General features: G+C 32.0%; 2 protein-coding genes across 3 annotated transcripts; both read left to right on the top strand.

Moving 5' to 3' along the window:
• Positions 1–20,032: 20,032 nt before the first annotated feature.
• LOC132751274 (protein disulfide-isomerase A4-like) lies at positions 20,033–34,681 on the top strand. The gene is made up of 12 exons (XM_060741431.1): positions 20,033–20,263; positions 24,401–24,527; positions 24,993–25,115; positions 25,538–25,620; positions 26,030–26,168; positions 26,725–26,930; positions 27,455–27,610; positions 27,965–28,113; positions 29,479–29,641; positions 30,377–30,548; positions 31,300–31,364; positions 31,910–34,681. Exons 1-12 carry the CDS (start codon positions 20,161–20,163, stop codon positions 32,323–32,325), a joined length of 1,902 nt encoding a protein of 633 aa, XP_060597414.1. The 5' UTR covers positions 20,033–20,160; the 3' UTR covers positions 32,326–34,681.
• Positions 34,682–38,827: 4,146 nt separating this feature from the next.
• Positions 38,828–47,481, top strand: LOC132751273 (ras-related protein M-Ras-like). Of its 2 annotated transcripts, none has more exons than XM_060741430.1 (6): positions 38,828–39,193; positions 42,479–42,632; positions 42,971–43,070; positions 43,893–43,972; positions 44,857–44,932; positions 46,355–47,481. In XM_060741430.1, exons 1-5 carry the CDS (start codon positions 39,004–39,006, stop codon positions 44,927–44,929), a joined length of 597 nt encoding a protein of 198 aa, XP_060597413.1. In that variant the 5' UTR covers positions 38,828–39,003; the 3' UTR covers positions 44,930–44,932; positions 46,355–47,481. The 2 variants fall into 2 exon arrangements, with proteins under 2 accessions (XP_060597413.1, XP_060597412.1); XM_060741429.1 differs by having other exon boundaries at positions 44,857–44,944.
• The last annotated feature ends 15,607 nt before the right edge of the window (positions 47,482–63,088 follow it).

The following is a 63,088-nucleotide window of genomic DNA, read 5'->3' as shown; positions in this document are numbered from 1 at the left end:
TTATGAAAAGAAAATTGTACTCGAATGTTCTCAAAAACCATTCAGGGGTTTTCAGAATTTTGATATACCGTGGATAGCTGATATAATTACGGGTACTCTGCGCCTTATCTGGTCAAAACCGGTTGAGTAATAAATAAGTTGTGAATAAAAAACATACCTGAATCAGGTGAAAAATCGGCGTGTTCCGTACCCGAAAAGTCACGTGGTATGGCCACATTGTTCATGGACGGTACTAGAAAATGCAAGTTACCGCCCACGCCCCATAGCACCGGCTTCGGCAGAATTCAACATAACCCAACGCTAGTTCAAGAACAAGAGTTGAGTCACTTAATCTATACTTATAAGGAACTTCAATATAATCGATTCTACAATGCATGGACTGAGAAGAAAATATTTAATCATCTTGTACGATCAATCTCCGTCAGACTCAGTATATTGAGCTATGAAAAATATTTCGATCAAATGTACACAATTATAAGAAATTAAAACAAACAAAAAGAAATATCAACATCTTTATTCAATCAAGCATGCATAATTTTATACCGAAATGAAATTGATTAACAATTTCTATGATTTTGATTTCAGCATTTTCATTACTTTGTTGCTGCTCGTCTGCACATGTTAAAATAACGGCGTTACTTTGAGCAATATAATCTGAGCAAAGATTTTCGGTATTCAATTCATTTGGTTCTTCGCTGACATCCTCTTTTTCTCTTTTTCCCATAAAACTGCTATTTTTGTCTGAGCTAAAACTATTACAGTTGTAAGGATTTCTTATCGCTTTTGGTACGGACGTTTCCTTTGAAGTTGCAATGTTTTGTTTCTTCTGTGCAATGTCATTAACCTCTTATAATTTTTGATTATAACATTATGTAGTTTTAACAGAAATGCCCTGACCTCGTTATTTGACTTTCTATTTTTCAACTTTTGGTTTATATGATTTACGCCTAAGTCTTCAGTCCTAGCTATCCAGCGTTATTTCGAAGATTTTGTTCCTTTGAATCACCCTGAGATAGACGCGCCCTACTTGTGAACATGTACTTGCTTCCAAACTCAAACATTTTCATTTCCATGTCCAAGTCATACTGTTCTACTATTCTAACTGGAAAAGATCCATAAATCTTTTTATATATATACAGAATTTATTTTAGTTCGATTGTGCAGGAAGCTATAAGCTTATAAACGCACTTTCGAATCCGTTCCTGGAACCAACCAGTACTGAGCAATTAGTGTAAAGTTTCTTGCTCAAGGAAACAACGACTTGCCCCTGTCAGGGTTTGAACCCATGCGGCTAGCGATCATTAGATTACTAGTCCGAAGCGTTAACCCATAAATCTTTTTCAGCCTTTATCTTAACATAAACATTTTCGGCTAAAGGCATTCTTCATATCTTACATATTTTTCAACATCAAATGCTTGATTAGTCATGCAGTTAGCTGTTGTTTCACTTCCTTTGTCGCCATTTGAAGCCCGTCCGTAAAGTATGCATTCAGAGAGAGAAGTCTTTCTTCCTTCGGAAACATATGTCCCATAGTTTCAGTTATAATCTTAAGAACGTTCTGCATATTATTCACCCTGGATATCTGAATGTGTCTCTCAATTTTCAAGGTTTTGAGACGATATTCATATATTACTTTATAATATTGTCCAAAAGCGCGCTTTATAAAGAAACATGTGTCTGTAGTACATTCTTGTCTTCGAAATACCACGTCAGGTTTTAAATCGTGCAAACGTCCAACAATGGACATCCCGATTGAAGTCTTCTGTACTTAGTCAGGAACGTCATCTGTGTTAAGGCAGTGTTTATTGGTTCTTACAATCTAATAATCCCCACGCACATATTCACACTCTTAATGCTATGACCACGAACTGCAATAACTTTTTCTATTCTGTTGGTAGCTTCTACAACTGCATTATATTCTTTGTTTGACATATCAAGATGTTCCTCACTTGTCATGTTATCATTATTTTTCTCAGTTTCATCTGCCGTATAGTAATGTTCAACATGTTGGTTACACTTTTGCTGTTTAGTGACGTCTTTGTCATGCTCGCTATATGAATTAACAAAGGGACTTTTCACTGATTCCTTTTCATATATTTTAACAGTAGAATTATGTTGTTTTCGTAATCTTATGGTCTAATATCACTACAATTTAATTTAGAATGTCTAGGTTAATTAACACACATGCATATTGTATGTTAACAGAATAATAATGTTATCAAGCAAAATAATATTGTGGTTTCAACTGTTTACCAACATGATACTGGGTATGAACGTTGCACTCAATACAAACATATACAAAGATATGTCATTATTACGGGTATTACAAAATCATTCTTAAAATAGAAATATGATTGCAGCAGACATTTACCTTTACACACATGCCGGTTATTTCCGATAATTCAATTATTAAACATGTCTTATCACATAAACCCTGGCGCAGGAGTGTAATAAAGCCATTTAATAAAAACGATATTACACTAGTGTAATAACACTTTGACGTGACGTCATTTGCGCTATATAGAAACATAGCGTTAAACCGCGCTAATGTAAGTGTTACACTATATAGGCGCGTCATTGAAAAATTACTCATTTTAACAGTTTACTGTTCTTATTTTATATATGTGATAAATAAGAAATATTATATTCGTGTAGATTTAATACTAAATTTATTGAACTCGTTGAATAAAACAATATTATGCTCGCCAGAGGCTCGCATAATATGATTTTATTCAACTCGTTCAATAAATTTAGTATTAAACTACACTCATTGAATATCCTCTATGTATCCACTGCACAATTTTTTACCATATTAACTGGCGTTTATTTGTGTTAAGTGGTAATAACCATTACGTTAAAAAGGGATTTTTTGTAAAATTAGAATTACAACATACAAATAACAGACAGAGTTGCTAAGTGTTAGTATAATATTCTATAGGTATAACCACTTACGATTCATCAGTAAAATCTGTAAGCAAATGATCACTCTGATTAGAATCCATACAAGTGTCGTTGTCATTCTTTATTTCAGCACATATGGCTACTGGTTCATTTAAATTTGCACCAAAGAATTCTGCATATGTAATACATGTTTCTTTGTTGGCGTTCATCTTTTCTCCTTCAAAGTCTTGTTTCATCAAGCCACCATTCTTGTCGTTTCTGTTGTCACCATTTGAAGCTTTGTCATAAACAATGTAGTTATAACACGGAGCAAATCTTACTTATAGAACAAGCATTTGTCCCCTGTTTTCAATTACCATCTAAAACAATTTCTGCATCTTATTCAGCAAGCCTATCTGAATGCGTCGATTCTTTTTCAATGTTTTATGAAAATAGTCATACATCATAACACAATATTGTCCTAACGCACGCTTCCTAAAAAACAGATGTCGACAGTAAATTTCTGGGTTCGAATGATTTAATCAGGTTTTGAATAAACCACATTTTTAACAATAGCATTCCTGATGGAAGCCTTTCTGTTGACAGGGACATCAATTGTGTCCTGGTCTTGCTTTACCATGCTTTTGATATTCACATTTTTCCACTTTCTTATAAACACATTCACTGATGAACTACTGCAAATCGCAATGGCTTTCTCTGTTTTACTTGTATTTTGGTGACTTTCCTGTATGTATTTATTTCCCCTTTCTTCTCTTAAATTGGACCTTAAAGAGTTTCACCATTTTCTCTAATTTTTTTTTTTCCCTGTTATAACTACATTGTTTTTGACAATTGGGGTTTATTTTCAAAAACGTTGGATCATTTTCCCCTGGCACTTTTGAAAAAGTATTTCGACTTTTATCCCCTCCTTTGCCCTTTTTTTCGATTCCCCTTTGCCCTTTTCCCCAATTTTTAAAATGTTTTCTTTGGCTTCATGAACCTCTGCCTTTTGTGCATTTTGTGATTTCTTCTCGTGCCTCTTGTGTAATTTTTTCTTTAAGCCTATAGTTTTACAACCATATTCAATTACATTTGGCATAATATACTCAATCTAAATTATTGTATCAAAAGATGTGTTTTAATTGTTTTGATAAAAGTGTACAAAAAGTGTACGTGAAATAAACTTATTGCTCAATAACATCACTGTTTGGAGTTCGGATGCGGGGAAGTATATCTCGAGGGCGTAGCCCGAGTGATATAATGATGCGCAACAGTGATTTTATCACGCAATAGAATCATTGAGTTGGATATATTATTGACATCAACAAATAAATGCTGCCGTGCCTGATATTAAGCTAAATTGCGCCTGATTTGTTTCCGTACTTATTGTCAATGCGTCACATTTTAGTGGTTACGTCACGTGTATAATGATTACGTCACATGTCATCATCATCATCATCTCAAGTGATTACATCACTCCGCAAGGAGTATACTCGCAATTGGAGTATAAATATAGAACGTCAAACAGTGACTTTATATAGCATAATAACACACACTTTCGGTTCTTCTATGTTTAATAGGGCAAAATGCGGGTCGTGTTAGAATTATCAATAGCCCATTGAAAGATTAGTAAATGCGTAACAAATGTTCAAATGCACAATTTACTGGCATAGTTAAGAGCAGACTTGTAAGGAATACCGGTACATATTTTTTGAATTACCTGTATTTTGTAGAGCGCTTTCCGACATCAGTAAGTGAAGCTAAATCTTCATCTAGTAATTTCTTCATCTTCTTAGGAATCGGCCTGAAAATCCAAATCAATTTTAGGTGGATATCGTGAAAAAAGAAAACATTTGTTAATTATATATGTACTTTTTTAAAATCTGGAAAAAACTTAATCCCACGGAAGCATTTATCGCAATAAAATTACATGAAAATTGTAGACTCGATTTGATTGTGTATGATAAATAATTAAAAGTGCAACATGTTATGTATGCAACATGTATATAATTTATATCTGACCAGTTGGTATTTCCAATATTATCATTGTTCTATTTTTAGAACATAAACTATATGTATGTACTAGAACTTTTTTAACTGTTGTAGAAAACTCATGCATTATATTTAGATAGAAACTTCCGGAATGATCTTTATTGTTGAAGTTGCTAGATTATGATTACTGTAGTAAATGGAAGACTATTCTAGAAACTTCTTAGCTCAATATATATAGAAGACATTTTTCTTTCGTATTACCTTTTAAGTCATCAGTGATCTTTTAAGTCATCAGTTACCTTTTAAGAAAATTATATTTGGAGTATTATTCAACTTGGATATAAAGTGATTTTTTGGAGCTTGGATTATTTTGAAATAGTTTAAATTATTCTTGTGGATTTTATTGTGGGAATTTATTCTAAAGTGTTCTTGGATTTTACTTGGATTTAAATGTGTTATTCAAAAAAGGATCATTCCAGGATCAGACTAGACATTTAAGATTTCATTTTTATTTGGACTTCAGGTATTTGTAAACGTAATTTGTTATTTTATTTTTCTTTAATATTTTTTCTGTAATAAATTTGTTATTGTTACAAGTTTGTTGCTGGCTTTTCTTTCTCGTTACGCCTGGCCCGTAACAGAAATCGGGGGCTCGTCCGGGAATTGAATATTTCTTTTTGGCTACACTATTGGAAATTATTACGGTTTATTTTACATTTTTTTATTACCGTATTTACTCATCTGAGTTAATATCATAGTTGTTCTATTAAGTGTGCCTTTCAATTCTGATTTTTTTTAAAACAAACCATATTTAGGTTTAAAACCAGCAGCAAGCAGTCATGTCTTTTGATTTAGAAAAGTTTGTAGCTGAACCTTCCCTGGAGGTATTAGATTTGGCTAAGAAAACTGATTTGCTTGATCTTGCAACAAAGTATAATTTATCAGAAATTAAATCTTCAATGCATAAACAAGAAATTAAAAATCTTTTGATTCATTATTTTGTGGATGAAGACATTTTTGGACAAGATGCACTTTCTCACATTGTTGAAAAAACTCTGAAATTTCTGAAATAAAAATAAAAGAGCTTGAACTTCAATTTAAATTTGAATTAGAGAAAATGCAGCTAGAAAAAGAAAGGGAAGAAAGACAGTTAGAAAAAGAAAGGGAAGAAAGACTGTTAGAAAAAAGAAAGGGAAGAAAAAGAAAGGGAAAGACAGTTTGAAAAAGAAAGGGAAGAGAGAAAATTAGAAAAAAGAAAGGAAGAGAGAAAATTAGAAAAAGAAAGGGAAGAGAGAAAATTAGAAAAAGAAAGAGAAGAGAGAAAATTAGAAAAAGAAAGAGAAGAGAGAGAATTTCAGTTAAGAATGAGAGAATTAGAAATCAAAGAGAGAGCAAAATCAGTTTGAACATAGAATAATTTCAAAATTTGATGTCACTAAAAATATTAGGCATGGTTCCACCTTTTCAAGAAAAAGAAGTTGATAAGTATTTTCTTCATTTTGAAAAGGTTGCTGAAAATTTAAAATGGCCAAGAGAGCACTGGACATTACTTTTACAGACCGTCTTAATTGTAAAGCTCGTGAAATCTATACAACAACTTACTGTTGAACAAAGCTCTAATTATGATAATGTAAAAAAAATTAATTCTGAAAGGTTATGAGTTAGTACCAGAGGCCTACAGCAAAAATTCAGAAATTCTAAGAAAGAAATTGGTCAAACCCATGTTGAATTTGCAAGAGAAAAAAGAACAACTTTTTGATCGGTGGTGTCTATCTAAGAAAATTAATAAAAATCATGAAAAGCTCAGACAGCTCATGTTGGTTGAAGAGTTTAAACGTTGTATTCACTCTGATGTTAAATCTTTCTTAGATGAAAAACAGGTAGAAACTTTAGAAGAAGCTGCCCGTCTAGCTGATGATTATTCTTTAACCCACAAAGTCTCATTTTTAAATAAAGGGAAGTCCACACCCTAACATCTTAATTCCAAGTTCAGTTCTGGTAATTTACCTGGCTCATCTAGTCAGTCAAATACTCCCAAACCAAAGTCATCTGATGAACATAAAGGTCATAGTCCCTTATCTCGTCCTACATGCAATTATTGCAAGAAAACTGGACATCTTATTTCTGATTGCTTTACCTTGAAAAGGAGGCAACAGCAACGTGATGAGGCCAAGCCCACAGGTCTTACGACTTCAAGGTCTGAACCTCAGTCTTATATTGATAACAATGCAATTTTGAAGGTCAAAAACCCAAGTCTGATTCTATAATGGAGATTTATGAACCATTCCTTTCGGAAGGTTCCGTGTCACTTATCGGTGATTACTTGCCCACCTACTCCTATTAAAATTTTAAGAGACACAGGAGCTTCTCAATCTCTTATTTTAGCAGATACACTGCCTTTTTCTGAGAAGACTTCTTCTGGATCTAGTGTCCTTATTCCAGGGTGTAGAGTGTTTTTTCTAATGTCCCTCTCCATAATATTTATTTGTCCTCAGATTTGGTAACTGGGCCAGTGGCTGTAGGTATAAGATCTTTCTTACCCTTTAGAGGTGTTCATTTATTGCTAAGTAATGACTTAGCTGGAGATAAGGTAGTGGTTAATCCACTTGTAACTGACACTCCTTGTGTGGATCAGATACTTGACCCCATTGAGCAGGAAATTCCTGACCTTTACCCTTCATGTGCAGTTTCTCGAGCTATGGCTAAGAAGGCCATTCAAGAAGACAATTTTTGTTCAGATATTGACTTAGCTGATACTTTATAGGTCAGTCTTTTGATAAAGAAATAAATTTTTCTCTCACTCCTTCTCTGCCTGAAAACTCAGACAGATTTTTTCAATATCTGACTTTTTCTACACCAAGATCTAAAGATCAAGGTCATGATACGCTGTCAAGGTCACAGCTTATCCAGGAACAACAAAATGATCCTGAGATTTCAGTCCTTTTTCAAAAGGCTTTAGTGAAAATGAAGCTTTACAAGTCCCTGTTTGTTATTATGAAAAGAATGGGATTTTAATGAGAAAATGGCGACCGCCCGATGTCCCTGCTGAAGAGGAGTGGACAGTTAATCACCAAATTGTTGGTCCCTAAATCATATCGCCAGGAAAATATTAAGCTTGGCTCATGAAAACACCCATGCAGGTCATTTAGGTGTTTAATAAAACCTACCATAAAATTCTCAGTCATTTTTATTGGCCTGGCCTTAAAGCAGATGTATCTAGGTACTGTAAATCTTGTCATACTTGTCAGATGGTTGGAAAACCTAACCAGACAATGCCTAAAGCTCATTTACAGCCTATTCCTGCATTTGATGAACCTTTTAGTAGAGTTATTATTGACTGTGTAGGTCCATTACCAAAAACTAAATCAGGTTCTCAGTACTTATTAACTATTATGTGTGCTTCTACGCGCTTCCCTGAAGCTATTCCTTTAAGAAATATTAAAGCCAAAACTATTGTCAAGGCTCTTGTGAAATTTTTTCACATTTGTTGGTTTACCTAAATCAGTACAGTCTGATCAAGTGTCAAATTTTATGTCTGGTATTTTCCAGCAGGTCATGCATGAGTTAGGAATTACTCAATATAGGTCTTCAGCCTATCACCCTGAAAGTCAATGTGCATTAGAGAGATTTCACCAGACTCTGAAAAATATGATAAGGTCATATTAGTTTGACACTGAAAAAGACTGGGATGAAGGCATCCATTTATTGTTATTTGCTGTAAGAGAATCTGTTCAGGAATCTCTTGGCTTCAGCCCTTTTGAATTAGTATTTGGTCACACTGTCCGAGGACCCTTAAAACTTCTAAAAGAGAAATTCCTGTCTGAAGATAACATTTCTTTAAATTTGCTTCAGTATGTATCAGATTTTCGAAATAGGTTGACTAATGCATGTGAGTTAGCTAGACTTAATTTAAAAACAACACAAAGTAAAATGAAATCAAGGTATGATGAGAATGCTCAGAGAAAAAGAAGTTTTAACCCTGGTGATAGAGTACTTGCTCTTTTACCTATACCTGGAAACCATTACAGGCAAGATACTTTGGTCCTTATACTATGAAAAGAACGTCAGTGACCTTAATTATATTATTAATACTCCTGGGAGGCGAAAGCAAAACAAATGTGTCACATAAATATGTTAAAAGAATATTTTGACAGAGATAGCAAAATTAAGTAAACCTATATCTTTAGTAAACTCTGTTCCACAAAATCAATGTTCAGTTGAATCTAATAGTTATGAAAATTTGAAAAGTCTGATCCTGGTTCAGCAAAGCTTGAAAACTCTGATATTCTGAAAAATCTGGATGAAAAACTTGCTCACTTAGAACCGTCAAAACGAGATGAACTGAAACAGCTTATTTATGAATATGAACACTTATTTCCTGATATTCCCACACGGACTGATAAAATACATCATGACGTCATTCTTGAAAACTCTGAACCAATAAAACAAACATCCATATAGAACAAATCCTGTAAAACAAAAGTACCTAAGACAAGAAGTTCAGTATTTATTAGATAATGACTTTATTGAACCAAGTCAAAGTAATTACAGCTCTCCATGTATTCTGTACCGAAATCAAATGGAACATATAGAATGTGTACAGATTATCGTAAAGTGAACTCTGTAACAAAAAAGCTGATTCATTTCCTATACCAAGAATTGATGACTGTATTGACAAATTGAAAAAGCAAAGTATGTAACAAAGTTTGATCTTCTAAAAGGATTTTGGCAAGTTCCACTTACTGATAGAGCTAAAGAAATATCAGCCTTTGTAACACCAGACGGCTTATATAAATATAAAGTCATGCCATTTGGTATGAAAAACTCACCAGCAACTTTTTTCAGAGCTTTAAACATGGTAATATCTGGTCTACATGGATGTGACGCATACATTGATGACGCAATCATCAACTCTGATGAATGGGAGGAACATCTCACAACTATAAGAGCATTCTTCGACCGACTTAGTGATGCTAAATTGACAGTTAATCTTGCAAAAAGTGAATTTTTGTCATGCAATTTTAACATTTTTAGGACATGTATTGGGACAGGGTAAAGTTAAACCAATAGAAGCTAAGGTCAAAGCTATCTCTGAATTTCCTGTGCCTACTTGTAAAAGACAACTGATGCGATTTCTTGTATGGCAGGGTATTATCGTAAATTTTGTAATAATTTTTCGGTTATTGCAGAACCATTGACAAATTTGCTAAAGAAAAGAAACAAATTCATTTGGAATGACAAGTGTCAAATGGCATTTGACAGCCTTAAAGCCATACTTAAGAGTGCACCAGTTCTCTTGGCACCAGATTTTAATAAAAACTTTAAGTTAGCTGTAGATGCTAGTGACATAGGTGCTGGAAGTGTATTGATCCAAGAAGACAACAATGGTGTTGACCATCCTGTTTGTTACTTTTCTAAAAAGTTTAATGAACATCAGAAAAATTACTCTACTATAGAGAAAGAGTGCCTTGCTCTTTTTCTTGCTATTCAGCATTTTGAAGTTTATCTAACTTCTTCAAAGTTGCCTGTTGTTGTCTTTAGTGATCACAATCCCCTCACTTTCTTGCATAAACTTAAAAACAAAAATCAAAGGTTGTTGAGGTGGAGTTTGTTTTTGCAAGAATATAGTCTTGACATTAGACACATTAAAGGGAAAGATAATTTGATCCCTGATGCACTTTCACGTGTCTAAAACTGTTATTTTCAGTATTTTAAATTTAACATATATGATATGATTGATTATTTATATTTCGTTGTTTGTTATTGTTTATAAAACACATACATTTGTATATATGATTTTATGTATAAAATTGTTTAACATTTCTCCTATGTTATTTGTAAGTTATATTGTTTGGATTTATGTAAAAGAAATATTCATTTCATTCATATTTCTTTTTCTTGAAGAGGGGAAGTGTTATGTATGCAACATATTACATGTATATAATTTATATCTGACCAGTTGGTATTTCCAATATTATCATTGTTCAATTTTTAGAACATAAACTACATGTATGTACTAGAACTTTCTTAACTGTTGTAGAAAACTCATGCATTATATTTAGATAGAAACTTCCGGAATGATCTTTATTGTTGAAGTTGCTAGATTATGATTACTGTAGTAAATGGAAGACTATTCTAGAAACTTCTTAGCTTAATATATATAGAAGACATTTTTCTTTCGTATAACCTTTTAAGTCATCAGTGATCTTTTAAGTCATCAGTTACCTTTTAAGAAAATTATATTTAGAGTATTATTCAACTTGGATATAAAGTGATTTTTTGGAGGTTGGATTATTTTGAAATAGTTTAAATTATTCTTGTGGATTTTATTGTGGGAATTTATTCTAAAGTGTTCTTGGATTTTACTTGGATTTAAATGTGTTATTCAAAAAAGGATCATTCCAGGATCAGACTAAACATTTAAGATTTCATTTTTATTTGGACTTCAGGTATTTGTAAACGTAATTTGTTATTTTATTTTTCTTTAATAATTTTTCTGTAATAAATTTGTTATTGTTACAAGTTTGTTGCTGGCTTTTCTTTCTCGTTACGCCTGGCTCGTAACAAACATCTTTCACGTCCCCTTGCACCGACTTGAGAGGTACTCAATTTTCATCACTTGGAGTGAACACAAGACCCAAAAGAAGCACTGAGACTGGGATAAACAGCCAATTGTCGAAGACAAGGAAGATGATACCATATTATTTAAGATAAATTTTGCTCAAATTGTACATAAAATTTTCACAAATTTGCATAATTTACACAATCATAATTTTAGGCCGTCCATTAGAAATGTAAAATGTAAAATTGCGATAGATACAAGATACGATACGATTATGTAATGAACCTTTTACTTTAAGCTGCGTTCTCACTTACTCCCGGCAGAGCCCAGGACCATCCCGGTAAGTTGCCGGGATGATCCGGGGTGAAATTATTTTTGCGGTCACACTTACCCCGGCAACACTACGGTAGTTCCCAACTAACGACCCCGGATACGCTCCGGATCATCCAGGCAGAGCCCAGGTGAAGCTACGGTTCATGCCGGTGCTTCCCCGGTCCTTCCCGAATGACGCCGGAAGAGCCCCGGTTGACCCAGGCAGAGCCTCGGTCGATCCAGGAAAAGCCCAGGACAATCCAGGCAGGGCCCCGGTAGAACCCCGGTGGATTGAAAACGCCCGAAAATGATACATTGAACATTGATACATAATTTTTTATGTAATATAATATCTATTGTTCTAGAATAGTTAATTCATAATGATTTTCTGAAAAATCCTTATGCCATACTGGATAGAAGGGAAATGGGAAGGGTTTTAATACAAACAAAGTGCATTCATCGCAAAATGTCGTTATTCTTTTGAAATGATCCGGGCTTTGCCGAGGCTCTACCGGGATCAACCGTAGCTCTACCTTTATCCTCCGGGGCCTGCAGTTACCGGCGGTCTGTCGGTATCTACCGGGGCTCTACCGTACCTCTACCGTAGCTTCACCGGCTATATCATACCCCGGATCATCCCCGGTTTGTGCCGGGGTTAGGCCTACTCGACAATATCCGCCAGGTAGGTCTACATCGACGTCGAGGATAATAATGAATAATGAAATAACAATATTTAAATATTGATGTTTCTTGCTTTTGTGTGTGAAATTATCCGTCGGAATGCATCTGTAAAAAAGACTTGGGCAGTCTTTATATAATTATTTAGGTATATTTATTTTTTACCCTACACATTTTCAAATATCATGGGTTGTTCATTCACCATTACAACGATCAGTTTATTGAAATATAAAGATAATCAAATTCAATTTACAATGAAAAATGAGCATAAAATGTCACTTTAATATCATTATAAACATATCAAATATTAATGCAGTTTATTAATTTAGATTTTTTATGATAATGATGCATAGGGAGGTGGAGAAAAGTGTGACACTGTCAGCATTATTTCGTGGAATATCGAGGGATTAAATTCCAGTATAATTAAATGGCGCAGACTTTCTCAACTTTGTGTATAATTTTGACATAATATTTCTAAATGAACATGGCAAAAAGTAATAATAATTTTTCATTGAACGGGTATGAGTCTATCTCTGTACCTAGGCCTGAGAGTTTAAAATCTAAGAGAGGTCATGGTGGAATTTGTCTTTTCTATAAACAAGGAATAATAGTACAAGTAATAGAAAGAGCACCGAAACACGAGGCTATCTGATTTGTACGAGGGGGCGTAGCCCCCGAGTATTAATCAGATTGCCGAGTGTTTTGATGTTCTTTCTCTTTTGTATCATAGTCAAACATAAAAGCACGTTCCCTGTAGTCACAATATGAAACCCCGGCAAAAATGAACCAATGAACGAACATCTGAATATGACATTTCTGTCGCTTTCCCTCTAACTAATACCCGCACTCCAGTTAACGCACTGTGCATGTATATGTATACGATTTAACACTGACACATTTTCAACAGAAAGGTCTCCAAACTATAATAGAGCGTTGTAGGGTATACATCGGGTATTTTGGACCGCACCTCATTATAACGTTTAGAAGTATAATTCCATTAAGTTATTCAATTAGAAATAAAAAGCAACCGTCCTTTTGTCTGCTGGCTTCCACCCAGTGCCTGTACATTAAGTAAATGTTATTATTTTTTGCATGATGTGGAATTTAGGAGAATCATGTCACTGTTTTATAATAAGCTTAAGAAAAAATAGCCAATACTTAAATTCATAAAACCTGTTTATGATATATTTTGTAGAAGTAAACTATGAATTTAGGCTGATCAACATGTGAGCACATTTTAGTTGAGAATACTACTTGATTCATCATAAAATGTGGTTCCAAAATTTCCGACAACATTTTATTGATGTAAGGTGTTTTGGGACACGTGAATATCAAATGTTTATTATGTTATTAGATATTATAGAAACGTATCATTAACTCAGTGAAGTTGTGTTTGTATGTCAGATATGTTTTTTTTTTTAAACAAAACAAAAAACATCCTAAAACACAATTATAGAAAGGGATAAAACAAATTGACCCGGACTTAAAGTGGAAAAAAATTGAAAAGGGAACCCGACTCTTTAGAGATTCCGACATATCAGTTTATTGTGATGACAATAATCTTGCAGAAACTTGCAGATATGGATACTAGCATTACACTTTATATGCTTCTCCTGCAATATTCCTTTTCTTATTAAAGATGCTATATAATATACATGTACCAGCACGTTTAAAGCATAACAATCTATGGTATCATAGTACGAAATAAAGACAAGGAAACCAGTAATTGCTGATTGACGTTTATTGCCCAAGAATAACGCTAATTAATTCACTTTTTTCATGGATTAACATCTGCAGAGGCCCTCAGACATTTTAAATCCCTCACTGTGCTGTCTCAGACTTTGACTGTGTCTTCATGTTTCTGAAGATGTAAATACATAAAGAAATGGGCATTAATCGAAATGAACAGATAAATCGACTATTTGAGCTCACATACCCTATATAGATCTATAAAGCATCATAAAATAGTATTATATTTGGTTTAGACTTGTTATTTAAAGAAATTTTGAATGAAATTGAACTGTGCAAAAGTAGATTTACTGCTCTATGTTTTGTTACAATTTTTTTACACTATAATTAATTTGTCCCAAAATGCCCTTCTTTCTGTCCATAAATACCCGACGTGTCCCAAAACTGCCTCCTCATGCTCTTCTGTTTAACAAGGTATATTGCGTTTGTTTTGTATATGCTTATGATAATGGCCCATTATAGACGATAGTCATACAGAGCTTATCCAAAGTATCCAATGCCACTACAGAAATAAGCATATTTAAAATCACAGTAGGCAAATATGCCCTAGATGTCCCAATATACCCGACATCGCTATACAAGAGACTAATAGTGCAGGGTTCATATGGGTGAAGTTGTGTAAAACATTATACCCCGGTCACATATTCACGGAAAACGCCTACGGAAGAGCCACGGATTAATTCCGGCATCGTCCGTAGTTACCCGTACTGGTCTGTAGCTCTCCGTATTGTAACCGTGATCAATCGTAGTAGTCCTTGTATATCCGTAGCGATCCTTGACAATTTTTGAACATGCACAAAAATTTGCTACGGAAAAACCAACCGTAGCGTATCCCTATTAGTCCGTATTAAACCGTACTGATACGTACTTGTCCGTACGTAAACCGTTCTAGTCCGTACTGATTCGTAGGCCCCAACTTGTCCACGGTTTGGTACGGAGAACTACGTATGTGTACGGTTACCCTACGTATAAGCTACGGTTTTAATACGGATTAATACGGCATTATCACGGAAAGCCACGATCATAATACGCTGTACTACGGAGAGGCAAGGATTAGCACGGTCTTTTACGGTTTATTGAGTTGCATCACGAAACGGTACGGAATGGTACGGTCCACCACTGTTTAGTACGGATAAATTAAGTATCATGTACTTTTTCAAAGGTACAAATACCGCCTGCTTGTTCAAAACAGATATTTGTGTGAACATTCAATAAATGATAATTGCCATTAACTGGCTGCAATTGTATATTGATATGGCTCAGAATACGGAGGCAGTGGTCGAGCTGCTTCATGACATGCATAGGGGTAAAAAAATATGTTAATATCGTACAACAATGCATAAGTATATTTTACAAACCATTGAATTGTGAAATTGGAGTAAATATGTACATAAAACGAAGTGTCTCATAAGCCTCGGACGCTGGCCCTTGAGTGATACTAAGATTAATTAACAAGCATTTTACATATTCTTAAAACATAAACATTCACGATAATTATGTAATTGTAAATGAACAGCACATTTTAAAATCAAAAGAGAAGCAGTATTGATCAACATTTTTCATTAATGATTACTGGTCCATATCTAATCAGGTAAGAGAAGACAGAGGTGATGGTTGACTAGAGATGGGCTTTTACGAAGACCCCTTCATGTTTAGTATGAGGCTCTCATGATCGAACTTGTTGAGGATCCGGCTATATTCACTATACTCAGACCTGATATGTCTCGGGGGTCGGACGCGATGAGGCCGAATCATTTCCGCCAAAATCATTGAACTCTGCAATTCGTTTTCCAGGTGTTCTTTTCTTGTGAGACATTGAGCATGCAAGAGGTTGTGGACGGATATAATAGGTCCGTATAGATCCGTGGCAATTCGTTCTTCTCCGTATCAATTCGTTCTTCTCCGTATCAGACCGTACTTATTCGTACTAACCCGTGCTTATACCGTAGCAGACCGTAGTGTATCCGTAGTGCGTCCGTCCTGATTCGTGTCGCTCCGTATCAAACCGTGTCGGTCCGTAACAATCCGTGTCTCTCCCGGGGCTTTTGGTGGTAAATCCGTCGAACTCCGTACTCATACCGTTGTGTGTCCGTACTGGAACCGTAGCGGACTACGGAATTTCACATTTCCGTAGTAATCCGTGAACAATTAGACCGTAGCTCTTCCGTGGCATTATCCGTGAATATGTGACCGGGGCATTACTTTTTGGGGGTTTTGAATCGCAAAATGTGGAATCTGTTTGGTTACAGGTTAATTTTTCACACAATAAATCTGTACTGTTAAATTTCTTATACAGGCCACCTAACAGTAACCAGTCTTGGATTGATTTCTATGAGCAGCAATTAATTAATGCAGAATTAAATAATCTAGATTTGTATGTAATTGGAGATATGAACATTAACTATTCATGCCCTAACAATTTTAATAATAGCAAATGGGCGCATATTGTTCAAGATTTTGGCCTCGAGCAATTAATCCAATCTCCTACTAGAGTAACTAAAGATACATCTACTATAATTGACCATTTGTACGTATCTTCCCTTAACCATATTCATGATGTGAGTGTCTCTAATTTAAGCTTAAGCGATCACTATCCATTGTCGTTTACAATAAATTGTGTTACAAGAAGGAAGGCAAATGCTTTCTCGCATAAAACGATAAATTATCGTTCTTTCAAGAATTTTAATGAACAAGTATTTAAAGATGATTTGAATGCTAATAATTTTGATATGATTGAAACTATTGCAGAGCCAAATAACTCACTTGATGTTCTATACAATATGCTTGAAACATTATTTAACAAACATGCGCCTGTAAAAGTAAAGCGTATTAAAAGGACTAAACAACCAGATTGGTACTCTGACGAAATTAAAGAGGCCCGCAATAAAAGAGATCACTATAAAAGTTGTAAAGACTGGATTAATTATAAGTTATGGAGAAATAAATGCCAGGCTATTATTAAAAAGAGTAAGAAGATGTTCTATAACAAGGCAGTTGAAGATTCGAGAGATTGTAAATATTTATGGCAAAATTTAAAAGATATATCAAATGAGAATAAGCAGCAACCGTCTTTACCAATCACATTAAACATTAATGATGTTCTTTCTGAAGGAAATGTGAATGTTGCAAATGCCTTAAATAAACATTTTACAGAAATTTCAAATCTAATTGAGAAATCTTATTTTAATGTTAACAATTTTTCGTATTTAAAAGATTTTCTAGATCATAAACTTAGACATAAGCAATTTGACATTGATTTCATAACCACATTTGAAGTAAGCAAATATATTGACAACCTTGATAAAAATAAATCTTCTGGCATTGATGGTATTGGTCCTAATATGTTAAAACTATGTAAAGACTCTATAACGAGAGCAATAACTTCAATTATTAATAAGAGTATTTCACTAGGTATATTCCCAGATAAAACTGAAACTAGCACGTGTTATACCTTTACACAAAGGGGGAGATAAGTCAAACCCCAATAATTATAGGCCAATATCTATTCTCCCAACCATTTCAAAAATACTTGAAAGGCATGTTTGCAAATAAGCTAAATAATTATCTTCATTATACCATATCATTAATGAACACCAGTCAGGTTTCCGGAGACATCATTCTTGCCAAACGGCTTTGATCCGCCTTATAGATGCTTGGCTTACGAATATTGATGATGGAAATATAATAGGTGCTGTATTTTTAGATTTTAAAAAAGCCTTTGATTTAGTTGACCATAATATATTGATTCATAAATTAAAACTTTATCATTTTTCTGAAAACTCTGTACAATTTTTCCAGTCATATCTCTCTAAAAGAGAGCAAATTGTAAAAGTCAACAATGATAAATCTGAAAGCTTACCGGTTATATCAGGCGTGCCACAGGGCTCAATCTTAGGTCCTATACTGTTTCTTTTATATGTAAATGATATATCAGTCACTACGAATTCAGACATTGATATGTACGCAGACGATTCAACATTACACATAGCTGACCAAAGTTTGAGTAATATACAGTCTGAGTTGCAACTAGACTTACTAAAAATACAGGAATGGTGCACTCTCAATAATATGGCCATAAATCCAATAAAGACCACGTGCATGATAATTGGATCAAAATGTAAAATTTTTAACATAGGCAATCATTTTTTCGGCATATTGAGAATTCGAGTATAAATAATGTTCATTGTCAAAAGCTACTTGGATTGCATATTGATAACTGTCTATCTTGGAAAACACATATTGACAAAACATGTTCTAAGCTTGCTTCTAAAATATCTCTGCTGAAAAGAATTCAAATATTTCTTACACCTGAAATGAAACAATTATTTCATAACGCTTACATTGCCCCTACTTTTGATTATGGATGTATTATTTGGTCCCAATGTAACAAATCAGATCTAAATAGAATAAAAAAATTACAAAAAGAAACCGCTAGAATTATTTTAAATAAACCCGTAAAAACAAATTCTCTTGATATGTTTCAAAATATGAAATGGTTATCTTTTCCATCTAGATGTAAATACTTTTCTGGAATTATGGTATATAAAGCGATGAATGAATTAACGCCAGCATATATTTCTAATCTAATTCCGTTATCTCAAAATAAAACTTACTAAGATCAACACATAAAAAAGATATTATGCATAAACGACCTAAAACAAATTATTTGAAACGTACTTTTTATTATTCTAGTATGGAGTTATGGAACACTATTCCTTTAAAAATAAGAAATCTTTCAAGTCTTAAATTATTTAAATCACATTTCAAACATTTATTATTATCTAGAGATGAATTATAGAAAATTTACCTATATTATAATATAATATTATGTCTGTCTTCTTTGTTGATTAAGATTTACTGAATGTTGTAATCTTTACAATTGTTTGAATATGTCCGTTGTTATGTTTATGTTTTATTGAAGGCCTTGTTGAAAATAAGATTTTGCATTATATGTGTTGTATCTAATTCTTTGATGTATTGTCTTAATAAGTTACCTTCGTTAAATAAAGAGTTTATTATTATTATTATTATTATTATTATTATTATTATCTATGTTTGTCTTGAATATATACCACCAAGTAACTCGATTTATTATTTAAATCATGAAATTGTTTTGTTTTTGTTGTTGTTTTTTTTTAATTAGAACACATAACATTCGAAAGTATCAGGAGCATGGTAAAGTATCAATTATTGGAGATACAAATGCCAGATGTGTTGATAGATCGGACATTTTACAAAATGTATGCGATAATATAGCATTAGATGTAAACAATACTTTTAATCTATAGGGGTATATCTACATATATATAGATATTTTGTGCAATATATACACCTATACCTGTGCAAACGTAACCATCGATCAGAACTGTTCCTATTTTTGTTTTGTTTTATTTTAGCGTGAAAGATATATTAGGTTGGGAATTATATATTTGACAAGATAGACTAACGTTATCAGATAAGAATAAGATCCACTTTGCTCGTTGAACAATTTTTTATTATTTTATTACCAATATATAAAAAAATCACTCACATCAAATTGCCAGTAACGAGTCTACTACTTTTGTCAGAAATTACCGATAGTTAGTGTAGATTAATTATGAAAATTAAAAATTGTACAGTCAGTTATAATTGTGAACCTAAATCACATATATATTCAGTGTTTTTACCCTACATTTAATTATATGTATACATGTATGTTAATTTGAGCAACTTCAAGCCCTTTGATTACGTGGCCAGGACTTGGCAACTTTTCATTGGCTGAAATATTGTATTAATGCGCAGTTACAATACATTAAATAATGAACCAACGTCAAAAAATATACTTTAAAAAACTGTCTTTAAACAGCTTTTAAAAGAAATAAAAGTGTTGCTAAAATTTTCCCTTTGATAACGTTCAACAAATAAATAGTACAGAACTATATTTACAATGCACGTATTTCCGGTTACTGTGTTGTAAGGTCACTGAAAGCGTACATTACCGGCGACTATGGAAGTGTCAAAGAAATATCACTTTATTTTTCTTGCAATTTTGATTTTGACAGCTGCTGTCTCTTTTGCAGAAGATACAGAAGAATCTAATGATGAGGACAGTAAGTTGAATTTCTTATTCTAATGATATTTATTCGTTTAAAAGTTATCTTAACTTTGAATCCAAAAATATGCGGTGTCGTCTCAGATCCTTGCTAGGTTGATTTGTCCCTATACTTAGTCAGAGCCAAAACACCATGTTAGGGGTAGGGGCCTCAGCCTTTTTCTTTGGGAAATTATGCGTGATTTTGGCATACTTTCGGAAAAGGGGTCTCAAATTTAACACAAACTTTTAATAAGTTCTTCAAAATAGAAAAGCAAAAAGCACTGAATCAATGACAGCTCTAACTTAATAAGATATTGATCTTATAAGCTATAAAATTTGACATAATTAAAATTACAGTCCCTCAGTCTGAGTCTGCCATGTCTTGAGCCACTGTCTGCCCTGGCCCAAAAGACTGTCATGTCAATATAATTATGGTCTACTTCGCAATATATGGTCTACTTTGGTAGGTTCTCCCTGTGTTGTATATAAAAGTCTTGACAGAGGCATCATGATACTTTGCTAGTTTTTTTTCTGGAAAATTACTGCAAAATCAGCTAGAAAATGTTCCAAAAACTGTTAATCTTATCCTCAAATTACTAACTTATTTTTCTCCTATTTCCATGGTTTTAAGTTATGTTGCTTTTATTTTCACATTGCATGACAGTTAAGTTATGGGTCAACCCTTTTTGCAAAGGCTACCAGAATTTTGGCAGTTTGTGTGCCATACATAAAAGCCTTTAAAAATCACCCTTATTAATCAAATTTGGGTCAAATAAAAATACCATTTGATAAGGCCACTCTTAAAAAATTATCTGTTTGCTATTGCCGGCCGACCCAGCGAAAATGCCCCGACTCAAAAGTTTTTTTCAGCTTAAAAAAATCAGATTTTTTTTTATTTCCGCCAAATCAGCCAGGGCATTCGACCTAAAAAAATTCCCTCGAAAACAAAAATAAAATCGGAAGAAAATCACACATTTAATGAGTAAAGTAACGAGTGATCATTCATGAGGGCATTCTGTGCATTCCTATTTAAAGTATTTACATAAATAGCGACCAACCAGGGAAGGATATTTTCCTTACGTCACGCAGTACTGCATGCGCGCGGCAATTAAGTTGAATTAACTAATAATAGAACGTACCCAATTAAAGTGTGGAAACGGGATAAAAAATAATGTTTGTTCAATTAATGAATATTTGTAAAGCATTTATATGGTCACTAGTTTACCATGTGGTAATTAGTACATGTTCGTTTGTTTATGACTGTCGACACAGATTAAATACTTAGCCCATGCAATAAAACATTTCTGGTAGCAGCAGGGATTCTGTCATAAAATTGACCGAAAAAATATTTTTTTAGAAGCTGTGGTCCTTTCATATGCAGCAGACAAAAGTATTGCACAATATCTTCAAGATCATAAAAATGTAAATAAAATATCAAAATCAAAATCACAGATATACATACGTCTCATTAAACTCCATGTCAAAATGCACTAACGATAAATAATATGTCAATAATTGACACAATAAATATCCAACTTTTTTTTTTACTTGAGCAATAATTAAAAATGTGTAATCATTCATTGACAAAAAGAAATGACAGTTTTTTTCTGATATATAAAAAAGAGGTGGAAGTCAATTGAGTGTCGGCATTTCTTTGATGATTCGGCAACAACTACAGGTGTGTAAACATCAAAGATTCACAGATTCTTTAGAAGAGCCGACCAGTCATTTGTCAGAGGTCATTTGGTGTGTAAATTTTGTATTTATTATTTAAAAATGGAAAAATTTTATTCCTTTTATTTACGGATGCTACTTTTTGCGTGAGTGTTATGGTGGCTTTTAGCGCTATGGAATTTCAACAATCGGCGATAATTTTCGGTAACTAACAATGAAATATTTTAACATTTTTAAAACAGGGGTGCAAATATCCGGAAAAGAGTCAACTCGGCCCTATACCGACTCGGCACGGGTCAACTCAGCACGGGTTAACTCGGCCCCCTTTACAAAATATATATAACGTATTAACTTTGCTTTGCATGTTGTTACGGTAAATGAATAATAAGAAATATCTTATTATTATATAATTATACTTCTGCCGAAATAAAGTATATAGATAAATTTAGAAAAAAAAATGTTATTTATTTGTCTTATATTTATAAACTCTATCTGTTGAACTACGTAAATAACCGAGGTATAAAGAGTGAAAAAGTTCCTTTGTTTCCCTTCGCTTGCAAAAGAATGCAAATTTAGCTGTGTTTAAATCGCTAGTTTGGGGCGATTAAATGTCCTATTTTAAAATTTGTTACACCAATTAAAAGCTGCTGTTAGCTTCCTCTCAGTATTTATTTCAACACATTGTTTGACACTGAATGTATTTAAATTTACGGTTAAACCTACCACGAGTCAGAAATACAATGAGGTACGCAATCGGTAATCTTTACTCGCAATTCTACTGATAAGAAAAGCCTCTGAAACTGCCAATCCGTGTTTTATAAATAATTTCATAATAACAAAAAATAGTGATAACACAAACCTTAATATTAATAATAAAAAGTGGGCCGAGTTGACCCGTGCCGAGTTGGAATAGGGCCGAGCTGACTCGGGGGCCGAGTACGTTTTAGGGCCGAGCTGACCCGGATTCCAAATATCCGCCATTCAGAAATTATAGGAGACAAATCTTGCGTGTGTTATTTTTTACAGACGTGTAATAAATTGAGTAGTGATCACCCGAGAGAATGAAATGTCCTGGAGATCCACTATTATTTTTCCAGTTCGTACGGGAATATTTACGCAGGATTAGTTTATCACATCGGTAATTTGACCATGCTTGAATTAATGTCCACATAGTCATTTTTTATTTCATGTTATGATTACTAGTGAACATGTTTTTTTTTATTGTTTTTGATTGTCTTTTACATGTCAGTTTTGCCGTCGCAGATGATGATAGTGTAGTCCAAATTTCCACAATCTGCTACAACGTAATAAGCGTATTAACTTACGTTCAGTAAAATCATATATCAAAAAAAAAAAAAAAAGCCTACCTACCGACCCACTCCTTGTAACTCTGGGTCGGCAATAGCAAACATATATATTATTAAGGATGGCCTAAACATATCAATTTTGAATAATTCATGTTTTGTTTTTAAATGAAGCTTCAATGACATTGTGTACCTAACTATTAATTTGTTAGGGAAAAATGTAGAGAATGTTTACCAATATGGAGTCTGCTTTCAAATGAAATCTCGCGGAACTTCAAGTTTTGGGTATTCTAGCATCTATTTTTAGTAACGGACCATACACTTTTTTTAGTAAGTGTATGATTTTAAATTTAAAAACAAACAAATGATTTATGAATCATAACTCACAACAATTTAAATCCAACATGTTTTTGGTACAATAAATACACCGTTATTCATAATTGCAAAGCCATGTTTTCAATTTAAAATAGCATTTGGGTCACGGGTCATCAAATGTCATGCAAAGGTATCCAAACCTAATTAAATTCTCGCTAGTCATGTGATAATTGGGGCAGCAATGATGGCAAATTTTATGAAATGTGAACCCACTGATAAACTTTGAGGCATTATTTCATCAATCTAACGTTCTATGTTCAAAAATATAGACTGAAGTGTCCCAAATCTATCTAACTACCTGTATTAAAATAGTTATGGTCCAGATCACGCAAATTTATTGAATTACAGCATGACATAAATATGTCACGGTTCTGGTTGTTTTCTGATACGGGATTGGCTTCAGCAAACAGGTCTAGCAGTACTAAAAAACCTGTTCGCTGAAGTATCTTTACATACATGTGAACTTTTTTTGATGATCAAGTGGGAGATTTTTCTTCAAAAAGAGGGAGATTTTAGAATTTGCAATAAACAAAGAAGGAAGTTCTGACATCAAAAATAGGAAGATTTTTTTTATTTGTGAAAATAACCCTTATTTTAAGAAAAATCTTTGAAAATATGACTGCAGAAAGTGGGAGAGTTCACATGCATGGTTTGGTTTATAATAAGCACATTTTTTTTTGTTCATTTAATTGAAAAAATACTTGATGACTCACACATTGATGATTGAGGGAAAAGCATCCAGGTTATAAAGAGTCTGATACTTGATATGTTAAAAACCTTTGTTTGAAATTATTTTTTAGATGACACTCGATCTAGCGATGATGAAGATGTGAGAGAAGAGGAAGGCGTTCTCTATCTAACTGATGATAACTTTGATAAAGTCACAAAGAAATATGAGACTTTTTTAGTTGAATTTTATGCTCCTTGGTATGTACAGATTTCCTATTTTGCTGAATTTTAATTTAAGGACTTACAAATGTTTTATGTAGCTCTTCTGCTATTTTAATACAATTTCAAACTGTATACTTTTGATTAGCCATGGTTTAGCCGCTGTTGTTATACATAATATGTGTTAAGTAGTTTCAGAAATTCTTGAGATGTTTAGATTATTGATGAATAGAATATGGTTCTTTTAACAGTTGAATAATGAAATGATTACGCTCTTTTGTCTAGCACATGCGAGTCAAAAGCATCAATTAAGTGAAGGCTTTCTATGAGCTGAGTAGACGCAATGATATATTTGTTAAATGCACACTATCTTAGGGCTATATATATTCAATATTGAAGAAATTATTCTAATTTGATACCAAAGAAAAGATCAGGGTTTTATACAGCCGGTAAAATCTATATCATCATGTGGAGTGATAAAAATTGTATGGTTTTGTCCTTCAGGTGTGGTCATTGTAAGAGTTTGGCACCAGAATATTCAAAAGCTGCTTTTCGCTTGAAAGATGCAGAGGTTCCTGTACCACTAGGAAAAGTTGATGCCACCCAAAACACTGATCTTGCTACAAGGTAATACAAAATGTTCATGTGACCTTTAAAATATATATCATAGTTAATGTCAATGATAGATGATTAGGTACACTCTTTTTATGCCATGTTATTTGCCAAACGTTTGCTCTTATTTTTCACTCTGATAGCGGATTACTTTTAAGTTTTACATTTTACAAAGTGTTTATTAAACAGTGTGATTTTGAACAAAAAATAGTTAGAACTGTATGAATTACTGTGGAATGTACACAGAAAGATTTTCATGCTTTATACCAAACAATGCATAATTTTATAATCTGTCAGTATGGTTATCAAGAAATGAATTAACTTTTAACTGTTTAGCCATTAACATTTGCCTTTATTTCGTTTCTACATTTTGATATGTTGTTTATGCAAGGGAGACATGGTCTCATTGAAATTGTTTTTGTCTACTTTGATTTTAGATTTGGTGTAAGTGGGTACCCAACTTTGAAATTTAAAAAATTTGATACCTGGATAGAATATGATGGTCCTAGAGAAGCTGATGGTATGTTTGATTTACAACAATATCCTAAATTATGACAGATACAATAAAGGATTAACCCATGGCCTGTTGAATTTCTTAAATGGACTTAACTATTTCCTATTCTTGGACCATTATCATGAATGTTTAGCATATTAAAATGACAGTCTACATTTGTGCAGCCTGGTCCAACCAATGGCCCTTCTCTTAATCATCAGGACAAATAATTATATTTTCAAAAAGGGAAAGATAAAACTCTGACATAAATTGAAATTTGCCAACTTTTGAGAAAACTGCATGATTTGACAGAATTTTCCTGGGCGAAAATGCCTGTTAACAGCTCCTGTTACTCAAGGAATAAAGCTCTGATTAGCAATTCAATATTGAAGTTTTTGAGGATTAAAATAAACAAATATTGTCTCCTTCAATATAGGTATTGTGGATTGGGTTAGCGAGAAAGCAGATCCTAACTACAAACCAGCCCCAGAGACCGTTGTCACTGTTACCAAAGATAATTTTGAGGAATTTATTAACAGTGCTGAACTTGTTCTATTAGAATTCTATGCTCCTTGGTAAGTGTGATAAAAAGAGCTTTTGTATGTACACAATTTACAAATGGTAACATTAATTATTATGCTCAAAGTATTGAATGTTAAAAAGGTCTTTTATTTTGTAATGAGATTGAAATAGTTCAACAGTATAAAGCTAATTATTGTTAAAGTGTATAGATCTGCTGCATAAAATATTGTCTGAATTTTTAAAAAGAATATGTCCAAAATGTGAGTGTGAATAAAACACCTTATTTCCCTTAGAGGGATAGGTGCATGCACAAAATCATTGCTAAACTGTTAAACACTTCTTAGAACAGCAGTATTATATCCGTATTTTGATCAGGTACATAGAATATTCATGTGTGCTAAATAATGGAGACATTCTGTGATTATTTTGATAATCCACCATAAAATTGTGGAAAAAATGCCATTTTACTGTAAATAAATTTTACAAAAAAAAAAATTTCTTTAGATATAATAGTTGTATACCCTTTAATGTGTATCATGTAAGGTTTTGTTGTAAAAGTCCTGTTCCAGCGTAGTTTTATAGAGTTTGAATTGATTTATTTGCATATAGGTGTGGCCATTGTAAAAGACTTGCTCCAGAGTATGAAAAGGCTGCTCAAAGATTGATACTTCATGAACCACCAATTCCTCTCGGCAAAGTTGATGCCACTGTTGAAACAGAATTAGCTAAGCAATTTGATGTTTCTGGCTACCCAACATTGAAGATGTTTAGAAACGGGAAACCATCAGACTACACTGGAGGACGTGATGCTTTTGGTATTTATATTTGATTAAAGATATTTGTATTGCTGGTGACGAGGAAGGACTGGGTAACTAACTTTATGTTGCAGGTCCTTATGACTGTAAAGTTGAAATTCTGTTGGGGTTTGGGGTGGTAGAGGGCTTTGGGGTAGAATACTTGCATATAAGAAAGTTGTACCGGTGGTTTTACTTGGATGCCCATTTATGCCTGAAATAATGCCCAGAGGGGCACCTGAGGTCTTCCTCCACCAATAAAGCTGGCCATATGACCTAAACTGTGTTGGTGCTACAAGAAAAATGTTGTTACTTAAGATTAAATTGACATAAAAGAGTAAGTGAAGCAAGATTAAATTTTTTTATTACTTCAATGCAGAAAGTTTTTGCAGTACCTCAAATGTATCTGAACCTTGGCATATAACCAACTATGACATTTATAGTAGATCTGCAACTCTGGGTGTTTTAAACAGCAAATGTAATGTGTATTTTATGTTTAAACAGAATATGAAATTGCATGATGGTATTTTAAACTTAATTTTAAGGTATCGTTGATCACATGCACAAATATTCTGGCGAGGCTGCCAAACTACTGCCAACACTGAATGACGTGAAAAACATGATCAGCAAGGAATCAGCAACTATCATTGGCTTCTTTGATAACCTCGAGGATGAGAAATTGAGAGCATACATGAATGTTGGTAAGTTCAATATACTTAATTTACAGTATAAATTAAATTAATTGTTATCAGTAATTACATTTAACAGTCTATACAGTTTATTGAGCTTTTATAAAAACTGAGAGATTTATAGTATTCAACTCAAAAAGACAACACTGTGGTAGATTTTAGCATTCTGTTAAGAAGGTTGACAACAGTAATGACAATATGCTGATGTAGACATTTCATCCTTCAAAAAATAAAGGTGTCGGTATTCTGCTTTTGACCTTATCTGTATTGATATTGCATGAACACCTATGAAAAACAGACATCTGAGTAGATATCTTTCACCATATTTGTTAAAAATATCTAATAAAACTATTACCTTTGTATCAGCAAATGACAGGAGAGAAGACTTGACCTTTGGTTACACCTTGCTGCCCGAGGCCCGTGACCTCTACAAGGTCAACCCTGGTAGTGTTGTTGTGTTTAATCCGGAGAAGTTCTGGACAAAATATGAACAGAAGTACAGTGTTCTGAAAGTGGTAGGTTTAAGCTGATAATTGAAACTTTTACAATTTTATATGTTAGCTATTATTACGGTAAGGTATTTGAAACCAATTTGATAGTTAGAAAATATTATTTAAACAATCTTAAACCAGATCTAGTCTGATAATTTAGCACTATCCTGTTAGCCAATGGCTTGTACAATTTGGGCCAGGTCTGTGAAATTTTTCTAGTAACTTGCCCAACTGGCCTGTGAAAAATAAGACATCGCCATTGAAAACGAAATGACTGAATTTCAAATGTAGCACCTCATCCTTGAGTCAAGGAATATAATTACAAAATTACTGTACATAGTAATCATTATTCTTGACTTTACTGTTAGTAATCATTATTCTTGACTTTACTGTTAGTAATCATTATTCTTGACTTTACTGTTTGTAATCATTATTCTTGACTTTACTGTTAGTAATCATTATTCTTGACTTTACTGTCCACTAAAAAATATTATATATTTGGGCTTATAAAACCCTTATCAAGTGAGTTTAGATATTGCTAAAAACTGACCCAAATGCCTTGTGGTTTTTTGGTCCAAAATTGTTGAATGCAGATCTTACAGAACTCAGTTCAAGTTAATCTTACAGAACACAGTTCAAAGTAATCAAGCTTGTCTGGGGGCACATACTATCCACAGTTACTATTTGCAACATGACAAGTTATACAGAAATAAAATAAAACCCTTATGTTGCTTGTAACATGGTAGAGTAATTATGAGAAATGTTGTAATGTTTACTTTATTTTGCTTAAAATATGCATATTTTCAAAAGTGTTTCAGGGACTTCGAATATTTATACATCTGTTCAACTATTCATATTTTTTCCTTTAAAATGACATTAAGCATTGAGAAATGAATAACTGTTTCTCTCTGTAGCAAGGGCAAACACATGTTTTATAAATATAATAATGGATATAGAACATGTAAGATGTGTATAACTAAACAAAAATGAGCCTGGATGCGAAATAATTTGTGATTAAGGTAGCTAAATGTAAACAAAACATTATTTTGGCTTCTGTACAAAACTAAGTCATTAAAAGTGTACTAATTGCCATAACACAAAATTACAAGATGGCTCAGCATATTGCAAATGAGTAGCTTTTTGAAGACTAACATGATACTAAAAAAATATATATAAGCTTTTGAAAAATAACTTATTTTCAAGACTGAATTTAAGGTTTAATATTTTGAAAATCTGTCAACTAATCTGAAGACATGCTTCAATGTAAAATGCTTGAAACTTGCAATTGACAGCTTAAAATTTGGAGTAGAACATGTCAGGTACACAATGAAGGATTGTTTCAAATTGCACTTTTGTAATAAAAAAATTCTTTCTGTTGTTTGTATATAGGCAGACAAATCTGAAGACGATATAGCAGCATTTATAAAGGAGAAAGAGCTGCCTCTAGTTGGTGAATATTCTCAGGCAACATCCAAGTTTTATGATGCCTACCAGAAGGACATACTTTGTGTCGCCTTTTTTACTGTTGACTGGACTTTTGACCATAGAGAGGGTAGGTGTATAAATGACTATGCTTGGTGGACGTTAAATCTGTAAATTTTTCACATTAAGAGATGATAACTTTCGAATTTTACCTTAGCTTCACTAAGATAATATTTGCCTACTTGTATAACACATACTACGTAAAATGGACCTGTGCTTGTTTCATTATTTTTAGGGAAAATATACAGAAAAATTAACTAACTGAATAGCAAACAGTGTAGACGATGATTAGATGGTTAATCTTGGTCTGCACTCGTCACTTATAAAATATATTGCTGCCAGCAGGCTGTGTTAAAATAGGTTAATAATATAGATTTTTGACAGGTTATATTAGTTATATAGATTCTTGACAGGTTATATAGATTCTTGCAAGTTTTATAGACCAGTATGTATGATTTGTAGCTTTTATAACCTCAATCATTAGAAGAAGTTTATATAAGAAATAACTTGCTGAATACAGAAAATGATAGGTTTATATATAACACGGCATTATACATAATTCTCATTATCATTTTACAAGTGGTTCTGATACTTTATGTGAGGAAGCTATCCAGCTAGCTTACGGAATGTTGGTGGTTGTACTCAGGTGCCAGTTCTTGCCTGAAATAGTGCACGAAAGTGCACCTGAGGTCTTCCTCTACCAGTAAAGCTGGAATGTTGTCATATGACCTATACTGTGTCGGTGTGACGTAAAACCCATTCAAACGAACAAAGTTACAAGTGGTTCTGTCCTGTTTATTTTTAGCTACACAGTTGTGGAGAAAGAAGGTTGCAAACATAGCAAAGGACTATAAGGACATAAAGTTTGCTATAGCCAATGAAGAAGATTATATTGGTACTATGATGAAAGAAGTTGGTCTTGATGACTCACCTGAGGAATTTAATATTGGTTGTGTTAGACACAGTAAAAAATACAGGTACCTTATTTGATTTATCAGAAGTTTTGTCTAGGAAATAGATATTGATATTTAGTGCGTCCAGATGTATATTAGAAATAATATATTAGAAATATAATCACAAAGGGCCTAGCATTTGATTCATCAATGATACAACATTTTGAAGGATAAACCATGCATTTATGATTGTACTACAAATACAAAAATGATTCAACTAAATTTAAAAAAATACTTTGTAGACTTTTGGTCATAAATGAAAAAAAAACTACTCTTGTGAGTTTAGTACATTTCAAGTAACTTTTCATGAAATTTAAACAATCTGATAGCAAAAATTTATATATTTAAAGTTTAAGTCACCAAAATTTAATGACAGCTTTAAGTTGCAAAATTCTGCATGTACATGTTGTATTGATATTTTCTAAGTTTTGTCTTATCAGCATGTTATGGTATAAATGTTGGCTGGGACACATTACATTTAATGGTTAATTATTATGGTTTCCTTATTTAGATGTTGAAGGGTATTAAGATTTTAGGGAAAATATAGCAAAACAAATGAAGAATGAACAAATGTAATGAGCTGTTTTGAGATAAAAGAGGAATAATTTATAAGATATTTATCTTTTTTAACAAAAGCTGCCTTAAGAAACCTGTTCTCTTAATAGGGACAGAAAAATGAAAGACTCAGTCCATTATAACTTACATATAATAGACAAATTCATATATTTTAATTAATTTACCACAATTTATTTTTTTGTTCGTTTTTTTTTAACAGAATGGAACCAATGGATGAATATGAGGAGGACGATGTTCGAGAATTCCTCAATAAACTGAAAAAAGGTCAGTGTATTGTCTTAAGTGTAATGAAATAAGTGCTCAGTGATCTACTATTCCTTCATTTCCTATTTTAAAAGAAGACTAATTTGCTTTGAACACTAGAATTTCAGCATCAGATCTATGGTGAAATGTCCTCTATGTGCAGCTTATCTGGTTAAAATTGAGAAAGGGATGTCATTGCAATGAGTTTAGAGATTCTGACTTACAATAGTTTTCCTGACTTATAATAGTTTTCCCCCATACAACTTCTGTTCTAATGCTTCCAGGGACGAATGTTTAAATCACTGCTCGATATGTTTTATGATATAATGTTTATATGATGTTTGTTTTACAATAATTTTTCCTTGTGAAATTGGAACCCCATGATGCTGAGCAGCAAGACATACTCTGGTTTCTAAACAATTGACAATAGACGCCAATCCTAAATATTGATTAATGCATTAATTGTTTAAATGCTGTAATAAGATTATTTTTCTCATTTAAATATCAAAATGAACTTAAGTACCATTCATTATCGTTACATGAGGTTTCTTTTGTTTGCTATCCAGGTAAATTGACGCCACAGATTAAGTCACAGTCCATTCCAAAGAAGAATTCTGGACCAGTCAAAGTTGTTGTGGGAAAAACATTTGAAAAGATCGTTCTTGATAAGAAAAAGGATGTTTTAATTGAATTTTATGCCCCATGGTGCGGACATTGCAAAAGTCTAGAGCCAATTTATAAAGAACTAGGGAAATCGTTAAAGAAAGAGAAAAATCTTGTCATTGCCAAATTAGATGCAACAGCCAACGATGTTCCTGAAAGTTTCAAAGTTGAAGGCTTCCCAACCATTTATTTTGCACCAGCAAACAATAAGGAAAACCCATTAAAATTTGAAGGTGATCGAACAGTTGAAGGGTTTACCAAATATTTGCAAGAGAAAGCAGCTGTTTCATTTGGCAAGAATCTCAAGGAAGAGTTGTAACCCAGTCTAAATTTTAGGTAGCCTATCATTATTATAATCACCTATACAAGTACCAAATATCCATTTAGTCATGGTGCAGTAACTCATTTTATGTGCTTGGATGTTTCAATTCATGTTAATAAAATTAACATTTGATGCTTTAAGTTACTTTATGATTGGGTCTTTGGAGAAAACTGTTTAAATTGATTTTAAATTTTGGCAAATTTGATTCATTTGTGTTAAATTCACATTAAATTGATAATTGTAAAGGAGAAAGGAGTGTGAAATGTTGCATTAAACTCACAGTATATATAATAAATAGCAAGATATTTACTATATTATAAAGAGCATGAACGGTAACTCTACTTATGTATTATGTATTAAGAACTGTACCTCCGTTTTAAGGATTTATTGTAAACTGTGTATTCATTTTAAATATTTGTTGCTTTCATTTTATAAAAGCAAGAGCAGTAAGTCCAATTTAAAAAGAACGATAACACCATTTCAAGTAACCAGTACAGTAATTCGTTTTGAAGAACTTACATTTTGGTAATGGAAAATTAACTGTAAAATGACTGCTCTTTTTTTTTCTTTACATCATGTAAAAGCATTCTTTACCAAACGTTTGTACTAGCAAATGTGTTGAAAGGTTTTGAAAGTGAATTTGTAAAAGTCTAATATCTATTTTATGCAAGTTATGTTACAAAAAATCTGTCTAGTTAAATGGTTGTTAGAAGAGGGGTGGGGGTTTTAAACTGAAAATTTGCTAAGACAATTAAGTTGTTGGTTTTCTACATTTTATGTTTCTTTAGTCTATGATGAATGTTGGTCGTATTTTTAGATGGAAACATTCCAACAGATTGGCCATAGTCTTATTTTGCATTACACTGACTGTTAGCTTTTGATAATATTGATAGTAAAATCCTTAAAATTAATTATTGTTGGTTTGAGTTGAAGATAATTCGTTTAAAATCATAAGGTAATATGGTTGGAAAAATGTATGATTTTATTATTAATTGTGAATATTTTTTTTTCTCATTTATTTCATGTTGTGTTGACAGATTTAGTAGAAACCAGACTTATTTTTATATTTGTATGTTGTTAAAGTTTTTTGATATTCTGTGATTTGTAACAGTCATGACTTAGTAAATTGTATTTCACATTACATAGATGCATTCATAGTCAACGTGTGCCTTTCATTTGATTACATTATATTTTTCCTTAATATATGCTGTTTATGATTAGATATTTTCATGTTTCGACCATTTTTTATTGACATTCAGTTAAGTAGAACCTGTACTATTGACATGGATTCTGTTAATATTACAAATATAAGGAACTCATCATGTTTGAAAGTAAACTAGGGTATTTCCTAATGGTTGGTACATAGTTGCAAAAGAAATTATCTGGAAGAGCTTTTTGACCGAACATGTGTTACTGGGGAATTTGCTAACTTACCATGTCATAGTGAAACATCTAGTTGAATGTGTCTGTTAAAATGAATGATATTGATGTCGCTCTGTTTAAGTTTAGTTAAAATGACTGTAAGTAAATCATATTGATTTAAAGAGTTCAGTGTTGTTATGATAAAAGAGTAAAATGTAGGTGATTGAAACAGTTTCATCATGACATATTGTTTGTAAATTAGCTGTAGCCTAAATAAAAGATATGTATATGGAGTATACTTATGTCCAATATTGAGTCCACATCAGATGTATTTAAATGATTTATGATCAGGTAATATGGGAATTCCTATTTTTTTTCAAGAAAATTTGTTGAAGGCTCAGTACATATAACACTTTATCAAAATTGTGTAATATATAAATCTCTACGAAAATACTGTGAGTACCTATATATCTATATATGTGTAGTAAGTTGTTAGTAGATTGATGTTCTGTTAAATTCGGTGCCCAGTTATGTCCGAAATAATGCTCTGATTGGACATCTAGCTTTCTTACATTATACCATTATAGTTGGAAAGAGGTTGATTACTTAATTGATTTGAGACTTTTTTACATGACTTGTATGGACTTTTGTTTATCTTTCATTCATAGGTAGATTTTATCATAAATTCTGTAGTAAATTAAAGTAAATTTTGTATTTAACTACGTTTCATTAATGATTGCATTGTATAAGGTATACAATATATATACCAAGGCCATAGTTAAATATAAAAAGTTAAACATCCACATCTTTGTACAAACCCATTTGGAATACTGTTCCAAACAAGTTTTCTGTAATTTTTAATAGTTGAATGATTTAAAATGATGTATGTTTTATATTCGTTAAAGCAGCGTTCTTGTCTGATGTTATATATGTGTGTATGTATTTACGTATGATCCATGAAAATGGTCAAAATAAATGATATAAAATGTTATATATCTTTCTTGTTGTTTCACCTGGGCATTGAGTGCCGATTGTAAGTTATAAAGGTGCAGAAAGGTATGTGAAATTATAGTTAACCCGGGACCAATGAAGAATTTATGAAGAGTAAAAATTTTACCATTTTGATATTAAAATCGGCTACTGAATATATGTTTTATGGAAAAACAAAAGAACAACTAAACTTCGATCAGACTGCCGTTTATGTTCATATCCAGTTCAAGTCTTATTAGATGGATGCCTACGTTCTTACGAATAAGTTGTTATTGTGACCTTCTCCTGTAAAGTCATAATTATATTGTGATAATGTTTTTATTTTAACATATGCACTGTTCGCTTATAAGCCTTTTTGATTGAAATAAAATGTCTGTCTGTCTGTCCTACACTTTAGCTGTTTGGGAAAGATGTGTAGTTCTTTAATCTGTGAAAAGGGGCGTCTATTTTATGCAAACACATAATATTAAAGATGAAAAAAAAATCTCTTGCAAATTAGTCACTTTGTTCAAAAAATACAAAAAAATGCCAAGTTTAATCATTCGAGCTGCACTTATCTTATGTCTCCTATTCACTCGCAAATAGCATAAAATGTGCAGTTTTATACTTTATAATGTACATAATATACTTGATTTCGTCCTTTTGACCTATTTTATATTGTAGTAAACGGACGCTGGATACCAATTTTGTTCCTGATGATCAAGGGGAGATTACTTAATGATAATTTGATCATTATTGGCAAAGCATATGTGTCTTTGGTCCAATGTACATATAGTTTTATATTTTTTATTTTTGTTTATTTATTTTGTGGTTAAAGACCATTTGCCATTTCCTTGCTAAGTCACACACTTCGAATATATAATGCTGAAGTCAAATTTAATCATTGTGCCCATGAATGACAGAATATATAGACAGTTTGGTGTCGTCTGCAAAAAGTTAAGCTGTGCACTGGTAAATCATTTTTTTAAAACGAAACAAAATAGTTTTGTGTTATAAAATGTAAATAAAATGCATGTATAATGGAACTAGCTATTATTCAGACACCAGCATTAGAATCATTCTTCATCCATATTTTTAATTTAAGGTCTGTTGCCTCACTGTTTAATGACATTAAGTGTGGTTGTTATAATAAAAAATAAAAACTATGTTGAATATGTTTGTTTGGACCATGTCTTACGAGGCGGAGTTCATGAATGCAATATATGTCTTGTGTTAGTATCTAGCTGTAATTTAAATAACTGTTTTACACATCAGTAAATAGCCAACTATTAAAAAAAAAGATGAATATTTCTGCTAACAAATAAGTAGAATATACATGTATATACATTGTATATTAAGGGTAATGTAACGATTCGCCACACTAACGATTCGCCTCATAACGATTCGACACAGAGTAATAACGATTCGCCACAGTTAAATAACGATTCGCCACAGTTAAATAACGATTCGCCACGTGTTCAAATACAAATTTTTTTCACATCTGTTTTCAAACTGTTGATGGAAAACTTTTTTCCATTTTATATTTTATTTGTTAATTACATAAATTAATTACACTAAATACACATTTTATTGAATAAAAACACACGAAAACCAAAATATTTTATTAACAAAATTACATAACACATTTTTATAACTTCGTTATTTATATAAACTGGAAAAAATATACGTGTACGTATATTTAGTTTGTCTTGTAATTTGTCTTTGAATTTCTGAATATATTTAAATGCCATTATGTTTGTAATGTTTTGTACACGGACAATCTTTAAAATGACATTTTTTAAATGGATAAGTCATGCCTTCTACTACCTTTAAGGTCTTTTCTAGTAGATGTTTTCATTGCCTACTTAAGTTATAGCCATACCTACAATTAGAAGAACTTCTTACGAATACAAACAGAACGTGTAAAGCGCATTTACAACATATAAATATTACTATTGCGAACTTTTGGAAGGAATTTGAATTTGACCATCTTTTTGAATTTCATGAAAAAAAATCTTGAAAGATTTTCCAGCATTCTAAAGGATTTGAAAGTTAACTAATCCCGTTTGCGTCTACAGCTTTCTTTTCTAGACATTGAATCAATTTGAAGGTATTAAATTGTAATGGCTAAAGTTATAAAAATAGATAAAAAAAATGTCTACAAATTTATGTGGGTATTTAATCTTTATTTATATATATTATTGTTTTAATGTCATTAATAATGTACTGGAAATAAAAATTCAAAATGTCATAGATGCATATGGTCTACGAAAATAAATGTGGTCTCAAAGACTACTAAACAATGGATAATTAGCCGAGAACATTTTTGGCAGCCTTTCTGTTTTATGTGACATAAATCAATTCAACTTAAAAGACACATTAAGTCACATTTGAACACTTTGATTTAACAATTTTTGAAAAAAAGTTACAAGGACTGTTCTATCTCCAAATGTTTTCTTAGGTTTTTTAAGCAAGAAAATATTAAAATCCACAAATCTTTAACGATATTGAGTTGTTCTCCGACACCAACGTTTAGTAGTTTTTTAAATTTTCAAAATCCGACAATTAAAAATAAAAGTTATGCAATACTAAATCTTAATATGCTTTTTTCTCAAAAACAAAAAAAAATGGCACTGAGAACAAAACGTTTTTCAAGCGACGCTGGGGTTTCCACATTTTTATACATGATGCCATCTTTGACACTTGCTACATATGTTACAGCAACGTGGTTACTGTAGATACATCTTAAACAGAATAAACAAGGAGGAGCTGGCATGATTCTGATTTTCGTTATTTTTCGTTTGTATACTATTTTATGTATGTGTTTAAGCTATTTAAACCCTCTTAATCGCATATATCGGCTCGCTCAAATTAATTTGTAAACAAAACATAAGCTTAATTGCCGCATTGTTTTGAAATCTGAATACATTGTCAAGATAATTAAAGGATTATTTCGGCGTCAATTAAATATTTCTACAACAATCCTAAGGTGATTGGCTTGTTTAAATTAAAGGTGTGACAAATGTTTTACATATGCGTTATTTAATCAATTATCGTAAATCAATTTTCGTATGAACACACGTTTTTGCAATACTTTGTTTAAATATTTGACATATATTATAATATATGAACTATATATTTATATAACAGAACTTTCTGTTCTATATTTATATATAAATATTAATTGACATATAATTATGTTTATGAGTAATTCAATAATTATTTCAACATATAATTACTTTCTTGTTAATGTACTCCTGTAATAATGTTACTTTGATAAATTGAAAATCCGCGATGGGGGCCTTAACTTCATATTACTTGTATTAAGAAACATTATTAAATTATTGTCATTGTCAAATTATTAAAAGAAAAGGAAAAAGTTTGTTGATTACTAAAAAATCATTGTTATAATCATACTGTGGCGAATCGTTATTTAACTGTGGCGAATCGTTATTACTCTGTGGCGAATCGTTATGTGGCGAATCGTTAGTGTGGCGAATCGTTACTAATTCATATTAAGCAATAGGTAATAAGAACTATATGCGCATTGTGCAAATTGTGCAAAAATCCATATACAATGTATGTCCTGGGACTTAATTTTAGACATGTCTGATCATAATTTAATTGTTAATTGTGAATCTAGAATAAATAAATAAATAAATGAATACTGGTCAACAGGAGATTTTAAAAGCTTTATTTAGATTTTATCTGTTGTTCATAAAATGCCATTAACACTACTCACAATTAAATTAAATTAATCCACCATGGCATGACGATGTTTACAAACAAATTTCAAATAGTAGGCCTACATGTTTCTGTTCAGTTGTGTCCTCATTTTTTTTATTTCTATATAAAGTTATGAGGCAGTCAAGTATTGCGAAGTTATTTCAACTATTTTTGAACTTTAAAAATTATTAATAGCCACCAATGGTATTGACAGTACAGTAAACTATTTTTAGAAGTTAACCATATATCTCTTTAAATATATTCTAAAATAGATTATTTCTCTTACAATTGAAAACGATTTTGTGAAGTAAAGAAGTCAATTTATTAAGTGTTTATTAAGTCTAACCTTTTCAACCTTTTAAAAGCTTTAAGCATTGAAAATTTTTATGCAGTGTAAGGGGAAGGAACTCCAGCATAAATTTCGTTTACGATTATTTTTCATTTAAAACCCGGAAGTTCAAGGTCGTAGTAATGGCCGCTCCCATGAAATTTATTGCGAAAGTTGTGTTTACATAGTAATTTCGCGCTTTCTGATTTTAACGAGTTATATTTCATGGATTTAGATTCTGTTTCTTCATTATCGGCTGTTTGAGTAAAGAGCCTTATTGATAAAAGACAATGTCACGAGCTCCAAACGACAATAATTTGACAACTTACAAACTTGTAGTTGTGGGAGATGGAGGTGTTGGTAAAAGTGCACTCACCATACAGTTCTTTCAGAAAATGTTTGTTGTTGATTATGATCCAACAATTGAAGACTCATACATTCAACACACGGAGATAGATGGGGAGTGGTGTATCTTAGATGGTAAACTTGTTATTAATTTTCTAGATAATAGATAGATTCTACATTAGGAGTTGTTTTGCAGTAAATTTTAGCAATATTTAACTTTCAAGTTTATGAATGTATGTTTGATTTCTAAAGTAAAGAAATTGATATTAAATATATTCATATTGTACAATAGAAGAATTTGAATCTGCTAAAAATATGCATATATATATAATATTTGTATCTTTTCATGTACAAAATAGTTTGATGTTTAGTAAGTGGTGACTCATTACGATTGATTATTATTCATTGATCATTCCACATTTGACCCTGGTTGTTTCACCGTCAGGACATTTTGCCTCTTATCTATTCATCTCAAAGACATCTCTGAGAGATCCCTGATCTTTTCATCTCCACAAAGCTCCGATATTAGTCTTTTCAGCTACTAATCTTAATTAAACACACTTTGTAAATGGATTAATCAATAAGTATGTGAGACATGAGTTATGACGTTGTTATAGCATGATTGGTCACTTAAATTATCTCTATTTTCACTTACAGTTTTAAATTAGACTTTCAACCCATTAGGGAAACGGACAAAAGCCCTCCTGGACAAAAGCCCTTCCATCAAAAAATGACAAGGCAGACAAAAGCCCTCCCATGAAAATGACAGGGCGGTCAAAAGCACTCCCGTGAAAATAACAGGGCGGACAAAAGCCCTCCCATGAAAATGACTGGGCAGACAAAAACCCTCCCGTGAAATTAACATGGCGGACAAAAGCCCTCCCGTAACAAAAGTAAATATGTTGTTGAATACCTGTGTTTTTTTCGAATGCACTCAACATATTAAAATTGTTACATATATTTCTTTTTGTTTTCAATTGACTTAAGTATGTGTATGAATCACCTTTTATTCTGAATATACCTTCCTGAAATGTTTAACGAGATAACTTTTTACACGAATGTTGTTAATTTAAAAGTAATTGACTCATTACAAGGCACATTATAAATGTCTTAAACTGTTAAGTTCTTTTCATCATTTATTACTCTATTAATCTAAACTTCACATAGGAGTAATTCTTCATATCTACGTGCATGAATAAATGTGCACTTACAGATTTTAGCACTAATTATTCAGATGCCTGTCAGAAATATGCTCAAGCTCACGCAAACATGCTTATGCCAATGAAAAACAAAAATATTCATGATTACAATTTAAATATGTTGAGTGCATTGAAAAGAAAATATAAACTATTCAAGGTACATATATGTATTTGCTGCGGGAGGGCTTTTGTCCGCCCTTTTATTTCCATGGGAGGGCTTTTGTCCGCCTTGTCATTTTCACGGGAGGGCTTTTGTTCGGGAGGGCTTTTGTCCTACACTCATGAAAAAATGCCCTATTTTTACCCCAAACACTAGTTTTCGTTTGAGAAATAGTGTTAAAAAAGTGATCACTTTTTTTGCGCCATCCCCCTATCAAATAGATACATCAAGTGGGTGCCAGAGGGGGTAGATGTGCCCCCTTCTGCTTTGGGGTTTGAAGGGGTCAGCAGACCCCCTCATCTCGACTCTATCTCAATCCATTGAGAAGTTGCAGCAGACCATCTCATTTCAAAGAAAATTTTGTACTTGTGAGAGGTTAAAATAGCCTCAGGTCGACCTTAAGGTAACATGTAATCAATGCTGAAAAGCCTTTGACTCTATCTCAATCCATTTAGAAGTTGCAGCAGACCCCCTCATTTCAAGAAAATTTTGAACTTGTGAGAGGCTATAAATCTAAAATGGCCTCGGGTCGACCATATTTTTAGCTCGACTTTTCTATGAAAAGGGGAGCTATCCTACTCGCCCCGGCGTCGGTGTCGGCGTTGGCGTCACACCTTGGTTAAGTTTTTCGTACCACCCCACTTTATTTCAGAAGTATTACAAGTATGGCTTTGAAACTTACCATACTTGTTCACCATCATAACCTCCATCTACAGACAAGAGTACATAACTCTGTCAAGGTTTTTGACAGAATTATGGCCCTTTTTTGACTTAGAAAGTGTATTGAGCTTGGTTTAGTTTTTTGTACCACCTCACTTTATTTCAAAACCATTGGAGGTATTGCTTTGAAACTGACCATACTTGTTTACCATCACGACCTTCATCAACAGACAAGAGGACATAACTCTGTCAAGGTTTTTGACAGAATTATGCCCCTTTTTGACTTAGAAAATACATTGAATATGGGTAAAATCCACTTATTGCCTTAACCCTTTGAGATATTGCTTTGAAACTTTTAATGCTATTTCACATCATTACCCCCATCTGTACGCAAGAGAAGGTAACTCTGTCAAGGATTTGTTTTAAAAATTAAGGCCTTTTATCGACTTAGAATCTTGGTTAAGTTTTTAGTACCAGTCCACTTTTTGACTGAACTGTTTGAGATATTAATTTGAAAGTTGGAATACTTGTTTACAATCATGATTCCCAAACATGTCCAGGAGAAGGTAATTCTGTCAAAGATTTTATTTGAATTATGGCCCTTAACTGTCAATGTTTTGTATTATAGGCAAGCACTAAAAAAACTTAAAAAATCTAAAAAATTCATTCCTATCCACTTGTTCACTTTACCATAAATTATGTCATATAAACATTGCTGTAATATTCAAGGGTATCAAACAACTAGTTATTTTTTCACACAATTCAGTAAAATAATTCTTCACTAAATATCTTAATGCTCATGGCCATTGTTCACTTTAAAAATACAGAGATTCTTGTATTGCCTTTTACTGCAAAAACTTTTTTTATTGGCAAGCAATAAAAAAGTCGAGCGCGCTGTCTTACGGACAGCTCTTGTTAGGTAACCTGTTATCAATGCTGAAAAGGTTTTAACTCTATCTCAATCCATAGTAGGGTTGCAGCACTTTGAAATCAGTTTTGATGAAAAAATCAATGCAAAATAGTGATGATGTCCCCTCATTGCCATGGTAACAGGAAATATAAGATTGAGTATGTGGTTATAAAGACTATGGTCCAGTCAACATTTGTGCCAAGTTTAAACAGTATTGAAGCTTTTTTCATAGTTCAAAGCAATTTGAACTTGTAATAGGAGTTGTAATAGGAGTCTTTAAGTTAAAACCAATAAAATAATTTTCCTTTAAAAAGTATTAATAAAATAAACAAAAGTTTTCCTTTAAATAATATTAAAAATTAAACAGTAATGCAAAAGTCTTCTTCCTGACAACAAATTTGAAAAATGTTACCCTTTTACATGTACAATATTCAATAATACAACAACATGAATTTATTTTGAAGTATTGATATATTGATGGATGATTTCAGTACTGGACACAGCAGGCCAGGAAGAATTTGGTGCAATGAGAGAACAGTACATGCGTAAGGGAGATGGCTTTATGCTAGTTTACTCAGTTACAGATCCAGCAAGTTATGAAAATATGCGGAGCTTTCATACACAGATACTTAGAGTTAAAGACAAGTAAGAATATGAAATGAAGTTAAGGGGGGTATATAGGAGTCAGCTTGTTGGTCTGGCCTTCTGTGACAATAACTAGTTTTATTTGTATTCTTCAGTTACTTTTATAGACATGTACATGTATTGGTAAAATTGTTTAATAACTGAACAGGTGATTGTTTTGATAGTGATACTGTCTGATGCTTGAAAGTAACTTCCACAATAGAATGTGTAAAGAGACAACTATGGCAACTTTATTTACTTATATCTTAATTTTCATGAAAGTTTGCATTTGCAATCTTTTGTGTATATGTCAACTGTAAAAATTTGCTGATACTAATGTATATAAATTTCTCTTTTAGAGATGCATACCCTATGCTGCTTGTAGCTAACAAAATAGATTTAGTACAGCAGAGAAAAGTGTCAGAAGAACAAGGAAGATCTCTTGCAGCTCATTTAAAGGTAGTCTATGTTATATTACTATCACCACTCTTACTTAGGAACTTGGTGAATGATTAAAATAAAAAGTAGTGGATTAAATTTACCAAATTAAATGTTATTTTTATTACATTAATTTAATATTGTAACAGCTACAGTTACTCACTAAAGGATGATTATAAAACATTAAACACAGATCTATATTAGTTTCAGTTATTCTTGATTTCACACTTTTTTGATGGTCATCCTTTTGGTCTCAGCAGTCATTCCACCTGACAGGTATTCCTTGATAAAAAAAACCTGTAATTTTTAATTCCTTAAATCTGATCTTGCTGAATTTCTTAAATGGACTTGTCACTTGCCCAGCTTCCATTTATGAAACCGACCATTACCAGTTTAGCAGATACCAAGATAAAAGTACAAAGTTAGTCAGCCCACAGTTTAGCATTTGGTATGTGCATTCTGCCCTGGCGCAGGCAAAGGCAAAGGCTAATCACTTTCAGTTACACTGAAGGAAGTGCAGGTTTGAAGACAGCAAAATAATGGAAACATTTTGTCATGGTTATTCTGTTTGTTTATTATTAGTTTGAACCAGTTTCATGTTAAATACTTTCCTTTTATAAAATACAAACACAAAACTGCAAATATTGTAAATAATTGTTAACCTTTAACAGGCTATATTTGTGTATATGATTTGTCGAGCTAATTTGGTACAATCAGATCATAGATTTCAATATCAAAATACAAAAATTGAGCTATCAATGGTTCTGTTTTTATATGGTAGTAAATTTTGTGATGGGGTAATACAGAATAAACTTAATTGACTTTGTGATTAACTTTTTTCAGCTTCCATATATAGAAACAAGTGCTAAAGATCCACCAGTGAATGTAGACTTGGCCTTTCATGATGTTGTGAGAGTTATAAGGTAAGAGGAGAACCCTGTATACTCACAGTTTACTGGTAAAATGTACCCTAGAGTCAAAATTTGCCCTGCCCTACGATCAGCTGGTTTTACATACATGTATATAAATATCTTTAAAAAAAATTTCTTTCTGTAACTGTAAGGCTTAGAGCTTAGATTTTGCAGTAAAATATCGTAAACTGGACTACTTCCAAGTTTGATTATGTGCCTGGGTTTGATTGGCCCAGCCCTGGGGGTCACCTAGGTAAACTTTCTAAACAAATTCTTCTCTTAAAACCGAATACCTTCAGCTTAGATATTTGGTGTGTAACATTTTCTGGTGGACATTTACAAACTTCCTTCAAATCGTATCCTTAGGATCAAAATTGGCCTTGATGTGGGGGCCACTTGTTTTTACATGGTCTCAATTTTAGGAAAAACCTTTACAAGTCTTCTCAATAATAACAAGGCCACAAGCTTTGCCAGTGTATGTGTATCAATGTACATTAGATCTCTATTAAGTTTGATCTTGCCCTTGGGGGTCACTTGATTATATGGAGACTCATATTGGGAAAGCCTAAAACAATCTTCTCTCGATGCATAAGGCTTATAGCTAAAATGATCTAGTGTGTTGCATAATGTTTAGTTAATTTCTATTGAGTTGACTCGAAGGCAATGGATTTCAGAGGAGTGATGTAGGGTCGTCATGGCCCTCTTGTTTGATTATTCACTTCAGAATTTAAATCTGATTCCTTAGAATCATAGTAACGATCTATTTCTATTGAAAATATTGTACAAAAACAGCTTTAAGATAGTCACAGGTTAAGATAAAACAAGGAAAACAAGAAATCAAGAGCAAGTTTGAATGTAGAATATTATTTATAATTTATATTATATTTCTGTTGCAGACAGCAACCAAAAGAATTCAAGAAACAGCTCAAAACCCACAAAGGCAAAAGACGGAGATGTACAATATTATAACAGGTGTTATAAAAGGTAATAAGTAGGGATGGCAACGAGTAACCAGTTAACCGAGTACTCGATCGAACATCTGATAATGAGGCGATCAACAGTTTGACACGCGCACATGTGTCGCTTACGTCATCCGGCCTGTTAGTTATTTAGTAACTTTTAATTATGTAACACAGTGCAGTTTGTACCCGAATCTTGTTTTAAGGTTACATCTTTAAAAAAAACAATGGGCCGTATTGCTATAAATTAAAGTAGTACTTAGACCCAGTTAAACTTTTGTTGCAGCCGATCAGTCTATTTTATTACAAGAAGAAAAAGATGTTTCAACTGTTAAACATGTTGCATTAATTAAAATGTTCTAAAATATAATGTCGTGGATTTAATTTTGATTAATTTGTCTCCTTTGCAGTCCTGTCTATAGTTACGAATTTTATGAATGTAAATAGAAAACGAAAGTAGCATGCGGACGGTGTTGATATTATGTGATAAACTTTGAAGATCATTGGAAATCGTCCGAGTAACCGAGTTCTCGATTGGAAAAATGACCCGAGTACTCGAGTATTGATTTTGGTATTTATTGCCATCCCTAGTAATAATATATCTTGTCTTGACATAAATCATATCAGCGCATCCTGTAGTAAGACTTAACACTAAATTTAACCTCAGCTTGAGCACTACCTCAGCAACAACCAAAATATCTGTTATGTAAAGGGGGTTGTTCAGCAGAGGTTACACTGAACACATTTTCTTTTAAGTTATTCGGTAGAACTTCTATACATTGTATGTTGAGGTAAAATGAAATTCCTGATTTTTTTAACACTATAAAGCCTTTATTAAAACTATTTATGAGTTAAAAGTTTTATGTGTCCATTTTATCCATGTGTCGAAGTTTTTATGTTATCTGTAAAGAATGATTCGAGAAAATTTTACTTCTTCATAAGTAGAAGTGCAATGATTTGTTTGATACCTTTGATCTTGAGATGTTCTTGAAACCATTTCTACCCGCAAAAATGATTGTCGATCAACTTGTATGGCAGCTGTGAATTACACGGCCCTGGTTACTAACAGCCTTTGTTTGTCTTCTTTATTGTGAGAATATTCTTGAACTGTTATCATTCTGATTGCTGTTGTTGTATTTCAATATAAACTGTATACATTATTTTCATTTGAGATTTTTTCGAGACTTGGTGTTGCACGATAATAACAGGGGATATATTTCTACATGTATAACCTGGTTATCACCCTTTCCTTTTGTTATGCCTTTCGTAACATACTTGTAAACATCAATGGCACAAAGTTTTGTCTTTAAAATGAGACCGCTTTATGAGTGGAAGTCCCGATGTGTTGAAGTTTTTATGCAAGTCCCTTAAACTTTGACATACCTTAGATCTACTGTATTTTGTTTTTAATGTTTTTTTTCTTGCTGTATTTCAGAAAGCTGTATTGAAGAACTGTTTATTTACCTGGAAGATGTCCCTATATGCTCTTCCTGGCTTAAAAGAACAGTTTGGTGATGAAGTCATTTAAGTGCCATTGTTTGAAAGACCTAGAAAAAGTAGTGTTTAGTCATATAGTACATTGTTTTCAATGGCGTACATTTTTCTTGTTTAGATTTCAGAAATAGCATTTAATTTGATGACTCAGGTTGTTGTATTATTGTTTTGTATTTGCAAAAAAATAATTGTTATTTTGTGATACCTTAAATCCTGGATATTTGTATTTGTTTTAACCCTCTTGTCAAAGAAATTTACTTATTTTTCTGTCATTACTTTCTATAGAATTTTTATGAGGAACAGAAAAAATCTTGTTCAAGTTTGTGCTAAAATGTTTACTTGTATAATTTTTAAGCCAAAAAATTTCATCTACGAAAGAGAGTTATTGCATATAGGTCTTACAAATTTAATCTTATAAGTACTTTTTACATTTGAAAAATATTTCCTTTTTAGTTTAAGCAATAAGATTTGTGGTTGATGTCACTTTGCTTAATTTTGCAAGAAAGTAAACCGTCAATTATGTCTTAGAAGAATTACAACCTTACCATGCAAGTTTTGTAGTACTTTATATACATGATGTTTACTGTAAGTGCCTGATGTTGTCATGGTTGCCCAGGAAACTACTGTATATTGTACATTAACTTACCAACCCTATTACAAGTAGAGAAACTGATAGCGAACAGCAGGGATCATGACCAGTCTGCGCGAATGCGCAGGCTGGTCTGGAACCATGCTGGTCTCAAACGCACTATGTTGGTTCTGGTGTGACACGGCTCAAATGAAACAGTGAACACAAGAACAAGTTATTGCAATTTTCCACTTAAACATCTCTGTGATCATCTTTCTTCAGTAAAGTAGGGAAACTTTTACCTGTCCCTGTAGTCTCTTCATGCTAATAAAATTATTATAGTTGATTTTTATTTGTACATTGTATTACAGTAGTAGAAATTGAATGAATAAGAATTTCAGTCTGAACAATTTTACCTGTACCAAAACTTGATATATTGGTTGATGGAATAAGGAATTCAGTTGGAAATTGTTTATACCTGTACTTAAATCTTGTAATATATTTTTAGCTCGACTTTTCTATGAAAAGGGGAGCTATCCTACTCGCCCCGGCGTCGGCGTCGGCGTTAGCGTTGGCGTCACACCTTGGTTAAGTTTTTCGTACCACCCCACTTTATTTCAGAAGTATTACAAGTATGGCTTTGAAACTTACCATACTTGTTCACCATCATAACCTCCATCTACAGACAAGAGTACATAACTCTGTCAAGGTTTTTTGACAGAATTATGGCCCTTTTTTGACTTAGAAAGTGTATTGAGCTTGGTTAAGTTTTTTGTACCACCTCACTTTATTTCAAAACATTGGAGGTATTGCTTTGAAACTGACCATACTTGTTTACCATCACGACCTTCATCAACAGACAAGAGGACATAACTCTGTCAAGGTTTTTGACAGAATTATGCCCCTTTTTGACTTAGAAAATACATTGAATATGGGTAAAATCCACTTATTGCCTTAACACTTTGAGATATTGCTTTGAAACTTTTAATGCTATTTCACATCATTACCCCCATCTGTACGCAAGAGAAGGTAACTCTGTCAAGGATTTGTTTTAAAAATTAAGGCCTTTTATCGACTTAGAATCTTGGTTAAGTTTTTAGTACCAGTCCACTTTTTGACTGAACTGTTTGAGATATTAATTTGAAAGTTGGAATACTTGTTTACCATCATGGTCCCAAAACATGGGCAGGAGAAGGTAATTCTGTTAAGGATTTTATTTGAATTATGGCCCTTTTTGACTTAGAAACTCAGTTAAGATTTTCATTCTTGTCCACTTGTTGACTTAACCATTTGAGATATTACTTTGGAAGTTGGAGTTCTTATGTGCCATCATGAGACCTATCTGTAAGCAAGAGAAGATAACTCTGTGAAAATGTTTCTTGATTTGTACTTAGAAATTCCTAGTTAAAGTCTTGTGTGCCCTTAACTGTCAAAGTTTTGTTTTATAGGCAAGCACTAAAAAAGTCGAGCGCGCTGTCCTTCTGACAGCTCTTGTTTGAAAGAATAAAAATAAGTTCACTTAGTTTTAAAAAATGCCTTGTTCTTGTGGAACCAATCAACATTGTTACAAAGCAATATTATTTGAGTTAAGTCTGCATTGTCTTGAATGGAAAAGTCATTATTTCTGTTAAATTGAAAGTCACAATTAAAACTGTTAAAATGTTAAAAGTTAAAATGCAGTCATTTTGCAATTACTCTATATGTAATGTATTTGTATTGTTTTTGTATGCAAATCTTGTATAAACTAGAGATTTAACCAGGGACCAATATGATCTCCTTAACATGTGCTGAATGTCTTTTGTAATTGTTTGTATAGTAACATTTATATGTGGAATATAAAAACATTTTTTTGAGGAATTTCTTTTTACTAGATCTTTTCATGTGAAAGCAATGTATATTTCTGTTCTTTTTGTTTTTTAATTTTATCCATTATATATTTTTTACTATATATTATGATCATTTTATGTCATAGGTTTAATTTGTGTAGCTGTACTTTTTAAGTAAATTTTTCCATAAGAGACTTCCAGCTTAGTTGATAGCAATATTGAAGATTTGTAATTTTGTGACACATAATATTGATGTGCTTGTATACCTTAACAAACAATAATTGACTAGTATGCCATTGAAAATGATGTGATATTTACCGGCAGATGACATATTGACCGAGGCGATTGCCGAGTTCAATATGTCTTTCTGCGGGTGAATATCACCTTCATAGTCAATGGCACACTAGTCAATAATTGTTTTATTATATGATTAGGCTATAATTATTTAAAAAAAAAAAATCACAGAAAGTACAACTTTTTAAATGTACAACTTTTGCCTGTTGGAAAAAAGGTGACAAAAGGTAACAACGTGAACGCTGCTGCGCATACAAAAGTAATTCAAGTTTATACTCATCAATTTGATATAACTTTCAACTATGATAGTAAAGTAATGCTATTTTAATCGAGAAATATACCATTAAGAACAAAACGTAACAATTATTTCTTTTTTAATAAGCACACATTATCAACAGTCAATGATAAATGGCCATTGAATATGAGTCTTGGTCTATTTTTAGACTGGGAAAATCCAATTCAGCCAGTGAATAATTATGATACTACACCCAGTGAATATGATTTTATAAAAAGTTCTGTTGACTACTGTTTGGACCAATGAGATGACAGCTTTATTTAGATGAATGTCATACAGCCTTTGTCTTACAGTTTAGTATAAAATATCATACTGGTTCAAAAGAATTCAGTAATGCTAATTAAGTTATATGTATACAATTATTATTGTACACTGGACTTTACTTGAAATGAAATGAACAAACTCTTTTTAAAATGTACATAATATTATAAATGTTTATTTTCTAAAGTTTATGATTTTATTGAAATTAATTTTATTTTATATGGCATACAAATGGCAGAAAGCTATAACTATGCTGTTTTTGTTTTATTATTGTTTTTTATATAAAGGGTGCTGTTTTTATGTCTTGACAGATAAGCTTTTTGAGAGAGGTTGTTATTACCCAGTGGCTGATTATTTGAGGTTGTTTAACATTTTTTTTATAAAGTTTACTTTTAAATATACGTTTTTTAAAAGAAGTTTTTCATGTTTTTGTATAGGCATACTTCTAAGGTAAAATCACATAACATTGGTCAACTAAGACACTTAAGTTATATTGAAAATCAATTTTTGTGCAATTCCTGGCCTGATTTGAGTTAAAAGCAATACTTATGTAATACTTTTTAATTTTTAGTCAATTTTCACTATAAAGTTGATTATTCTGGAAAACATGAAAAACGATTTGATATTGTGTACACAAGTTAAGGACCTAGACATCAAATGGTACACAAAAAAGAAAAAGAAAAAAAGAAAAGAAAACGGTACCATTGTGTCAAAAATCCCAATGAAGTTCCTTAGAAAAGCATTATTCAATCAATATTTACATTACCAAAACTTGAGATATTTTTTAGGTTGTAAGAAAATCCAAACTGTAAGTTGCTCTTCTTTGTTTATTTAGTTTTGATTCTATATCTTAATTGTTTACATTTAATTACATACTGTAAGCATAATTTTCACATGTACTTTATTGTGTTATGATTTCTGTTTATTTTCAATATATATAATTTTATTTGTACAATGATGATGTATATTGTTTCATTACTTTTGTTATGCATTGGATAGGTTTTCAACAATTTCTTTTCCATAAAAGTGGAACTATGACTATTTCAATATGAATATATTTCATTGGCTGTCATATTTGATCATTACATAGTGAATATAGTTTTGACAGGCCTTAAGTTAGTTAGTCTGTCACACTTTGACATTGTGAAGAATACAATGATTTTGTACAATTATTTTTAAATAGTAGGTAAATAATACAAGTAACAAAGTAACTATAATTTCATACGAGCCCAAATGGATGAATCAACTTTATAAGTTTGTTAATAAACATTTAATATTGCTGAAAATGACAGCAGAGAAGACTGTTAAGCAATTAATGGACACTATCTAATTACATATACATGGACAATATCGTTTCTCATACAAATGTGGGGCTGGTGATGAGGCTTTCTAGAACAGTTTTAAAGTGCTGACCTTGAACCTCTTGCCTTTTATTTTGTAGGTTTGAATTAAATAATGAATTTAATAGGACCAAATCATTAATTAATTGAATTAAAAAAAAATTAATTCAATTTTACAGGAATTAAAACTGTTTGATGAAAGTAGATGATTCTATTCAAGTTCTTGCTTGTGCTTGAAATAATAAGGTAGGGAAATATGACATTTAAATATAGAAGACATTCTTATTCTTGAAAGTCACAATAAGACCATAGGTTTTAAGTTGAATACCAACAGCTCCCTCAATCACCTCCCTCAATAACACCATCCACCCACCACAAATAAGTACATGTACACAGTGAATATTTAATTGCTATAAGGCATTGGGAACAATACTTTAAATGAATTGGTATATAAATAAATGTTAATTTTTTTGTTTAATATTTTAGATTCAATGAAATATAAATCCATTTCCCTTTTGGTTAAGTTTTTAACTTCCAAAATATTTCAGTAATTAAAAAAAATGTGGCAATAATTAAATACAAGTTTATGTTTGGTTGTTACATGTTTAATAAATTGGTAAAAATATTATCCATTTAAGAACAAGTATAAATAGATTCAAAAAAAGAAAAAACAAAAGCAAAAAATTTGTTTCTATTTTCCAGGAGTAAGAAACAAATGGACTTTTGTTTTATAAATAGTTATTTTAAAGATCCAATGGTTTTAAAAAACATTTTGGGAATTTTCTGTTAGGGAAACAACTTTTATCAACCTGGCTTTTTGGAAAAAGTAAATAATTATATTTTTTTTTTGTAGCATAAAATAGATTTGGAATTTTTATGGGATGGAACCTTAAATTTTTGAAATAATTTTTTCATTTGGATTTTAAAAGCTTCATTAAGAACCAAGGTACTCACAAGTTTGAGCTGAAATTGATGAGGTAACTCCCTGTTTAATTGCTTTTGTTTGTTATTTCTTTAATTTAAAATTTAAGCGCAATCACTTTTTAACTCATTTTTTTTTTAATTTAAGATACAGTAAGACCCATAATTAGGAATTATCCCTAGGTTTTTTGGTAGGTAAAAATGTTTTCACAATTCCTTGCAAATTTTTTGGTTCCTTAATAAAGTTAATGAGATATTATAAAAAAAATGTATTCATGTTTAATGTTTTTTTAACAGTTTAGGTAAAAAACAATTTTTTTAGTTTAACTTAATTTGAACTTATCATAAGCCCACTCCCACGTAATAATAAATTGCATAAATTTAATATTGGAAATATGTTTCCCATTGGGAATCAATGAAATATTTAAAACCCCTCTTTACTGATACTGTAAAATTTTTTCTTTATATTGAAGAGAACCTTACATGGGGTAAGAGAGGGGAGTGTGGGGTTTTAAGGTCCGGTAAGTACCCTTCCAAAATCACTTGCTTTCTCAACTTGGTAGGTTTTTAAAACCCATTTGAAAAGAATTTTTGTTATTCTTAAAAAGTTTTCCCCCTTTCAATCCTTGGGGAAGTTTTTATTCCAAGCTAAAAGCCTTTCCGTAATGTCCCAGTTGTTTTCAACTTCTGGGTTCTCCCGCTTTTTTGTTTCCCTAGGTCATTTGGTAAAATGTCCCTGAAATAAATTGCCGCAACGGGCAAGGGGAACCGGAGGTCTTTCCACTCTACTAAAAGTGTAAAAGCTTGGGAAAGTTTTCCCCATATGCCCGCTTTTAAACTGTGGGTTTTGATAAAATTTGCTTTTTTAAAGTTCCCCTTAACGTAAAGAAAACAAAAAATAATTTAAAAGTGTAAAAGGCTTTAAATACTTTTGGGTTTTGTCCTGTGGGGAATGTTAAAAATTAAATTGTTTTTAATTGTGTTTAAAATGAATCACAGAAATGCATTTTGGTAACCAAGAAATGAAAATTAATTTTCCAATAAATATTTTAAATAAAAAGTGGAAGTGGGCCATGTGTGCCAAAAAATCAATCTTTTCCCAAACTTAGTAACAATAGCAAGAAATTATTTTTTGTTTTTTTCTTGGACCATTTTTAATTCCATTTTAAACGTACATAGTTCATGTATATTTAAAAATTACAAAATAAGAACATTCCTTAGTATTAACAACCATAGGTTACAATAAATTTTTTCCTTGTTTTTTTTCCTTTTTTCCATAAATTATTTTTTATGAAAGAAAATATAAACTTTTTACTTTTACAATGGTAATATACAAAAAATTTTTTTAAGTTTTTTTAATTTTTGAAAATTTTCCAATGTAAATATTATTTTAATTTGTTTTGATTTTAAAAGTCCTTTTAATGCCTGTTATTAGATGTGGCCCCCTTGTATGAAGTTTATTCATATGTAATAAAATAATGCCCATTTTATTTGGCTTCAACAACCTGTTTTAAATTTAAATAACCCCTCAAAGCAAATTTCACCAAAAAATATTAATTGTCCCTGTGGGACAAACAGAAATATTTCCCCAAATTTTTTTCCTTATGGGAAAAATGCTTTTTTTTTCCATTTCCTTGTAACAATTTGTTGTTTTAAAAAACCTGTTAAAAGTTGGGTGTAAAACATTTTCCAAAAATTTTTTCAATTTCAGGTATATTGCCTTTTGGCTTTTTGGGTTTGTGCTTTTTTTCACTTTGATTTGAAACTTTAAAATCTTTTTTTTCCATTAAGCAATTTTGGATATTATTCCAAAATTTTTTAAATATAAATAACGCAAGAAAAAATGGTTTTTTTGAGCTGTTCCCCCCCATATCTTATTTTTTAATGTTGTAAGCCATAATAAACGTATTTGCCCCAAAAAAGTTGAAATGCTTTTTTTTTTTTATAATTTTTCTTATAGCAAAAGGGTTGCTTTTTTATTTATGGAAGACCCAGGGTCAATTAGAACAGTTTTTTTTAAGGATGTAATCCCTTGGAAACCTTTTGTTTTTTTAAAAATAGTGGGGCAAATACATGTAGTTGCAGAAATTTAATGTTCCCAAACATGGGTAAAGAAAAGGTTGGTTTGGGGGAGGGGCATATAGATATGTTAGTTTGTCCCCAACTGTCCCCATTGTCCCCTGCCCTGTTTATGGCCATAAGACGAAAAATTTGGACAAAATAAGTTGGAAAACATTGGGTCATTTTTATGGCCCTGTTGGAGCCTTCAAATTCCTATTTTCAATGCTAATTAAGGTTGCCCTGGAAAATTGCACAGTTTATAAGTTTTCCTTTCAATTCAGTTTTTGAACATCCATTTTTTGGCAATTAAGAACTTGGTGAATTTTTTTGGGAAATTTAATATAAAGGATGTTTTTTTTAAGATTAAATGTACATGTATCACTTTGGTCATTTTGGTTCCACATATAAACCCAAAAATTTTTTTTTTTCCAAGCCCCAAGTTGGGGTACAAACACTTTGAAAACAAGTTTTGTTAAATAAAAAACCCTGAACAAGTAAAAGCCCCTCTTCCTTATATAATCCAAAATAAGGCAATGGGGCTTTGGCCTTTGGTTTTGAATTAAAGGACAGTTCCCCATTGGTTTTTAAATTTAAGGGGGTTTTTTCAAAGGGTAAATTTAATCTAAAAAATTGTTGTCCTATAAATATTTAAACATAATAAAATTGTTATAAGCCCTAAGTTATTATTATTCCTTCCCTAGAATTGAAACCAAGACCTTAATTAAACCATTAATACCAGAAATTTTTATGAAATGTAATACCCTGGCCTTTTTTGATAAGGAATAATCCCATAATGAAAATTAGGGGAACCTTCATTTATACAAAAAACCCAAAATAGCCTATTCCAATGGGTATTTAATACTTGGTGGGGTAAAAAGGCCCCCTAATCAACTCCTTCAGCTTTCCCAGTTGAGTGGGCAATTAAAAATTAAGGTAGCCTCCCCACTTTTTGAAAGTTCCCAAAAGCCCTTAAACACTTACAAATTCCCAGTTTTAGGAGAAACTTTAATAAGAAATTCCCACAAAATAGGGGGTTTTTTTAAGGGGGAACCTTTAAAATAGATTTAAAATTGAAAATCCATGGATTAAATTGGCATTTTTTTTGCCCGCAACACTTCTCATCGTTAAGCCCCCATTTCCCCCCATCCAAATTTGATTCATTAATGGGAATATTTTAAAAAAAATCCAGAGTGAGCAAATGATCTGGGAAATTTCAACACAGTTATTGTAAAAAAAATAACACAATTAAGTTTTTTTCTAAAGAGTTCATTTAAAAAAAAAGTAAGAAAATCCAGTTCTAGTCACGTAAAAAAAAACATAGCTGAGTTCCTTTAAATATTTGACCTGGTTCTTTTCTGCTTGTGTTGTAGTTTTTGTAAAATTTTAATGTTTTGTTTCCATAAAGCAAAGTAGTTGCTGAGTCAGCTTTGGGTTGGGGGTAAAAGTGGGCAATAGTTTAGAGCCTTTTTTAAATAATCAGAAATTGATTTTTAAATATAATGATAGATAGGTAAAACAAACCATTAGAAGATGGAAAAAAAATACATGGTTTTTTGGGTTAAGGAAAGATAAAAGAAGAAATTGTTTTTTTTTTTATAAATAACCAAAAAGGGAGATAATTCTAGTAGAATAAAAACAGAAGCCTTTAAAAAAGTTTTGTTTAGATTCAGTTTTTTGAAAAAACATTATCAAAGACCCTTTCACAAATATAAAAACATTCAGACCTTAAAAACCAGCAAGACAAAGTTAAAAGTAACAACAAGTAAAATAGAAATACACAAACATTATGGAAAAAAACATGAAACAAAACCAAAAAACAATACATGGTCTTGGTTGTTTCTAATGTTTTAGATTTAATTGGGAACAAAAGCAATTCTCAAAATAATTACAGAAAATATCTTTTCCTTAATTTAGACAGAAAAGTCCCCCCAGTTTTATTTCCAACCTTAATCCTATTTAGGTTTCCTGCCTACCCTAACCTGATCTGATTTTAAAATCTGAAGGTGTTGGTTCCCCCCAAACAATTAATTAAATGTAAATATTCTATCAAAAAGCCCCCCCCAATTGGTTTTTATTTAGTATATAAAACTTTTTGCAGACCTAAGTTTTTTGGGTTTTTTTTAGAGACTTGTTTTCCATGAAAGGAAAGAAATTATGTTTTTTTTTAAAATGCCAACATCTTTTCCCCAAAAATGCCCCCTAAGCACCACCCTTTTAAGCAAAGTATTTTCCAAATGAAGCCCTTAACTTCCCCATTTTATAGGAGAAAGTACCTTTCCCTAAGAAAATTATTTACATGTTCAAAATGTACCCTAATAAAAGCAGAACCAGTTTATCTGTATGTTTGGTTTTTCATAATAACAGATTTTAACAGAATGATAGAGTTTGAAAATGTAAAATGGAATATAAATAATCACCTACTTTTTTTTTTTCCATAATGAATGGGTATGCAAGCAACGGATGTTTGTTTATTTTCAGGTTTTTCAAATATTTAAAGTTAAATTAGTTTTCATGTAACACTTTGGTATTGGAATGAACTTTTTGGCTTTTTTTTGATTTAAAGCAATTTTTGGTCCCCCAATCTTTAATACTATTGAAATAAAACAAATAATGTTTTACCTGTTTTTAACAACTGACAAAAACCAAGGGAGTATTTTGAAAACTTTAAACCCTAAACGGCCTACTTACTTCCAACAGCCTTAAAGTAAAGTTTTTAATATCAAAAACCTTAACAAAGGACTTTGATATTTTAAGAAATTGGGATTTTTAAAGGCCCTGGCCCGTTCAACTTGTGACACATTTTCTCAAACTGGAAGAAAAAAATTCTCAAATCCCTCAAGTTTAAACTAGTTGAGAAAATAATCTCCGATCTGAGCCTGGAAAAGATTTTTTGGGAAACCTTTGGAAGAAAAATTAAAGCGAAAAGTCGAGGTTGGTTGAATGAACATTGTTTTTTGGAACTTGTCCTTTGGTTTTTTTCAATTTTTTTGAAATAAATAATTAAACCTTAGTTTTTTTTTGGTGTAAATGGTTTTTTGTTACGGAGTTTATTACAGCTTTTTTGAATTTTGGAGGTTAATGCCCCCCCCTTAAATAAAGATTCCAGGGCTTGCGTTTTTTCACATCGAAAATTCTTAGTGGTATCCCTAGTCCCCCCCTTAAAGACTTTTATGACCAACTAGCAGGACAACTTTTAGACCATTTTCAAATAAAATATTTTTTTAATCTTAAGTCAAAGACTTGGACCCATAAATTTTAAAGATTTCCCAATTTGTCCCCTTGAATAAAAATTTTAGAGGAATACAATGCCCAACACACTATAACTCACCAATCTGTTTTTCAATGCCATTGACATCCTTCTGGGTTAATTTAAAGAAATTTGAACCAAAATAATTTTTACAAAGGGAAGGTCCCATTAGGGAAAGTAAAAAGTTTAAGAAACAATTTTTCTTTTTTGACTTAAGACTTAAAAGTGCTTTCCCATGAATTGCAACACAGGGTTTTAAAAAATTTTTCATTACACCAAAATCAAAGAAAGTTTTTTGTGTTTTTTTAAAATATTTTTTCCGGAATATATAAAAAGGAAAAATTATTATTTTTTTAAAGTGGAAAAGATGTTTTTGCACCTTTATATTTTTTTCCCCTCAAATTACCAGACTTCGGTTTCCAACCAAGTCCCTAAAACCACTTTTTCACATTTTCCCCTAATGGGTTGTCCTTATGATTTTTTTCCCTTTTTTTTTTAAATGGCCCACCCGCAGCATCCTTTTGGGCGATGCGGTGTTGCCAATATAGGCGATTCCCACCTGGTTTGTTGTGTTGGTTTTGTGGTTTTTGTTTTGTTTTTTGTTGTGTTGGGTGTGTGGGTGTGGGTGGGGTGGTGGGGTGTTTAATAATAGAAATTAATATAGTGAAAGCTAAAAAAAATCTTCTTTGTGAAAAACCAGTAAAGTACCCCCCAATTTTTTTCAACAAACCAAACCTTGGGCAACAGGGAAATTGATCTTTGGGTGTGAAAGGGCTTTTCCCCAAAGTTGGTTTTTTTTTCAAAGAAATTTCCAATTCCAATGGCAGAAAATTCTGGTTGCCATGGCAACCAAAAGGAATTATAAGAAACAAATTTAAAAAATCTTCTTGTAAAGACCCAAAAGGCCTAGAGCTTAGATATTTTTTGCATAAGGCATTGTCTGGTAGAACCTCTACCAAGATTGTTCAAATTATAGCCCTGGGGTCAAAATCGGCCCCGCCCCGGGGTCATTGATTTTCACTATATGTACATATAGTAAAAACTTAAAATACCTTATTGTAAAGACCCCAAATAGCCTAGAGCTTAGATATTTTGCATAAGGCATTGTCTGGTAGACCTCTACCAACATTGTTCAAATTATAGCCCTGGGGTCAAAATCGGCCCGCCCCGGGTCATTGTTATATAGATTATATAGTGAACGTAAAAAATCTTCTTGTGAAAAACCAATAGTCCAATTTCAACCAAAACTTGGGCAGGATTGATTTTGGGGTGAAAAGGGCCTTTTCCAAAGTTTGTTTTTTTCCAAAAGAAATTTTTCCCCCATTCATGCAAAGAAATCTGGTTTGCCCCATGGCAAAACCAAAGGAATTATTAAAGAAAATAAAATTTTTAAAAAATCCTTCCTTTTTTGTAAAGAACCCAAAAGGACCCCCTAGAGCTTTAGAATTAATTTTTTGGCCCATAAGGCATTTGCCCCCTTGGGTAGACCTGCTACAAGATTGGTTCCCCAAAATTATAAGCCCCTGGGGTCAAAATCGGCCCTGCCCCGGGGGTCAATTGAAATTTTCACTCATAATGTTAAACATAATTAGTAAAAAACTTCTAAAAATACCTTATGGTTAAAAGACCCAAATAAGCCCTAGAAGCTTTTTAGAAATATTTTTTTTTTTGTCATAAGGCCATTGCCTGGTAAGACCTCTACCAAGATTGTTCAAATTATAGCCCTGGGGTCAAAAATCGGCCACGCCCCGGGGGTCATTGATTTTCACTATATGTACATATAGTAAAACTTTAAAATACCTACTTGTAAAGACCCAAAAGGCCTAGAGCATAAGGCATTGTGTTGTAGACCTCTACCCAAATTGTTAAAATTATAGCCCTGGGGTCAAAAATCGGCCCTGCCCCGGGGGTCATTGGTTTTTCGTTATATGTATATAGTAAAAACTTTTAAAAAAATTTTCTTCTAGCAATTGACAAATGCTAGAGGTTAGATATTTTGCATGAAAACATTGTGTAGTGAACCTCTAGCAAGATTGTTCAAATTATAGCCCTGGGTCAAAATTGCCCCCGCCCCGGGGGTCATTGATTTTCAATATATACATATAGTAAAAAAATAAAAAAAATCTTATTGTCTGTAGGTACAAGGTACAAGGCTTCAAAAACTTAAAATACCTTCTTGTAAATGCCCAAAAGGCCTAGAGCTTAGGTATTAATGCGGTGGCATAGCATTTTTCTCAAATGCAATCTTGTTTTCAGATATTATTGTCCCCCGCCTTTTCGAAGAAAAAAGGGGGATATAGAAATAGGCTCCGTCCGTCTGTCCGTCTGTCCGTCCGTCCGTCTGTCCGTCCGTCACACATTCGTGTCCGGTCCATAACTTTGTCATTTTAATGAAAGGGAAATTTTGGAAAATAACTTGGCAACAAATGTTTTATTAAATAATAAGGAACGTGGTGGTCCATGGCGCCAAACAAACCAAAAAACCTCGTTAAACTTCAAAGGGTTCAAGGTCCCCGTACTTGGTTCAAAATTCAAGGTCCAACAAAATTGGTCCTATTTGAAAGGGTTAATAATGTCCCGTGTCCAGTCCACATAAACTTTTTCTTATCTATTGAAGGAAACTTTTTTTTTTGTAAATACTTTGCCCCCATAGATTTGGTTAACATTAATCAGAAATGAAATTGTTGTCCCCCATGCCCGCAAAGAACCCGGTCCCCCACCCTACCTCCCAAGGTTCAAGGTCACAACTTTGGGAGGTTTCCCAATATTACATAAGTCCCCCTTGTTTACAGGGTAAAATATTTTTTGTTGGTCAGGTTTCTTATAAATTTTTTTTCCCCTTAGGAAATTCAAAGGGTTGGGGTGGGAAAAAATTAACTTTCCGCACAAATAGTCCAACATATAATAAGAGGATTTTGTTCCCCCCAATGCGCAAAAACAAACCCTGCCAAATCCCCTACCCTCCAGGTCCCCAAGGTTCCCACAAAACTTAAGAGGTCAAAATTAAACCATAGTTTCTTTTTTATAGGGTTATTATTTTTGGTGGGTTGGAATCCTAAGAACTGTCTTCCCATTAGTTTAGGGAATTTTTTGAAATAACTTTGGCACAAATAGTCACAAATAATAAGAACGTTTATGGTTCATGCTACAAACACCTGCTGCCCCCTAACCTCCAAAGGTCCAAAGTTCACACTTTAGAGGTCAAAGCCCTTAACATGGGATAGATTTTTAAATTCCGTGTTTTTCCCATTTTTAATTTTTTTTTTACAAATTTTTTTAATTGGTTAAACATTTGCAGATCTAGCATTGATCATAATTTTGGACTGAATGTCCTGAGATCTATACCTCAATCTTTTGAAATAGCACAATTTTATGCTTCATATAAAACTCCCGGGGGCGGGGGACGTTGGTAACTCTGTTACAAATTCTTGTTTTTCCTGTTTTGTATGTAGAATTATGAATATTATTAATATGATAGCTTTTATAATACTAAAGTGAATTATAATTTTTAGGTACCATGCTTTTTGCTTTAAAGAAACTTAGTTCATTTATGGCTGTAGTATTCACAAAAACAATCGATTCTGACAGGATCATAGGATCTAATATTCCCTATCTAAAACATGTGTTCAAATTGTAAGGATTTAAAAATATTTTAGTGGTCGGACAGATAACTCCAACACATAGATAACCCCAACACTTGTTAAATATAATTATTATAACTTTGTTTTTCCACAAACAAGCACAGAATGTGATGATTTTTTTAAGTTGGTAAACTTTTTAATGTTTTTCAAGTAACCTAAACTTTTAGTAGACAAAAACTGCTTCAAAACGTTCCTTTTACTAAATTTAAATTACAATAAGGTAGGTACAATTGAATTGACCACAGGCCACTGACTTGGGAAATATTTTTGAAAAAATTGTTTAAATATTATCCAAAAAAAGATAAAAACAAATAAGATGTAAAAATAAATTTTTGATTTTCCAGTCATTTTTTACTTAAAAGTTTAAGACTAAAGTGTCGACTTTATCTACTGTTGTGGGGTAAAAACACCATGTTTTGTATACCTCATTCAGGACCTCAAAGAAGTACCAGTTTCCATACATATTTTTTGTAATGTTAAGTCTTTGAACTGAACTTTGTTTAGGTGGTTCATTATTTAAAATATACAGGAAGATAATTAAGATATTGCAAAACATGTGATTTAGTGTCGGAGTTATCTCTCCAACCAGTATATTATTTTTCATAAATACATTTGTATTTGAATTGAACATATTTTTGTGTCAAGCTGTTTCCTTATTTAATTATTCTTATATACTACATACTACTATAGTATATATATAATTGTATTGTATTCAGAACTGAGACTTGACTTTCTTTGTCAGATGACAATCACATTATATTGTATATGTACCCTTTGTACTCAATGCTACTATTATATGTTAATAGTGTACTGGTAGCTGCCCATACCCTAATTATAATACTCTTAGTACCAGATCTTGTCCGATTTCTTGTAGAATATATCCAAAACAATCATAGTCTTATTCTTTACCTTATACTGCAAAATTTGTGAAATATACAAGCCCTATTAAAACGTTTGAGGTGATGATAATTTTTTTATCAAAAATGATTTTTAATGTCAAATATCTAATATTGATTAGACAAATTGAAGAATAAAAAAGACTGTAAATAAAACATTAATATGCAAATGAATAAAAAATCAGTTGTTTTGTTTCATAATAAGGTTATATTGCTAAAAGCAGCTTGCCTCCAAATTCAAGATTATTTTCATTATTTTCTTGAAAATGTGTTTAAAATTAAAATATTGTGAAGTGAACATAGAAAGTAATGCAAACATCACTTACAATTCCTGTAAATTACCAAAAAAGAGGTCAGTATATACAAAACATGCCATAATGCGTCACACAGTAGACAATAATATTATTTGTGATCAATACTGCTAAATCAGTCATAAATCTGACATAACATGTATATTATTAATTGAATCTTTATACTTTTCCTAAACTTTTGGTACATTTTTTTTCAAGTTTTTCCTAAAATTTTGGTACATTTTTTTTCTCAAGTTTTTGAAATATTCTGGCTCACCTGGAGGCAGGCTTCTCTTACATCAACAACAATCCTCGTAATTCATAATGACCAAAAATTAGATACTATAACCTAATTTGGTGGCCAAGATTATTAAAGTCTTGTAATAAAGGGTCAAAGTTGTTTGATATAAGTCAGACTCTAGTGAGTTATCTTTGGATATATCTGCTGGGCATTTGACAAGATCTGACTTTCTTTGTGTCTTCTTCTATTGCAATAATTACATTTACACTCATTCTGTCTTCACTATAATAATTATATACATTATAATACTATACAATACAATACTCTACCATCCTATTGTAAGCATTTCTTGTATGAAGCTTTTTTTTCTGTCCACTTACATTATAAAAGTTTTTATTTTTGATGCCGAAAATCTCTTGGTTGTAACTTAGTTACATTATATTTATGTTTATTTATAACTTTTAGAATTTTAAGTAAAATGTTAATTAATTTCAAAATAAGTCTGTGTTACTTACTAACAATTACAGAGTTAATTCAGTAATTCATTATGGAAAATTGCATGCTTAATACTTGTTTGTATATAAAGTGTAAGTAACATTATAAAACTGTGTCAATATAGTGATAGAAAATGAAAGGTTGTTTACTATGAATCACTCAACTTTCACATTTTTGAGATTCTTAACAAGGATCAGAGCTGCATCAGTACTAAGGGTGTAGTACTTAGGTACCAGTACTAGTACTTGGCAAATTATGCAGTACCATTACCAGTACCAGTACAAATGTACTAGATTTTA

Source organism: Ruditapes philippinarum, unplaced genomic scaffold, assembly GCF_026571515.1.
Source record: "Ruditapes philippinarum isolate M1 unplaced genomic scaffold, ASM2657151v2 ctg4293_1_1_1_1, whole genome shotgun sequence".
Lineage (NCBI taxonomy): Eukaryota > Metazoa > Mollusca > Bivalvia > Venerida > Veneridae > Ruditapes > Ruditapes philippinarum.
The sequence above is the reverse complement of the archived record's forward strand: the minus strand, read 5'-3'. Positions and strand labels throughout refer to the sequence as shown.

What these genes read in the sequence shown, in the direction of transcription:
- LOC132751274 (XM_060741431.1), top strand. Translation starts at nt 20,161, where the DNA reads ATGGAAGTGTCAAAGAAATATCACTTTATTTTTCTTGCAATTTTGATT. An exon ending in TTAGAATTCTATGCTCCTTG is followed by an intron (nt 26,169 to 26,724) that starts GTAAGTGTGATA and finishes ATTTGCATATAG; the next exon opens with GTGTGGCCATTGTAAAAGAC. An exon ending in CCTCAATAAACTGAAAAAAG is followed by an intron (nt 31,365 to 31,909) that starts GTCAGTGTATTG and finishes TTTGCTATCCAG; the next exon opens with GTAAATTGACGCCACAGATT.
- LOC132751273 (XM_060741430.1), top strand. Translation starts at nt 39,004, where the DNA reads ATGTCACGAGCTCCAAACGACAATAATTTGACAACTTACAAACTTGTA. An exon ending in CTCTTGCAGCTCATTTAAAG is followed by an intron (nt 43,071 to 43,892) that starts GTAGTCTATGTT and finishes AACTTTTTTCAG; the next exon opens with CTTCCATATATAGAAACAAG. An exon ending in GATGTTGTGAGAGTTATAAG is followed by an intron (nt 43,973 to 44,856) that starts GTAAGAGGAGAA and finishes TTTCTGTTGCAG; the next exon opens with ACAGCAACCAAAAGAATTCA.